Below are 72,089 nucleotides of genomic sequence, written 5' to 3' on the forward strand. Positions count from 1 at the left end.
CGTTGCATTTTTAAACGTGTTGGTTCTCCGAAATTTGTTTTTATAGGTGAATAAAACTTTTTTTTTTAATTTTATGTTCGTTACAAATCAACGCAAAGAGCTTTCAAGAGGTGTGCATCTATTATATCAATTGGTTTTAAAAGCGGTGTATCTTTCAACGAAAAGAGCAATAGTAGAGGGTGGACTAAAATGATTTATAGAAACGTTTGTCAGTATTATTGTCATACAGGACAAGAATTAGGTTTACCATGGACGCTGTGTTATACTATTGGCATGTAATAACATTATGATGTTTTGGTTTCAAACAAGGGTCAATTCATTTGCTCTTTTGTCACATGAAAAAAGGGTTATATATGTAAAGCGTGTGTGCTTTGGTGCATGAAATCGTTGAAAGAAAAATATCTGAAATAAAGCCTTTATGTAAAAGGTCGTTTGTGAGAGGATTGCTCTTAAGCAGCGATTCCTTTAATGAATGATCTTGAATGTAACATTATTGACTATATCAAAGGAGCTCTACTTAGGGGACTGGAAATATTATTTTCAGATATTGTTTAAAAGAATAACTTATGTGCAAAATGTTCATCATCCGATCATTTCGTTTCCTTTTCTTCAGAATAATAATTTTATTGTACAAACGCTTTTAACTCAAGAGAATTGCACTAAAACAATTTTCCGTTTAATGCCGAGTATAATTTTAATCATTATCTACGTAATATTTTCAAATCATATTTTATTTAGGACTTTGGACCTCAGCGGAACTACTTTAAGGCTCCTAAGCATTTAGTTCATCTATGCTTTATTAAGAGGTATAGTAAGTTAAACTGTAATGATATGATGATGATGATGATTATAATGCTTATGATATTGGTTTGGATGTTATTATTATAACAGAACAAACTATCTTTATACAATACGTGAAAGTTACATTAACATTGTAAAATTTGGAATGATAAATGTATGCGATAATCATGGAAATGCAAAAACACATATACTGGTTAATACTTATCATACACGTAATATTTTATTTAGAAATGATGAAATTTTTCAGACTCGTCATGATGTCTACAGCTTCTTATTGTAACTATGATGTCTTCTGGACAATATGAACAGTTTTCACGGAGATAAAAAATATTGCCTATTGTCAAATAACATAAAACTTTCTACAACTTTCACAATTTCCATAAGTATTACAAATATTAATGGAAAACAATAGATGTGTGTCACTTGGTTATTTTTATAAAATCTTTCTAGAAAAAGATTCATTTTCGACTGTAAATAGAAATATTATACCGGATCATGTATGTGGCAGTTATTAAAAACATTCGTATATTATTCCTTCATGGTTTGTTGTCACTTATGATTCTTAATATTATCAACTATGATTGTTTATTGTAGACCAGAAAATCCGTTTTGGATCAATTCACTTTAAGTTAAAACTTTGTACTATTCGTTCTTGCAAACTGTGAAACATTACCGCCATAATCTGTTTTATCAATGTTGTCATCTGGTTGTCCCAAAGGTGAAACCCTAACAGTTCTGCATGCAATGGTATCTTTGATTGCGCGTGAAAAACTTGGATTATAAATGACGTATAAAATGACGTTGTAGGCGGTACTAAATGACGCCAATGCGATGATAAAAAGGTTTGAAAAGCCTGTTGCATCGCTACTCGCATCGTTTCGAGTTATTTTCTGAAAGACAACAAAAAACATATATTCGTTTTCATACTTCAAACACAATATTTAAATTATACTATATCACAATATTTGCACACTTCTTAACTATAAAAAGACATGTTTTATTTATTTTAAATCTGGTGTAGGGTCAAGTTTACTAATATATAAATTATATTTGATTATTAATATAGTATAGAAAAATGTATGCCTATATCAATGCCATGAAAATAAAGAAATTGGTATGTTTCACTTTCTCTTTCTTTCATGCCAACAATATACTGTAGTAAAATTATGAAGCAATTCGTGTATTATGGTAAAAATTCGCTTTCTAATCAATTGATTATCACATATTTTCATGAAAAACAATATTCGTGAATAAGAGCATAGCGGTATTGAAAGAAGTCAAGAAATGCACATTATGTATGTCTGAGGATATTGAGGATAAATTTCACTTTATATGATTATCTCCGTTTCGAAGTTTGTATATTTCAAGATACTACATTGTCAGTCCAAGCATTTACAAATTCATACAATTGTTAAGGCAGACAGAAAATTTGTTATAAAAATGGTATTTTTTATATAAAAGCGTTGAAGGACGAGACAATGTAGTAGATTAGCATATCTATATGTTATTATTAATGAAGTATTCTTTTTTAACATTTTCAATTGATTGAATTAACTATAACATGTTTTTGCATGTACATGTAATTCTTTATATGGGCATTTAACTGACTGGATACATAATAACTTGATTTCTTGATGCATGCACTGTAATAAATAAATGTTATAAATGAGGGATGTTTCGCCCAAGACAGACATAAAGTGTATGTTCTGTCCATTATTGTAATTCAATGAATTCATCAACTATATGGCCCTAAATGAAAGGATTAAACCAGTCAATTTATCTCAAATAAACCCTTGAAAACTGAATATGATTATTTCAGTTACAATCATTGTAAAATGCGGTGTACAGCCGAAAAATAGAAATATATTTACCGCATACAGGAGCATGATGAAGAATGGTAGCCAGGATACAGCAAAGATTACTGCCACAACAACAAGCAGTTTGACGACCTTGTCCTTACTCTTATAACGTTCTATATATATTGAACTATTCCTTGTATTTTGACGAGAATTTGCCATCTGTTTGATCTTCTTTGAGAGGTACATTGCTAGATCAATGTAGTTCTTGAACATAAGTGCCATTGGTACAACATATGAAATGAGTACTACAAACGAGGCGTTTATTAACGAGTACAGTGGTGTCATGTGTTGGCTTCCACATGACAATATTGACTTTGTTGCATTGTTCTCCAATTCCAAGGTAACTGTGTTTACAGCATATTCGAGTAGTGTTGGTACAGATACAAGAAGCCCAAACAGCCATATAAGAGGAATTATTTTGTAGAGTGATGAAAAAGTCACCTTTGCACGGTTGCTGTCAATAATCGCACGTCGACGCTCAAACGACACGGCGACCAAAGTATATATGGAACTTGTTATCACTAACACGGGACAGAAGTTCACCATTTTACAAAGAATGTCACCTGAAAAAAAAGTTTGTTACAGTAAAGATACTAATTGCTTAGCAAATATATTACCATATAAGTAAATTTAAAACAGTGCCATATAATAGAATCGTCACCGTTAGTGAAAAGGATCAAAACATGTGTAATAATAGTATTTTTGTAGACTTTTATTGTTATTAAACACCAATCGCCGATAGGATTGCAATGTTTAAAATAAAGTCACCGACGATAGCTTTTTACTACAAATATTCATCTACCGTAAGAAATTAACACCTCAGCTTAGAGAGGACTGTTGTGTAACTAGCCAGATTGATAAAGAACAACCTCCGGAATAAGTTTGCAAATCCGGACTTTTTACAAACTCAACTACCATTTTTAATACAGTTTCAATACAAAATGTTAAATCAAACAGTAATTGATGATTATTGGTCGTTTATATAAAGATAGCAGTGGCGTTTTCCATTCTTCAGTGGGGTTTTGCGTATCCCATTGATGGTCCAGTGGGGTTAATCGCCTACCAAAACTACATTTGTTTTATTAGAAGATATGTACACAGCGCATTGCTTCAGAGGTGACTTAAACTTCATGTTTTAACTGTTTTAACTGTCTTTTCTTTTCTTGCAAGGTCTGATAATTTTAGTATTTATGAACAGTTTGCTCTAACTGAAGCAACATTGTATAATGGTATTTCCCCGCATCTAGGATATCTTTGCTAAAAACTAGTTTAGTGTTTAAAAAATAATAATCACGAATCTTTATAATTGAATCAATATGACTCGTTAAATAAATAAATAAATAAATAAATATTCATGAAAAGGGAGATCCATTGAGAGCTATCCATTGATTGACTCTGTTAATGAGAGATAAGCGATAGTGAGAGAAACATCTTTCACGCCCCCTAGCACCGGCTGAAGAAATATTAGATTCTCAACATTTAGAATATTGGAATCAATGGTATCGTAGGACCTAACATTTTTGCTGCTGTGTTTATTTGTCTGTTTGGTACGCACTAACACAATTTTAGTCATATAACGCCGAAAGTGGAAAGATGATTTTGGCTAACCGCTGATGTTACAAACTTAAAGGTCAAAGCCACTTCACATGAGCTAAGTGATGCATATAAGCCAGTAATTCGAACTAATTTAATCGCCTTTTACGACCACGCAGAGATAAACAGTGACTGCAATTCTGATACCTTAACCCTTAGGGGCAATCCTACAGCAACAAGGCGTCCTGTTTTTGTGTGAAAGGGAAGATCTAATTATAATGGTTATCAAAATACATGTGTATATCGAAAATTAGATACTTTTCGAGACTAAAAATAAAAACACGAAAATATCTGTTGTGGATCTTATAACATAATGAGTATTCATTAGAAATTACAGAAGAAGTGGAACTTATTCAATGACTTTTATTTTTCTTTGATAATTTATCATATTATGTAAATGAGGATTGGCAAAAGAGGATAATGTTGCCTTTTTTATCCTGTATGATTGGGTTTATATTGCGGATAAAAATTAATTCAATCACACAGTAAGCTATATTTGTTTATCAGATTAATCTGCTTTTTACAGTGTCTTAATAATAATAATAATAATTCATAATTGTAAAGAATGTCATAAGTATGTTTTTGTGGCCTTTAAACCCCAAATTAAACAAAACAATCGTCTTACACCAATGAAAATGTTGTCACTTTAAAAATAATTATATAATATAAAGTAGTATTAATGTAAGATCTGCTTACTTTGCTTACTTTGCGTTTTGATTATGTATTGTAATCATTATTATTTTTATTATCATTATAATTATTATTATTTTTTATTATTATTATTTTTATTATTATCATTACAATTATAATAATAAAAATAATAATAATAATAATAATAATTATTATTATTATTATTATTATGCTCACACCAATACATTTCAGATATGTACAAATCTATTATTGTCTGAAAACTTAAATAGTAATAAGAGATCTTTCTAACTATATTATGCAAATTTAATTAGAAAATAGTTTTACAAAATTTCAAAACAAGTTTTACTATGAACTCCTATGTTTCACATTGTATTGTTTTTTATGCTCCTTGAAAAATCTATGTCTTCTGCCTATAGGTGTGTTATACATAAAAGTTTGTGTATTGTATGTTTAAAAATATACTATGCTTATATCTGAGTAAAATATTTTTATTGCACAAATTTATTGAAATCTAAAAAATTCTAACCGAATATCTGTTTTTTGAATAAAAGAACGTACATACTATGTATAGGATTCAGTGTTCCTTATTACGGGTCAAGTAAAGCTTTCCTTTTCTTAAAAAAATCTGCCAGTTTTTTATTGACATTATATATTCAAAGTGTGTGTTGGATTTAAAACATAACATATATACTTCATGCGGAGTCAAAACATGTTTATTTTATATTTTCAAAGAAATCGTGTTGCAAATACCAATGTTTTCAAACATCAAATTTGAGCATAGTATACCTTTAATGCAATTAAATTATTTGAGTTGAGTTGAGATTGAGTTGAGAGTTGTCTTGTTGCGTTATAATTAAGTGTTGCTAGAAATATTCTTACCAAATATATATATTTTTGATTCCAACTATCAAAGTCTCTCAAAAATATTGTGATACCTTTTAATTATTTCCATGATAATTATAACAGCTATTCTTGCGTATTGGTATACGTCTATTTACGTAGAAATATTTATTTAACACGCATTTAATCGTGATGATTCAATTCTATGATCAGATTATTGGTTGTCAGTTTATATGATTAACGTATATACATATAACCTATGACAAATGTCACAAACTTCTCCAGAGACAGTCTCTGTGATAAATTTTCTGGATTCGCTTCATGAATATCTATATGATAGAACAACAACAACAACTCATGAATGTTTTTAGAATGAATGATAAGTTTACAGATAAATAATAAGCAACCATAATAGTAAAATGACATTTATATTCATACAATTTTCAATAATTTCCGCTTACCTTCGAAGAAATCCTCCTCATGTGAGAGATCATGCAGTTTTTGTGGCATAACAAATCCAGCCAATAAGATATCACTTAATGCAAGGTTACATATTAGGACATGTGTCACAGAACGTAATTTTGGGTGCTTGATGACGCAGTAAATCACGAGCGCGTTACTGAACACTGAAAACAACAACACGAGTGCATCAATCACCAGAAAAATCCACAAACCCACGGATAAAGCCATTCTTAATGCTGAAAAATAAAAATTATTCTTATTTCAATTGAATACAACATAATGACAATATCTGTCCGATGTGATATGTAACAAGAATGCAATTTAATTCATATTAAAATGACAAAAGTAAAATGTATGCGTTATATTATTAAACATTTGACCATTACTTTTAATAATTCCGTCAAAAATTATCACTGTCATTAGTAACACATATACTACGTCTCATTTTAATTTGAAACTGACTACACTTAATATCAAAGGATAATAATATAAAACAAATATTAAATTGAAATAAAGGAAACTTTGTCTCCAATAATTACAATTCCTTAATAACAAGAATATTTTATTATATAGTACGCAGTTAATCAAAAAATTTAAAATTCTATTAAATGCAATGGTTTTCATTATATTCATTTAATTCTTATTACTTTTATTAGTGATCGTTTTCCAATAGCAGTCACGTGGTACAATAACTTTGTTATTACAAAGTATTTGCGTCATGTAAAATTGTTGTTTAAGTATTGTTGTTTTTTAATACAATTATTTTAATTCATTAAAAATTACTAACTACACGATTTTAACACTTTACTAAAATTGTATAAATTTATTTAAATGTAAATAAAACAATGCACGAGTAACAGTTGAGTTTTCATTAAAATTACTTTACTTAATATCACAAGTAAAAATAAATAAAACTTAACATTGATACATTGATTGTCTGAATAACTATCAAATCAAAGATTTTTATCCTCAAAAATATAAATTGAGAAGATAATAAAAGACAAATCTTATTTCTAGATTATTAAAAAAAGTAAAAAAAAAGAAGATGTATTTGCAATGGATAAAAGTATTACCTTTTCACTGTTGTTCAAAGCCTCTTAATTTCTAACCACTCTGTGTGTGCCTATAAAGGTATATACAGGTATATATAGAGAGATATATCCATTAGAGAGTACAAGTATTTGCTAACTGTCAGAATCAGAAGATCAATTTATACAGGGAAACATGATTGAACATTTGTAAATTAACGACATTCAGAAGTAGTTTTGCTTTAATTACAAGTAATTCGTGTAAAAAGTAAATTATAAAAAAGAACATGTGCTCTAGTAATTTGTGTAAAAATAAATTATAAAAAGAACGCATGCACTGGTAACACGTGGAAAAGAAAATTATTTAAAATAAAATACGCGTGTTATTTTTTTTACTGAAGTGTTGTTCATTCTACAAACTATATTAATAAAATCAAGACCATTAGTTATATAATTCTTCTTTTTATCTGCGAATTGATGCTGAATTCATGTTTTTAATTACATGGAACACTAAAGACCTACGTAAAAATGATTATTTAAATTATACTCTTTAAATGAAGGAAGGTAAGCCAACAGAACAAAGAAAGTTTAAATAAAAAGAGAATTTTCGTGACAAGATATCTATTTTTGTCGGAAATTGTCTCACGTAACATTTAATAATGCTCTTAAATTAACAACAGACATGTGAGGCAAAATACAAGTTATATGAGGTCGTATTGGGTGCAAGTGAATCAAGGAGCAAGTGCATGCACGATCCATTCTGCTACAATAAATAAAGGATGTTTGTTTGTGTGTAAGATGAAATTTTATTTCATCGAGTGAGCTTTAATAACTGTTTTTAAAGTTCACGAGATGAAATAAAATTACAAACAAATTTTCTTTTTTATTTTACGCTTAAAAACATGTTTGAATGAAATTTCCCTAATATTAACTTTAATATTAACATATCTTTTCCCCACTGGTAGCCTCATTTAGTCGAATTTCACATAAAATACAAGAAGTCTTGGGCAGAAAATAAGTTCGACTATCAACGTTAAATGGTGATGATATTATTCATTTTATTTAAATAATATGAATGATCGCTTGTTTTATTAATAAAAACAAACAATTCTAGTGGTCCAAAAAGTCAAACCATCCATCCTTATTTCTGTTACTTACAGCGAATTTATATAAGACCTGGCTCTGTGAAATGTAAGCGGCCGCTATTTCTAAAAGTTGTGTATTTCACGGGAGGAAAATAATTGTGTTTGATTCAGAGGGATATTATTTAAATTTGTTAGTCATACATCTTTTTAGAATAACGAAAACTTGTTTGAGGATTGTTACAGACAATAAATAAGTGTTGACAGATGTGTTAATATTCAAAAAGCGGCTAGGAAATTGGAAAACATGGAATTTTTGAAAGGCTGCTTTACGAACGCTGCTGCTGGGTTGTTTACTTATTCTTCGGGCCGATTTCTGTGATTGCTTTTCAAGTTATTAGGTAGTTATTGCTTGTAGGATACTAAAATATGCCCAAATATCATCAAGAGCAATTTTGCATGTGGAAGGAATTGTATTTTTCAGACTGTAAAAATGAAACAAAAATTTAGAGAAGAAATTTGGTGATTGGCAATTTAAATGAATTGAAGTAAGTTTTCTTCTCTTCTTTTTATTGCTTTTGAAATTTCAATTATTTATCAATTTCAGCTTTAATTTTTTCTAAACAGCCCTGACAATGTCAGAATTGTCAACAATAATAAAATTGAGGTATCACATGGGGAAAATCTTAAAAAAGTAGTCTCATCATTGGAAAATATGAAATTATATTTTGATAATTTTCACTGTGAAATTATCAAATATAATTTTCACGGATAAATCAGTAATCCACGGAAAAGCATAAAATAAAGTGTCGTAAAGGGTATTCCTTAAATATACACATAAATAAGTTACCCTGGACGATGTAGTCTTTCTAAGGCACATATTTCACCTTTGCAAATGATAGAAATAGCACAAAAAAAACTTTTGTATGGCTTGTTAAGAATACATTATCATCATCGCATATTTTACATTTAAGTTATTGGTCACATACCATTTATCTATTTCAAATTCATGTTAAATATAATGGTAATGAAAAGTTAAGTTATTTTTTTTAATTATTGATGCATTTGCAATATTTATCTTATTGATCTATTTGGAATTTAAACACCATTAATCAAACACTGTTTACTAGTTATTAATATGGTAACAGCAAATATTTCCCAAATGTGACACATTAGGTAATCATTATTTAATAATCTTCTTTAAAAAAATTATATATGCTTCGTGTACCATGGTAGATTCTCTTTATCTATTTATCCATATATAACTATAACAAGTGCATACTAAAGCAAAATGATATTCATCTTCAATATCGTGTGAACTACAGATATAATGTTTAACGTTTTAGCTGTATAAGTCATATATGTGAGGACGTTCTTGTTATACTAATATAAGACATAACGCAACTAGGCAATAATAACTAGATATTTTTATACACAATTTCATTAGAAGTCAGTCACTTAGGGAAAAATTGTAATTACTTGTACTTGGTTTGCTTTCCAGTAAAAATAGGCTAGATGGACTTACTGACGAAATATGATCCATGCACAGATTTTCGATAGAAAACTTCATAGCCCCTCGGGAAATGCAAGGCATGTAAACATTCACGAAAGGAGTATGTTCAACTTTACGTGCAAAAAAGCAATACAGATAATATCAAACACTGTTTTGTACAAGCAGCTAACTTAATAAAACTAAATTATCAGACCTTTTTTATCACAAGATTCTCCGTGTGTATCTTGATGACTTACATGAATAAAGTAGGATGAGACGCCATTAATATTGACAAAAAAATCTTAAGACTAGAATATCTACTATGCTGACAGAAATGTGCAATTTATAAAAAAAATACTATTAGAACATTTGACATACAAACATCTTTGCCAAAACTATTCAAGAACATTCATTGAATAGGTCACTAACAATCACTACCGATATCAGTAACAAAATTGGTGCCGTTTGAAAAAAAAATATAAATTTACATTATTGCATTTAGACTAATACTTATCAAAATGTAGGAACGAAATGACTTTGTTACCTTTCTTTCTAAGTGACAATTCTACAGCGTTATGTCCACTGAGGTTAAGCCTAAAAGCATAAAATATTAATTTCTTATACATGTATAGATCAGCTTTGACACTTGAAACGGAAATATATGCAAATTAATTAGAAATATATTGAACATTATATGTTTGTGCTATTATAAGTGCGACTGAGTGAAAAGCATTTTAACGCTTTTAAATTCTGAGTCATTAACCACAATTAAAATAATTGTTCTGAAAAAACGGAGTGAGCAAATGATCTTAAATTTTGCAAACAAGTTATTGGTATAGACTGGAACAGTATGTTGAAAATTTATTTGCATTCCCAGTTTTTAAAAAAAAAGTCAGTGAAATCCCTTTAAAAGACGCCACCAAAACTTCTTCAATTACTTGTTATGTTGACATAGAGAATTATTTGCAACACGATTCTGATACTCCGTGACACTGCCATAACTGTATCATATTTTATTATATTGATTATAACATAAATACGACCATCTAATACCCTCAGGTGTTCATGAAACATAATATCGCAATATAGCTCTTGTAAACGTAGGTAAAGGTAAATGACTTATACAAGTGTACACGTGTACATGAGTAAGTACTTTATAATAGTATTAGTAGAATGACGAATGTGCTAGGGTTCACCAAATAAAGGGCACGAGCACCTTCCGTTCTACATTGAGCTATATAAATGTATGACGCTTTTAGTTAACTTACAAACGAATTATTTGATGTTGTTTATTCTTCTTTGTGAATTACGCATTAAATATTTCTTATTGATAACAATGACAGCCAAACTTTTATGGTTTGGAAAATGTTACATACAGACCTTTCCTTTCTTTAATGACCAAACGTTAGGGATAGGCAATTGGACTGAAAATGGCTTCCGAATGTCAACGAACGGCTTACTTTTCTATCATATTTCTTGTTTTCAATTAAACAGCTTTCATAGAAGAAAAACAAACAGATTCAAAGCGGTATTTTATTATTAATATTATATGCCATAGTCAGTCTGTTTGCGTATTCTTTTATTAATTAGCTCTGATTAGTTTATTAGACTCGTCGTGATTCATTAATGACTAATCTTAAGCGCTAATAACAAGATGTAAGCGGCTTTATTATTTTATATGTTTTAATGATGTTGACAATATTTCATCTCCTTTATATTTGGGTAGATAGATTTTCATTCATATACACTTATTATAGGCGTAGCAAACCAAGAATCATTGTCAGAACCAATCCTTTCCGTTGCGTGCTCGTTGCAGATCACGATCAGTATATTCTAAGTACCAGTGATGAATGGATGATCTGTGGAGACTAACTCGTAAGAATGGCTTCTTAAAGATCCAACATGGATGATGAGTGTATGAGTGCAGCATGTCAAGAAGCAGCCGAGGGACTATAGATGGGGACAGGAGACAGGAGTAGAGCATATATTCTTATCCATATGGGTTCGATCAGGTGAACGGTATAAATTAACTGAACATGCACGCACGCATATATAAATACAATACCTTTAAAAATCTTAATTGTTGAAAAGATTTAGCACTTATCGCAATTTCTTTGTTTAAATTGCAAAAATCTAAATAAGAGAAAAATAAAATAAAACTGTTTTACACTCTGGCATTGAGAATTCATTGACAGTATCAGCAGGCATGTGACCTTACCACTTTATGTCATATAAATGTTTTTGAGTTTTTTTAATGAATGATTCAATTATAAAATATAAGACAAATATATTAACACAAATTATTCCTTAGCATCACTAACGATGATTGACCTAGTGTAGAATTTCTCAGAAATTGAGAAATAAGTAATGAAATTACCCATGAAAAATCTCACCAATGTTCAGGAATTTAAATCAGTAAAAACTTTTATCCTCTAATTAACTGGTCCCATTTTTTATAATTAGAGTATTTAAGGCATTTATCATACATTTAGTGCTAAACTGTTTTCTTTAATGGGGTCTAGGATCGTGAGAAACCGACTGAAATCATTAACGAATTTGTCAGTGCAAAATTAGAATTAAATACATATCGTATTATGTTTACATGTCTAAATATTTGCCTTGTAGTGCATTTTTCTCAGCTAAAAGGTGTATGATTGTTAACATCTGAAGCATGTTTGTCACCAGTTTTTAATACGTTAACCAAATTAGGTCAATATCGTGGTTAGTTATTATTGTAGGAATGAACTTTAATGAATGTAAGACGAATGTATGGCACGTATAATTTCCTTAGATTTCCAATAGAAGCCATGTCGGTATTTATTAACATACAGTCGACGAAACGGCCTTCAGTTTTTTCTCGACCGTCTTGTTACTTTTAATGATTCCAGGCAAAACAATACAGTTCTTTATGAACTCGATAATGTTTTGTAGAAAATTTACGTACAAAGGTAGCTTTAGAGCTTAATTTAAGCATGTAAGCATGTGCTATAAACGGCATTATGATGACGTATATATATATTATTTATTTCAAATCCGATGAACTTCCAGCGTTTCAACCACATGATGTTCCTAGGATCCAATCTTACCAATTTAGCCTCCTTACCATTTTTAGAGTCCAAAATATCCATTCAAATGCGCATCGTACCCTATATAGCGTCGTTTTCGTTTTTAAAGTCCAAAATATCTATATCAAATACCTAGCCAGATTTTTATTTTCAGGGTAAAAGATTCATATCAATTCCTTATTGTACTCAAAGTAGCAAAGTTCTGTCAGAAAGTAAAAATGTGAAATTAAAAGATGGTATAATATATTGTTGAGAAGGATAGTGATTCTATATATATATTGGACTCAGCTAATCTGCCATCATCTTGTTCAATAAAGGTTTGGCACTTGTGTACTCATCCAATAGAATTCAGTATTTTACTCAGCAATGTATAATAACCTCTAATAAATTTAGTATATATACTATTGTTTAAAACACTGTGTCGAATTTCTAATTTATCACCTACATCTTTTTATTTCTTCCTAGCACCGATCAAGTAAGTCAAAATCACCCAAGTCTTTTTATTTTGTAGAACGTATGGAAATGTCATAACTTGATCGTAGAAACGTAACCTTTAATAGTGTTTCACCTGCTTCGGTCAACAGTATTACATTTTTACAACAGGAAAGAAAAAAAAATACTAGAGCTTAACTTAAAGAAAATCATTACTTGAACAAATTTATCACCAATCTTACTTTATGACTTATCTGTTCCTGATAGTGAGTCGGTAGCTCTTTTTGTCATTTTCAATAGCAGATAAGTCAAACTCGAAAAGCAACACCCCATTTTATTTCATACTCATGTTTGAACTTTCTTGTCTGCCATGGTGCAAAGTTTGCTGAAATTTTTCTGCCATATGTCCTGTTTTCGAAGAAAAAATATAGTTTTGTTATAGTATTAAAGCATTGAATCGAATTGTTTTACAATTTTGTGTAATGATAAAAAATAATTTATTTTGAATTATCTGCTCTTGAAAATTACCAAAAGGGCAAAAATTCCTCTTTGAAAGATAACTGAAATGAAATATCTTAAAAAAGATACTCGGCCTAGGTAAATCTGCTTTTACTTGCAAAATTATTCTTCTTTCTATTTTTGAGGCATTGTTTCTACCACCAGCACAACCCAATAACCTTGTGACCATAATTATCATAATAATCATTGTAGATTAAAAGATTTCTACTTATTATGTTCAATAAGTTATCAAAAAGAAGTTCAAAATAATGAAACTTCATTGAACCCTAGATAGCAAGAATTCAAGTGTGTCCTTTAAGATCCTTTGTTTCCTTTACTTATTATTCATAAAAGTATCATTATTTATACCTAAAAGTCTCACTGCACATCTCCATTCTTCGTAAATGATTCATAGCTACTTGCGTATTAGCCATTTGTTTAAGAAAAATAACGAGATACGTCTAAGTGGTTTCGAGAAATTATTTAAAATTCCAATTATTTTAATACATTTCATTCATGTTAAATTGATGAACTGCATTGAGCATAAGCAGCGATCAATGTCGCTAAATTGACTCAATTAAGTTCCGATTAAATATTCATTTTCTAATTTACATACATGACATATTTGTAATACCGTTTTATAATACTACTGCAATTTTGTTCAGGTAACACCGGATTCTCACTTTAAGTCGGTGACAAAGATATGAATAAGTATCTGCGTAAGTATATACATGTGGAGTCAATAGATGAACATCGGAACTCTAATATTTTAGGCAGGTCATAAACAAAAGTTTTGATACACGTCCCCGATTGAATACTTTTCCGGGTTTTTTTTATTAAATGTTTAAAGGGACTCCACTGAGGTTATTTTTTTTTTGACATGACGGAGCTGGAAATAATTTTTCGAGATTAAAATGTTATATTTGCTGTAGGCATAAAATGCGAAATTTCATCTCATTCGTACGCTTCGTTTTTCCAGATTTAGTATTCTAATAGTTTTTGGGCTACGCAACACACAAGTTTAAAAGTGCAAATTTATACTACGTCGAACCAAACTGAATTCATCCACACGCAAAACCCAAAGTGCACAGCTGTACATGCTAATAAACATTCCAGTCAAGTTTTATATTCTAGTTCAGGCATTTTTAGAGGTACACTTGACACAACATTAAAGAATGGTTTTTTTCTAAGTTCAGGGCAATTACTCTACAAAATTTACTGAATAAATCCAAAAGAAACCCCAAATGGCATAAACTTTCATGACTCCTGGTCAAAAACCCTTTGAGCTACGCATCACGCAAGTTGAAAATTTAAAATCTATACTAAAATAGAGTGAAATAAGAATCCCTAAAGAAAGCCCAACGCGACAAAATTGAAAATGTTGCAGGCTCGGTTTGATTGAGCCTGTTCATGGACGGTACTGTCAAGTGCAAACTACCGTTCACGCCCCCTAGCACCGGCTTAAGCAGAATTCAACATTTAACATGAACTGGTAAAATTTAGAATTTTGAAACATCCACAGATGTGTTCATATGGCGGTTATCATGGAACCTTCAACGTGACACGTTAGTGCCATTCCATGAAAAGCGGCATATGGTCCCCAATTAAAAAAATGCGTGTGCCCTAAACGAGAAAACAATGGGCGGAACTAAATAAAATGAAATTTTGAAAGGGGATCTGAGGTTATGAAGCCTGCATATCACAGATATAACGTCAAGGGCAAGAGGTCTAGAAAACTGAATCAATCCACGCGAAAAAAAAACCAAGGTGCATAACTTCACATGTTGATCAATATTCCTGTAAAGTTTCTTGATTCTGGCCCAAGCCCATTATGAGATACACATGACACAACATTTTGGAACAGTCTTTTAATAAGTCAAGGGCACTTACTCTACAAATTCTGGTTAAATGTACAAGCAAATCACAAGGTGCTTAACTACAAATGCTGACCAACAGTCCTGTAAAGTTTCATGACTCTAAATCAAATATCTTTTGGGCTACGCGCGACACAAGTTGACCTTTGCAAGTTTTTACTAAGTCAAGGGCAATAACTCTGACAAAACTAAATTAATCCAATTGCGAAACCCCAGGTGCACAATTTCACAAGCTGAGCAACATTTATGTTAAGTTTCACGACTCTAGTTACGCACCGCACAAATTTAAAAATGCAAATTTTTACTAAATCAAGAACACTAACTCTACAAATACTGAATAAATGCACAAGTAAACCCCAAGGAATTTCATGACTCTATGCCGAATGATTTTGGGCTACGTATGACACAAGTTGAACATTGAAAATTTTAACTAAATCAAGGACAATAACTCTAAAAGTAATACGCAATACTCAGGGTGCACAGCTACACATGCTTACTAACATTTCTGTAAAGTTTCATGGCTCTAGGTCAAATACTTTTTGGGCTACACTTGACACAAGTTGAAAATTGAAAATCTTAACTTTTAGTTAAATCAAAAACAATAACTCTACAAATGATTGCTATTCAAATATGCAGATTTATCTAAAATATTATTTTATCGCATATTATGGATTGCCAAACGTATAAGGTTTAAAATCTTAGCAATGCAAATGAAAATGTTAACAACATGTTGGAAATTTTGCTCAGTATAATTACCAAATAAAATTAAGTCACTGGCCAATTACTTGCACCATCATTTGCTTCTGTTGCCTTTAGGTAATTAGTACAGTTATAGTGATTTAGTATTTTGTATGGAAGGCAAAATACTACTTTGTTCACATTTTGCTAATACAAAATTTCACACTCCAGGTGATAAGCATGTAACATTCTCTAAATCCATTATTTTAACGTTATAAAACACATGTTTGCCATTCCTAAATAAGGAAAATATTGTTTATTTCTCAGGCAAAATATAGAAATATAGCAGCCTATAGACTTGAACACAGACACGAGCAAAATAATGTACATGTAGTCTCTCTTTATCAAAGAAAGGAATAAATAATAATAAGACAAAACCAGTTTTTTCATATCCTGTTTATTTTCTGTCTGTGAACTAATTACACTAAGTAGAAAAAACATAACCTGACAACTGGCATAACATCGAACAATGTAAAATATAACCGAAGTCAGCTGGAGGGAGATTGTAACAATTTATACAGAATTCACACTTAATCAAGACCAACCATTTTGTTTCTAGATGATTGTTAAAATTTCAGACAGGGGCCAGACTCCGAGTGGAGCCACTGACCGTTCGTAAGCTAGCTGGATAGCTTCCTCGCCAGAAAGAATTCAAAGACCCTTACAGGAATCAAATCCCACAACAGTGACGAGCAAGGGGTTTGAAGCTGAACACCTTTACCACTCGGCAACGGAAGCAAATAAGTTAAACAGGGTGATACCATTTTCTAAATTATTAGCTAAAAATGTATTGGTCCCGTCTAAACAATTGGTTTTAATTAATTCAAAATGTTAAAAAAGTCATGTACATCTACTAGTTGCAAATGAGTACTACTCAGTACTGAGTTATACATATCTAGGCATTAAAAATAAAATTTCTCGGTCATATATTAGATAAAAAGTGTACCAAAGTTCTGAAATAAACCAAGTTACAAGATTTTTCTTTTAATTTCCTTACTTCAAAAGAGTTTAAACATAGACTCCTACCTGAAATTCATGTTCATATATTATGTTTTTATTGATTTAAGATACTGTGGAAACTATACAAAATATAGAAAACTGACCATTCTTCTGTAATTGATAACTTAAATCAAGGATTAAATTGAGTAGTATATCAACAAACTGTCACTGTAACCTTGCATGAAGCTGTGTAAACAATTCTGAAATCAGCCCGAAGAATAAGTAAACAACCCAGCGGCAGCGTTCGTAAAGCAACCTTTCAAAAAATCCATATCTTTCAATTTCCTAGCCGCTTTTTTAATGTTAACACATCTGTCAACACTTATTTATTGTCTGTAACAATCCTCAAATAAGTTTTCATTCTTCTAAAAAGATGTATGACTAACAAATGCAAATGATATCCCTCTGACTCAAACACAATTATTTTCCTCCCGTGAAATACACAACTTTTATAAATGGCGACCGCTTACATTTCACAGAGCCAGGTCTAATATAAATTCGCCGTAAGTAACAGAAATAAGGATGAATGTTTGATTTTTTCTCCTACTAGAATTGTTTTTTTTTTTTTATTAAAACAAGCGATCATTCATATTATTTAAATAAAATGAATAATAGCATCGCCATTTAACGTTAATTGTCGAACTTATTTTTCAGCCCAAGACGTCTTGTATTTTATGTGAAATTCGACTAAATGAAGCTACCAGTGGGGAAAACAGATGTTAATATTAAAGTTAATATAAGGGAAATTTCATTTAAACTTGTTTTTAAGCATAAAATAAAAACAAAATTTGTTTGTTTGTTATGTAAGATGAAAGTTTATTTCATCTCGTGAACTTAAAAAACAGTATTCTCACTCGGGGCTACGCCACTCGTGAGAATACTGTTATTAAAGCTCACTCGATGAAATAAAATTTGATCTTACACACAAACAAACATCTATTATATATTGTAGCACAATGGATCGTGCATGCACTTGCTCCTTGATTCACTTGCACCCAATACGACCCAGAAAATGGATTTACATTTAATTATCTAAAAAAAAAATCTTAATTTTTAGTTCCAACAATGAGACCTTCACAGAGCAGCAGTAGGACCAGTACAACATCCAGCACAAGTATTCTCAGCCACTCAGAACTGACTTCACAACCTGTTTGCTGATAACAACCAATCGAAACACTTATGTCATAACAACTTGGTTTTTGCTTAAGTCTTGGACAATAATGTTCTCAGCTAGTCAGGTCTACTGCCTAAAATGATGCATAAGCAAAATTATATATAGCTTGTTGAAAGGAAGAAGAAAGTTTCAAAACGTTCTTTTCTTGTTGTTGTTACTGTTTTATTGTTAATATGTTTATTACACTTTTAAGACATAGTTAACATGTATATATTCAGAGATCCGTCATCAAGTAAGCTTTTATGTGCATGTTGTTTACACATCAAACATATGTTTTGTTTTTCTCTATGGACTTGTAAACACGCTATAATATATTATGCTATTATACATAATTCGGTTTAGTCAGTCAACAGAAAATATACAGAGCAAAGAATTTTCTTTAGAAAGAAAGACACGACAGCTTTTGATTACTGAATCATAACATTCAATAAGTAACTTCAAGGAATTATTATATAAAAAATGACCACTTGCATTTTGTAATGAATTATTGTGAATGTTATATTACTTAATTGGGGCTTAAATGATATCAATTCTTTAATGACCAAACGTTAGGGATAGGCAATTGGACTGAAAATTGCTTCCGATGTCAACGAACGGCTTAATTTTCTATCATAGTTCTTGTTTTCAATTAAACATCTTTCATAGAAGAAAAAAAACACATTCAAAGCGTTATTATATTAGTATCATTATTATTTCACATAGTCAGTCTGTTTGTGTGTTCTTTTATCGTTGATTCATTAATGACTAATCTTAAGCGCTAATGACAATATGTAAGCGGCTTTTTTATTTTCATATGTTTTAATGATGATGACAATATTGTTATCCCCTATATATATGGGTAGATAGATTTTCATTAATATACACTTATTATAGCCGTAGCAAACCACTGTTCATTGTCAGAACCAATCCTTTCCGTTGCGTGCTCGTTCCGTTGGAAGCAAAGACAAGTCGCGATTAGTTTATTCTACGTACCAGGGCTAAATGGATGACCTGTCGAGACTAACTCGTGACAATGGCTTCATAAAGATCCGTTTTGGAAGAAACATTGTGTTGGTCCAACTTGGATGATATTGTGTAGTATCATTGCCACCACTGAGTGCAGGAATTATCAAACAATAACCGATCGACAGCATGTCAAGGAGCAGCCGAGGGACTACAGATTGGGACCGGAGAAGCGCATATATTCTTATCCATATGGATTCGATCATGTTGCCAGTCTATAAAAAGCGAACACGCGCGCACGCATATAAAAATAGGGGCCTCCGTGGCCGAGTGGTTAAAGTCGCTGACTTGAGACAACAGGTCCCTCACCGCTGTAGGTTCGATCCTCACTCGGGTCGAAATCTTTCATGTGAGGAAGCCATCCAGCTGGCTAACGGAATGTCAGTGGTTCTACCCAGGTGCCCGCTCGTGCCTGAAATAATACCCGGTGGGGCACTTGGGGTCTTCCTCCACCAATAAAGCTGGGAAAAATTCGACGAAAAAATCTCGGCGGGACGCTCTAGGATGGCCCGACTTGAGTGTACGGTCGCCCATATGGGCTTTCCGGTGGCGACCTTAAATAATCGCATTAAAAAAAGCATATATAAATGCAATACCTTTAAAAATCTTAATTGCAGTGTCTATTCTAGGAGGGACGATGGGGGGGGATTCACCCATATTTTTGAGAATTCACCCCTATTTTTTCAGAGGAAGGGGGAAAATTTTACATAGACAAAGAAGGAAAAAGATCAACAAATGTAAAAAAAATTCTCACTTTTCGATAAAAATCCCCCCTGTTTTTTAAAATCCTAGAATAGACACTGTAATTGATGGAAAAGATTTACCACTTATCGAAATTCCTTTGTTTAATTTACAAAAATATAAATATGAGAAAAGTAAAATAAAACTTTTCTACACTCTGGCATTGAGAATTCATTGACAGTGCCAGCAGGCTTGTGACATTACCGTTTTATGTCATATAAATGTATCAGGATTTTATTTTTTAATGAATGATTCAATTATAAAATATAAGACAAATATATTAACACAGATTATTCTTTAGCAGAACTAACGATGATTGACCTAGTGTACAATATCAGAATTTCTCAGAAATTGAGAAATAAGTAATGAAATTACCCATGAAAAATCTCATCAATATTCAGGCATTTAAATCAGTAAAAACTTTTATCCTCTAATTAACTGGTCCCATTTTTTATAATTAGATTCTTTAAGGCATTTATCATACATAAAGTGTTATACTTTTTTCTTTAACGGGCTCTAGGATGGTAAGAAACCGATTGATATTATTAACGAATTTGTCAGTTTGTTTGTAAAAGTGCAAAATTAGAATTAAAAACATATCGTATTATGTTTACATCTCTAAATACTTGCCTTGTAAAACATTTTTCTCAGCTATGAAAAATGTATGATTGTTAATATCTGAAGCACGTTTGTCACCATTTTTAATACGTTAACCAAGTCGGGTCAATATCGTGGTTATTATTATTATTATAGGAATGAACTTTAATGAATGTAACACGAATGTAGGGCACGTATAATTTCCTTAGATTTCCAATAGAAGCCATGTCGGTACTTATTAACATACAGGCGTGGAAAAGGCCTTCAGCTTTTTTTTCCCGTCCCTCTTATTACTTTTAATGATTCCCGGCAAAAATACAATTCTTTATGAATTCGATAATGTTTTGTAGAAAAATTAAGTACAAGGTAGCTTAAGAGTTTAATTTAAGCATGTAAGCATGTGCTATAAACGGCATTATCATGACGTATATATATTATTCATTTCGCACCCGATGAACTTCCATCGTTTCAACCACATGATGTTCCTATAGAAATCATTATCGGATCAAATCTTACCAATTTAGCATCCTTTCCATTTTTAGAGTCCAAAATATCCATTCAAATGCGCATATTACCATATATGGTCTTGTTTTCATTCTCAAAGTCCACAATATCTATATCAAAAACTTAGCCAGATTTTTATTTGCAGGGTAAAAGATTCATATCAATTCCATATTGTACTCAAAGTAACACAGTTCTTTCAGAAAGTAAAAATATGAAATTAAAAGATGGCATCACACATTGTTGAGAACGATACTCGGCTAGCATCTCGTCCAATAAAGGTTTATGCACTCGTCCAATAGAATTCAGTATTGTACTCAGCAATGTATAATAACCTCTTATATATATTGTATATGCACTATTGTCGAATTTCTAATTTATCACCTACATCTTTGTTTAATTTTTTCCTAGCACGGATCAAGTAAGTCAAAATCACCAAAGTCTTTTTATTTTGTAGAATGTATGAAAATGTCATAACTGGATCACAAAAACGTAACCTTTAATAGTGTTTTACCTGCTTCGGCCAACAGTATTACATTTCTTACAACAGGAAAGAAAAAAAATATTTACTAAAGCTTAACTTATTACTTAACAAATTTATCACCAATCTTACTTTTTTGAGTTGTCTGCTCCTGATAGTGAGTCGGTAGCTCTTTTTGTCATTTTCAAAAGGAGATAAGTCAAACTCGAACAACAACACCCCGATTTATTTCATATTCATGTTTGTACTTTCTTATCTGCCATGGTGCAAAGGTTGCCAAAATTCTTATTCGAAATTTTTCTGCCATATGTCCTATTTTTGAAGAAACATGTAGTTTGTTATAGTATTAAAGCATTGAATAGAATTATTTTACAATTTTGTGTAATGACGGGAAAAAGTTTTCTTTTGAGTTATCTGTTCTTGAAACTTACCAAAAGGGCAAAAATTTCTCTTTGAAAGATAACTGAAAAGAAATATCTTTAAAAAAGAAAGTCGGCCGAAGTAAAGCTGCTTTTACTTGCAAAATTATTCTTCTTTCTATTTTTGAGCTATTGTTTCTACCACCAGCACAACCCAATAACCTTATGACCATAATTATCATAACAAGCAATTATCATAGTATTGCAAGCAATCCATAAGTCCCCTACCGGTTAGAACCCCATCAGCATTCTGAAGGGCCATTGGCCATTCACTAATGTTTAAATTTTTCTCTATTTTAAGTAAATTTGTTGGAAATGTTCTTTAAAAGTGATCACAGGAAAGAGTTTTTATGAACAGACAGACAGACGGACTGAAGGACACTCTAAAGTTAATATTTGAAACATCCCTGTTACCAAAATATTACATTTTTAAAAGCAAAATTCTTGAAGAGGAGATAACTCTTGAATTAAAGATGCAATTTCATAAAAATTGTCAGCTCTTTTTGACTAATCACAAATATTGTTATATTTGCCATGTTTTAAGCCTATTTGTTGCCAAGGCAATCAATATTTTTTCAAAATAGGAAGAAAAGATAAGACATGCATAATCTCCAGACTGCCATCTACCCATATTTCAAGTTTCATAAAAAATATTTCCAGTACTTTTTGAGTAATCACTGGATTCAGTTAATGTGTAAAATTTGCCATATTTTCAGTCTATGTGTTGCCATAGCAACCAGAATTTTCAGCATAGGAAAAAAAGAAAAAGACGTGCATAATCTCCATACTGCCATCTATCCATATATCAAGTTTCGTTATACGCGGGATCCAGTTTATGTGTAAAATTTGCCATATTTTCAGCCTATTTGTTGCCATAGCAACCAGAATTTTCAACATAGGAACAAAAAGAAAATGACGTGCATAATCTCCATACTGCCATCTATCCATATATCAAGTTTCATAAAAATATTTCCAGTACTTTTTGAGTTATCACTGGATCCAGTTTATGTGTAAAATTTGCCATATTTTCAGCCTATTTGTTGCCATAGCAACCAGAATTTTCAACATAGGAAGAAAAGAAAAAGACGTGCATAATCTCCATACTGCCATCTATCCATATATCAAGTTTCATAAAAATATTTTCAGTACTTTTCAAGTTATCGCGGGATCCAGTTTTGTGGACGGACGGACTGACGGACTGACAGACAGACGGACGGACGGACAGACGGACGGACAGACGGACGGAGGGTAAACCTAAAGTCCCCTCCGGTAAACCGGTAGGGGACTAATAATCATTGTAGATTGAAAGATTTAATGTTCAATAAGTTAAACAAAAGAAGTTCAAAGTAATGAAACTTCATTGAACCCTAGATAGCAAGAATTCAAGTGTGTCCTTTGAGATCTATTGTTTCATTTACTTACTATTCATTTGTTTCATTTACTTATTATTCATTTGTTTCCTTTATTTTTTTTATAAAAGTATCATTATTCATACATAAAAGTCTCACTGCACACCTCTATACTTCGTAAATTATTCATAGCTACTTGCGTATTAGCCATTTGTTTAAGAAAAATAACGAAATACGTCTAAGTGGCTTCGTGAAATTATTTTTAAAACTCCAATTATTTTAATACATTTCATTCATGTTAAATTTAAACTGCATTGAGCATTAATAAGCAGGGAGCAATATGTCGCTAAACGGACTCAATTAAGTTCCGATTAAATATTCATTTTCTAATTTACATACATGACATATTTGTAATACCGTTTAATAAATCTACTGCAATTTTGTTCAGGTAACACCGGATTCTCACTTAGATATGAATAAGTATATGTGGAGTCAATAGATGAACATCGTAACTCTAATATTTTAGGCAGGTCATACACATTATTTTGATACGCGTCCCCGATTGAATATTTCTCCGGGTTTTTTTTTAATAAATGTTTGAAGGGACTCAACTGAGGTTTTTTTTTTTTTTTTGACATGACGGGGCTGGAAATAAATTTTCGAGATTAAAATGTTATATTTGGTGTAGGCCTGAAATGTGAAATTTCAGATCATTCGCACACTTCGAATTAGTATTCTAATAGTTTTTGGGCTACGCAACACACAAGTTGAAAAGTGCAAATTTATACTACGTCGAGGGCAATAACTGTAGCATAACTGAATTCATCCACATGTAAAACCCAAAGTGCACATCTATACATGCTAATCAACATTACTGTCAAGTTCTTTATTCTAGCCCAGTCACTTTTAGAGGTACGCGTGACACAACATTAAGGAATGGTTTTTTTTTCAGGGGAATTACTCTACAAAATTTATTGAATAAGTCCAAAAGAAATCACCAAGTGCATAATTAGACATGCTGGCCAACAGTCTTGTAAATTTTCATGACTCCTGGTCAAATACTCTTTGAGCTACGCATCACGCAAGTTGAAAAATTAAAATCTATACTAAGTCAAGGGCAAGAGGTCTAGAATACTGAATAATCCACGCAAAAAACCAAAGGTTACAACTTCACATGTTGATCAATATTCCTGTAAAGTTTCTCGATTCTGACTCAAGCCTTTTATGAGATACACATGACACAACATTTTAGAACAGTCTTTGGGCACTTACTCTATAATTTTTTGTTAAATGTACAAGCAAGCCACAATGTGCTTAACTACAAAATTAATGCAGTCCTGTAAAGTTTCATGACTCTAAATCAAATATCTTTTTGGATACGCTCTACACTAATTGACATTTGCAAGTTTTTACTAAGTCAAGGGCAATAACCCTGACAAAACGCAATTAATTCAATTGCGAAACCCCAGGTGCACAACTTCACATGCTGAGCAACATTTCTATTAAGTTTCATGACTCTAGTTACGCACCACACAAGTTGAAAAATGCAAATTTTCACTAAGTCTAGGACAATAACTCTACAAATACTGAATAAATGCGCATGTAAACCCCAATGAGTTTCATGACTAGGTCCGATGATTTTTGGGCTACGTATGACAAAAGTTGAAAATTGCAAATTGTAACTAAGTCAAGGGCAATAACTCAAAAAGTAATGAATAATTCCGAACGCAAAACCACAGGTGCACAACTACACATGCCGACATATTTCTGTAAAGTTTCATGACTAGGTCAAATACATTTTGGGCTACACTTGACACAAGTTGAAAATTGCAAATCTTAACTAAGTCAAGAGCAATAACTCTACCAATGATTGCTATTCAAATATGCAGATTTATCTAAAATATTATTTTATCGCATGTTATATATTGCCTAACGTATTAAGTTTAAAATCTAAGCAATGCTTATGAAAATGTTAACATTTTTTAAAGGTCTAGTTGGAAATTTTGCTCAGTATAATTACCAAATAAAAAATTAAGTCACTGGCCAATTACTTGCACCATCATTTTTAGGTAATTAGTAGTTATTGTGATTTAGAATTTTGTACGGAAGGCAAAATACTACTTTGTTTACATTTTCCTAATAACATATAATGTATAAATTTCACATTCGTTTCTTCATTCTTCAGGTAATAAGCAAATTCTGAGGCAAAATGTAGAAATATAGCAGCCTATAGACTTGAACACAGACATAAGCAAAACAATATACATGTAGTCTCTTTTCATAAAAGAAAGGAATAAATAATAATAAGACAAAACCAGTCTTTTCAAATCCTGTTTATTTTCTGTCTGTGAACTAATTACACTAAGTAGAAAAAACATAACCTGACAACTGGCATAACATCGAACAATGTAAAATATAACCGAAGTCAGCTGGAGGGAGATTGTAACCATTTATAATAAATTCACACATAATCCAGACTTAGACAAACCATTTTTTTTTCATAATTGTTAATATTTCAGACAGGGGCCAGACTCTGAGTGGATGAGTGGAACCACTGACAGTTTGTAAGCTAGCTGAATAGCTTCCTCGCCAGAAAGAACTCAAAGACCCTGACTGGAATCGAATCCCACAACGGTGACGAGAAAGTGGTTTGCAGCTGAACACCTTTACCACTTGGCTACGGACGCAAATAAAAGTTGAACAGGCTGAAAACCATTTCAAAATTTTTAGCTTAAAATATATTGGTCCCATCTAATTTTAACAAGAAATATAAACTCTTTAAACCATAGGTTTTAATTAATTCAAAATGTTAAAAAAACCTTAGTGTACATCTTTATGTCCTACTAGTACCACTAGTTTCAAACGAGTACTACTCCGTTATACATATCTTGTCATTAAAATATAAAATTTCTCGAGGTCATATTTCAGATTAAAAGTATACTGAAGTTCTGAAATAAACCAAGTTACAAGAAATTTCTTTTAATTTCCTTATTTAAAAAAAGTTTGAACATGAACTCCATGCCTGAAATTTCATGTTCACATGTTATGTTTTATTGATTTAACATTCTGAGTAGATATAGTAGTAAATATTGAAAACTGCCAATCTTCTGTAAATGACAACTTAAATCAAGGATGAAATTGAGTAGTATATTAACAAACTGTCACTGTTACTTTGCATGAAGCGGTGTCAACAATTTTACAACAAGGGGTTCATATTTCATACATATATGATTAAGCAATGATATATGTTAAATGGAAATTAAGAACTTTGTGACATTACCATGAAAACATAGGAGCAGCAAAAAATAAATGTAAAACAATTTCATCACACAAAAAATTAAACAGTAACTTTAATTCCTGATAAGCTGAGGAAAATAATGGAACCAAAAACATTTGTATTATTTCATTTTTTCATACTTTTGATTGCACATAAAAAATGTATTTACATTAACATGAAGTCATTTCAAACTTACATTTAACACAAACAATTATAATAACAAACAAATTTATAATACAAATGTCATTTTTGCAGCTGTAAGTAAGGACTAGAAACTAAACTTTACAAACACTTAATACATAAATGTTATCCGTAACTGTTAATTTCATATATTTTTATATCTGTAAATAAAGGTACAGTTATATTCATGATTTTTCATTTATCATATTTTATTAAAGATTTACTTGATATAAGATCACCTACTCAATCTACATATATATTAATTTAATTTTGTGTTATTTTAACATTTGTGTTATGTACAGGGCATTTCAAATATGCATTTGTACATATAATGCCCACAAGTTAATTGCAATACAATTTAAAACCAAGCATTTTTCGATATCTTCATATATACAGTCAAACTTGTCAACAAGGCCACCAAGGGGAAAGTGTGAAAGTGGCCTTTGTTTGGGGGTGGGGATAATATCATTTTGCTTGATAAGCATTTATTTTAAATCCCCCATATACACAAATGTATACTTTTCGTACACTGAAAATAATAACTTTTCATTAACTATTCTGATAAAACACATTATAGACAAAATATAAACAATAAGGAATGTTAAACACGGCAAACCGAGCGATATATATAAAACAAAATATATCAATGTACAAATATTTACTAAATTGTGTCAACAAAATGACACTTTGGCATAAATTGCAGGTTTAAAAAAAGAAAACATACCACATTTTTCACTGATGAAAAATCATAAAATAAAAAAGCAAAAAAAAGCTCTTATTTCTATTTACATGAACACTTGACAAATTATTTCATGTCTGTTATAAGGTTTACATTAAAACAATCTACAAACCAGGGGTAACAGTAAAACAAAACATAAACATCTATGACAGCAGGGTTTACATAACCTTGATGTTCTAATTACTAAATGAGTCGCGTCATGACAAAACCATCATAATGGGTTTGCGACCAGCATGGATCCAGACCAGCCTGCGCATCCGCGCAGTCTGATCAGGATCCATGCTGTTCGCTATCAGTTTCTCTACTTGTAATAGAGTTGGTAAGCGAACAGCATGGATCCTGATCAGACTGCGCGGCAAACGCATTATGTTGGTTTTGTCATGACGCGGCTCAAATATAGCCAATTAAGGATACACAACACTGGATGTCTGCACAAATTCAGAACAGTTCTATCACAGTTATAAGCAGAAACAACAGTATTCTATGCATAGTTGACTTCATATTATATTATAAATATGTATAACTAAAAGACAAATATCTATGTAGTTTAAGGTTCATACACTGCAAATGGGAGTGCTTACACATGGTCTTATGGCCCTTCATTACTGTTTCTTAACATTTTAACTCTCTATACAAATTCTTATCTCTATACATATGGTGTTTCTTGTTTCTTAAAAAAATAGAGATTTGAAGACTTTAATACCTTATTCGTCTAAGAAATCTATATATAAATTTAAGCAGAATGGACCAGAGAAAAATCACTTTGTAGGTGAAACACACAAGATGAGTTGTAGCAATGAATTGATTTTCATTTTAGTATTAAGTTCTATATAATGAACCCATATCATAATGTCATTTGAAACTCATCCCCTTTAAACAAAGAAACACACAACGTTATTATTCTGATAATAAATCATGAACCTTAATATGTACAGGTAATGTGTACAAAATTGCTACACAAAAAAACCCACACAAAATAGCATCTGTTTACAAATTATAGGGGAATAATAAAAGAAGGTAAGTCATGTAATAAAAAACAAAGTTTACAGTAACAAATGAGGTATGTAAGGCAATACTAGTTAATGCAAGTCTTATAAACCTTAAAGAAACTAGCTAGTAACTTATATATTTTACATCAGTATATAAAAATTCATTTTGTCTCTCCACAAAAACAATAATAAGTTTTCAGTTTTAATACAAAGAAACAAACAAAACTGTATAATTATAGTAAATCAAAACTACAAATTTACACAATGTACAGATTTGAGATTCAAATAAAACTGATATTTATGCCCCATCAAATGCTTCCTACACTAATTCGAAAGCTGTTTATTTCCTTTTTATTTAAAAATTTTGCATACCTCAATTCCTGCAAATTTAAGCCTCTATTAAGTAATATAACATTCATAATAAATTCATTACAAAATGCAAATGGTCACATCATTATAATAATTCATTCATGATACTAATTGAATGTTATGATTCAGTAATCAAAAGTTATTGGGTGTTTTGACTATATTTCACAGTGAAAGTTCTTTGCTCTGTATTTCTTCAGTTGATTGACCAAACCAAATTATGTATAATAGCATATGTTATAGCGTGTAAGTCCACAGAGAAAAACAATACATATGTTTGATGTGTAAACAACATGCACTTGACGACGGATCTCTGAATATAAATGTAAACTATGTCTTAAAAGTGTAATAAACATATTAACAATAAAAACAGTAACAACACCAAGAAAAGAACGTTTTGAAACTTTCTTCTTCCTTTCAACAAGCTATATATAATTTTGCTTATGCTTTATTTTAGACAGTAGACCTGACTAGCTGAGAACATTATTGTCCAAGACTTAAGCAAAAACCAAGTTGTTATGACACAAGCGTTTTGATTGGTTGTTATCAGCAAACAGGTTGTGACGTCAGTTCTGAGTGGCTGAGAATACTTGTGCTGGATGTTGTACTGGTTCTACTGCTGCTCTGTGAAGGTCTCATTGTTGGAACTAAAATTAAAAAAAAAGTTTTTAGCTAATTCATTTTTCCGAGACTTTGCATTACCAATAAGCCAGAAGCCTTCCCTTTATTTGTACTAAACATGTTCAAATTTTTTATATTCTTAAATATACACTACATTCAGAAGATTTCTGAGGGAAGAAATTAAAGAAAGCTGGGCAAGTTAGCATACAGACTTACAAATTTAATAAAAACATTTTTTCACAGGTCTTCACTGAAAGGTAGACAAATATTTTGGGGATTTAAGGTAAACAGATCGAAAAACTTTGATCAAATCGAAGCATGTGGCAGCAAAACAAATGAAGATTCTTGTGCATACGAAATACTTAGAAAAAGCAAATGAATGACATCAACAAAACAAAAAGCGAAAATAAAGAGAAAATGATGCCCAAAAAGCATTGTATGTAACAATTGAAAGAGAAAAATATGACATGTCAGCTAAGTATCCAAATGAGTAACCTGACCATGCTGACAATACACCTGAAGTACTTTTCTCTTTCAGTAAGTAGGTAAATTTCTGACTTAGTGAAATTACTGTAAGTTTCAGCCATTAACATTAACCAACACTACAAGAAATATTGACACATATCTTGTAAAATGCAACTATCTAAGCCCACAACCTAACATTTTTATGGCAAAATTACCAAAACCATTTTTTTCTGGCGTAAAATGCCATGTTTTTGACATTCAATCAAGAACAAGTTTTCAGAGAAAATACTCAGTAACCTCCCTTTATACCTGGTTTCTGTTAAGTCTTTTTTCTATTTGTTGCTTTATAATTTACTTTACTTCTTGTATGTTTTCACATGTAATAATACTTTAAAGGTGTCCTACTAACCGACCCTCAATTATCTATATTTTTACAATTTTAGTAAGCAAAAGTTTAACTTTCAAGGTTAACTTTACATATTGATGCAGGGCTATTTCATATGTAATTACAATAATATAACTTATACCAAATTTGGCCTATGAGTACAACAAAATGCCCTTGGCAATACATGTACATGTCTGGCCATATTTTTTTGACATTTGATCCTGACTTAAGGGTGATTAAAAAGATGACCAAACAGCTCAACAAAGAAATGTATGACAATTTCTTGGATGACTCTCAACTAACTGACAGATTTATAGTTCAGACAAGAACATTCAACATGGCAGATAACAAAATCACACATAAATCAATGAACATACATTGGCCCAATAAAGAACAAGAAAAATGTGTCCAAAGGACACTTCTGCTCCCACTTCATTCCCATCTCATTGTGGCATATTTTCATACTTATGCACATTTCATAAAGGCCAAGTATAAAGTTAGAAATAAGTAATATACAAGTATATAATCGAAGAATTCCACTCAAATTTAGTCTGTCTATATATTGTGTCATCACCATGATTGTCCAAATTTCAAGAACAGTCATTTATTCTGCTGCCAATCAAAAATTTTGGGAGTATCATGTAATGCATGTAATATGGCGTTAAGTCTGCACATATGTTTATATGTTGCTTTTCATTGGCCAATCAATAAATATATGTTGCTTTTTCCTTGGCCAATCAAAAAGGAATAAGCCATGGCAGAGACATTGCCTATGGACAGTAGATGAACCCTATTAATTTTGAGGTCATCTGGGGCAAAGTCGAGGTTACAGTTACAGAAATAAAGCAAGAAAAATGATAAAAAGTAAGCATGAAAAGTGAAACAATGAATGAATCCAAGGCATAAGAAATTGTTATTAATGAATATAAAGCACATGGATATTATATGAAAGATTCTTCATTTGAGAGAATTTGAAGAATTTATGAAAAAGTAAAAACTCAAACATAATGTCATTTTCTACATTAAATGCATAAATTTAATGAGAAGGTAGATCTTCTTAAAACAAACTACTCTATATCTCGGAAGACAAACATGGCAATTCTGAACACAAACTAATACAGGAATACTTTTCATTTTAATAGGTCTGATTTACATGTGATTATTTTAAAATTCTTCACTTCAAAAACAAGATACAAAAAACTGAGCCTAGTTTGGTAAATCTATAACAATGAACACCTTCCATGACCCTTGATTTCCGGAATACTTTACTTTCAAATTTGAATAAAACTTTTTAAATTAAATTTTAAAACTAAGTGTCTATCTATGCCTTAGGCATAATAATCATGCATGCAAACAGTTGATACACAAGTGTCTGACAACTACATCTGAGCCCTGTCACGACAAAACCAACATAGTGGGTTTGCGACCAGCATGGATCCAGACCAGCCTGCGCATCCGAGCAGTCTGATCAGGATCCATGCTGTTCGCTTACCAACCCTATGCTGGTCGCAAACGCATTACGTTGATTTTGTCATGACACGACTCCATCTGTTTATATACCAGTCTACTCACGCGAGGCAGGCTTGAAACTAAATGTAAAATGCAAATATAATCTCAAAGTGTTTTCAAGCTTAAAGCAATTTTCTTCATTAGACTGTTTTTCATACGATTTGAATAAAATGTTTAATTTTCTATGGATTTTTTAAAAACATTTTCGTCCTAACAAAGTTTTAAATATTCTTTTTCTGTAAATAAGATTTCTAAAGTTATTGCTGATTACTTTTACCACTTCTTTTCAAAGACTAATTACAGTTACCTCCCTTTACATCTGGTTTTTGCGTGTGTTTTTTTCTTTTTTATTTCTTTAAGGGATTTATTTATTATATCTTTCTTTTTAGTTATATATGATAATGCATTCATTATTATAATCAATAATACTTTTGATTCATCTTATTTGTTTTTTGACATTTACGTAGTCTCAAAATAAAATTCTAGCTAACAAAGCTGAACAAATGAATGTAAGATGGCCATTTTATTTTTCAAATTTATGGCTTTTCATGTTTATAAATAAAGATAATAGCATACTGCCCTGCCTATAAACAATAAGATACACTTTTTTCTAGCCTCTAGTCATATATCAAGATAAAGTGTACAAAAATAAAAACATACTGTAGCCCATTCCTTGAAGGAATAGTCTGAAAGCCTCGCTCACTTTGCCTGGCTGCTCCTCTAACGGCATACCACCACAGTCACTTATCTATAACAGAAATATAAACACTCATGAAGATTCATACTTTCACTTATTACTGTAACTTATTATCACTTTTGTTTAATTCTTTGTTTTAGTTTCAACACCAATTTTAACAGTTTTTTGTCATATCTTGGGAAGTCAGTCCACTTACAGGCTTTCCTCGATAACTAACCAGTAGTTAGCATTTTCTTCTCAAGTGACTGACTAGTAATACCACTTGATTTCTGAATCAGCAACTGAATATTTGTATGCAACCTGTGCTGACCAATCCAACACATCTGTTCTGTCAAGGTCTGCACTGTTTGCTATAAAATCAGTATTTGTTTTGAAATTTTCCCAACAAATGATGAATAGTTCAGTCCTGACTGAAAGTGGGGCAAGTTCATTTTAAAAGTGTTAAGGATTTTACTTATTGTTTGCTTGTTAAATGTTCATTCCAACTTGTATGATTAAATTGTTATTGAAATTGTCATGATATTAGAGGGAGAACATATTTAATTCTGTACCAGTACTCCCCAATCTTTTTAAGAAACTGACTAATTCTTCACAAATTACTCAGATCAGAAGTTGAAGGGGATATTTTTAAACATCATATCCTAAGCTAAATATTCATTGAAAAATATGTTCTACATAAAAATCTTGAACTTAAAGAGTTGTCAATAGAAATAACCTTAAGGAAATCTGTCTGTTCTGGGTCCATACGTCCATTCATGTCAACAACATCATCTATATGTGGTGAGTCATCACCTACCAGCATCATGGAGCGGCATCTGTAAGAAAATAAATGATAAACATTAAAAGTTTGCAGAATTATACATCTTACATTATCCTCTATATAACAAAATCTAGCAACTGCAAACATCAAAGTGTCTGTTAGAACTGATATTCTGTAATGTTTGGTTAATTTACAACAAAGTTCTCCATAGCAATTCTTTCAGATCAATCAATTAATAAAACCTTTCTATCAAAATAAATCATAAACATTTTAAATATTTGTATCATACATCTCAGACTTGGATTCAAATGACATGATACATTTTACTAAATAGACACTTCTTGTTAGTCATTCAATTACAGAATGTTACTGTTGATTTAACAGTTAGCGTCTTGGCAGCAATTGAATCTACCCATGCAAACAAAGATCAGCCGGCACAAATCATAGTCTTCACTGTTTGCCATTCAATCAGTACACATTATGATATTTTCCCTCAAAAATATGAATGGTTTTGTCCAGATGGACCAGTCCATTTAATATATATGCATGGAAAGGGTATAAGACAAGTACATACTTGATGGTTCTCACGGTGCCTTTCTTCATCATATCTAACTCACGAATCATGTCAAGATCTGTTCTCCTGTAAAACACCAGCAAGTTTCCTTATAAAATTTTTATAAATATTAAACCATCTTAGTATAGAAAAAAAGAATACAACTTCATGTAAATGTCATTACTCAAATTACATTCAAGCAGCATGTCTCCAGATTCATGCTTATTTTAATGATTATCTTAAAAAATATATTAAATAGTAAAATATTGTCAAGTGAACAAAAAAAGTAATTAGCAACCAATTTAAGATATTTATTACTGCAAAATCAGTCATAAAGTGCAGATAAAATGTAAATCGTTGCTTAATTGCAAATATTTTACTTTTTTTTAAAAAGCCTTAGTACATTTTTCTCAAGGTTGATTTTATTTGAATATTTTGGCCCATCTGGAGGCATGCGGCTTTAACCACTAATACCAAACTTTAACCATGAAAATAAAATATATGCCAGGCATATGACCCATTAACACCCACACCCATAACGACTTGACCTACATGTTTCTAATTATCTTAATCTGTGTCAAACTAGCATCAATGGAATATAATAAACCAACATTTAACAGGAAAATCCTTCAGATACACTAATTACAATATTTTTCTTTTATAATGATAATAATATACTTTAACAGGAATTTCTATGAAAATGAGAGGACAGGTAGAAATTTACATACTTCAGATAGGACTCAATGAACAGAGAGAGATTCTGTGGGTTTATTGACTTTATATAATCCTTGTAGACCATGACAAGATCGTGGTTATCCCATCTTGTTTTCTGAAATTAGAACACAAAATACCATACATTACATTGTATCATAGTTTGGAGACTTTACTATTGAAAATGTGTCACAGTTAGTCTAGATCGTATACACAAACATGTACAGTGCATATACTGGAGTGCAGGTATCAGGTACCCGCACTCCAGTTACTCCATTGTTCTGTTGGAAAAAAAAGGCATGCTCATTGATTGGCTCATTTTTTCTGGGGATTTCTTTTTGTAACCACAGAGAAAGGGATAATGATGATGAAGGCATATTCAGATGCTTGGTCATTGATAACTTTTTTCTGTGGTGACCAGTAGGAATGTGTTTTTATTTTTACCTATGATACAAAAGAGTTTACTTATATAATACCACAAAAAATACACACTAGGTTTTTTTCACAGCATTTTGGGAACATGAACCAACCCCCAGAATTTGGAATTTTTAAAATGTTTAAGACCATTGGGAAAAAACTGACAACATATTGTATACATCAAATAAGATAAAGAAATCAAATATTTGGTAAATCAAATTACTTTCATATTTCACTCATAAGCACAAATTACAATTTTGAATGCAAGATTACAATTTTCTATTGCATTGTGCAGTTAAATGTAACAAAATGACAATATTTTTTTTATCTAAGTTTTTTCCTCCTTGAATTGGGAATTTCTCCTTGAAAATGGGAAAACCCAAACTTTTGGCATTGGGACATGACAGACCCAATATCAGTCATCAAAAGAGGCAAAAAAAAACACCTGGTGTCACACTGACAGTCATAAACCACACATTTACAACAGTTCTCGTAAATCTTTGACAGTCATCAAAGGGGTTTACATAAACCTTACTGTCACAATATTTACAAGAATGCTTCAAATAATTTGTCAAATTCAGAATTTATTTGACAGTTTACATGAGAAGAACAATGCTGCATGTCCCCCACAGCATTTTAACACATCAGTTTACATAAATTATTGCTCAGTCTTAGTTGACAAACCATTACACAATTATTCTATTATTGTTACAAGTATCTGTCTAAAGTTAACAAAAACATAACATTGAAAGGAGGGAACAGTACTCCTAACCTTGATATATAGATAAGACATTTAACTTCCCCCAACTTTAATGTGTTCATAAAATGAAAATGTTTGCATCCAAGCTCCAATCCTAAGGTTAAATTTAAAAATACATTGGTTTTTTTATTAACAGTAAAGTATTACCTTTCCAAACCAGTGCCAGAGCAGGTATTCCTCTGTAAAGTTAGTCATCTGTCCACTCCACAAGTACCAAGAGTTCATCTGAAAATAAATGTAACACTTACAATATGTACACAGTACATGGATAGCTTTCTTACTTGAAAGAAACCGCAGTCCCTGGTGGGATTAGAAGCAAATGGCTTGAAGTATGTAAAGCAATAATCTCTTTTCGAAAACAATATTAGTTCTCCCAAAACAGTAAGACTTCAAAATGAATTTAAGCTTGGTAGAGCAGCACCTCTCAGTAATAACAAAAATCATTGTCACAAAAAGGCTTTTACTTGGTAATTTCTTACTCTTATTGTATAATACTGCAATAGTGTTCTGTGTTACTTACTATCTTAATCAAAATATGGGCTATGGCATAGAAATGAAATATACAAGTTACTTTGTTACTTACCTTTTGATATCCCCATTCAATCCAGCCAGGTTTTGTAGATGTGGCATTTACAAGGACAAGAGAGTCAACACGAGATTGATGCTTCATCTGAAATTACAATTAATAATCTGATTATATTGCTTAATAACAAACCCAGAAAAGATCTTAATTTCTTTTTCTTAATCATATTTGTAATTATGTCTAAAAAAACAAAACAAAACAAGAGGGCCATGATGGCCCTGAGGTCGCTCACCTGTATATAGGCCCCCTGGAGCGGGGCCAGTTTAAACCCCAGGGCTTTTATTTTAACAAACTTGGAAGACACCCATTAGAAGATGTTTCATGATGTTAAGTTTTAACTACACACATATAATGAAAAATAATTATTCCCCCCCCCCCCAACAGGGCAAATTTTAACCCAAGGGCTTTTATTTGAACAAACTTGGTAGACACCCATAAGAAGATGTTTCATGCTAAACATCTAAGCTCTAGCTCATTGGGTTTTTTAAAAGAAGATTTTTTAAGTTTACTATACACATATAGTTTAAAAACAATGACACCCAGGGGCAGGGCCAGTTTTGACCCCAGGGCTTTAATTTGAACAAACTTTGTAGACACTTGCTAGAAGATGTTTCATGCTTAATATCTAAACTCTAGCTATTTGGGTTTTTTCAAGGAAGATTTTTAAGTTTTTGCTATACACATATAAGGAAAATCAATGACCCCCGGGGCGGGGCCAATTTTGACCCCAGGGCTTTTAACTGAACAAACTTTGTAGACACTTACTAGAAGATGTTTCATGCTAAAAATCTTGGCTCTAGCTCTTAGGGTTCTTTAACATAAGAATTTTTAAGTTTTTACTATATACATATACGGAAAATCAATGACCACCTGGGGCGGGGCCAATTTTGACCCTAGGGCTTTTATTTGAACAAACTTGGTAGACACCCATTAGAACATGTTTCATGCTAAATATCTTAGCTCTAGCTCTTTGGGTTTTTTAAAAGAAATTTTTTAAGTTTACTATATGCATTTAGGTAAAATCAATGACCCACTGGGGCGGGGCCAATTTTGACCCCAAGGGCTTTTATTTGAACAAACTTAGTAGACACCCAATAGAACATGTTTCATGCTAAATATCTTAGCTCTAGCTCTTTGAGTTCTTTTAAAGAAGATTTTTTAAGTTTTTACTATATACATATAGGGAAAATCAATGACCCCCTGGGGCGGGGCCAATTTTGACCCCAGGGCTTTTATTTGAACAAACTTGGTAGACACTCACTAGAAGATGTTTCATGCCAAATATCTAAGCTCTAGCTCTTTGGGTTTTTTAAAAGAAGATATTTAAAGTTTTTTTCTTTTGGTTGCCATGGCAACCAGAGTTCTGCATGGAATTATATTCTTTGAACAATTTTTAAAGGTGACCACCAAAGGAACATTCCTGTGAAGTTTGGATGAAATTGGCCTAGTGGTTTATGAGGAGATGTCATTTAAAGTAAAAGTTTACGGACGGACGGACGCCGGACAAAAAGCGATCACAAAAGCTCACCCTGTCACTTTGTGACAGGTGAGCCAAAAAACCTTGGGTTTCCACCAAACCTATGCAATGTACAAGAGAATTGAAATCTGAATTGAATACTTGATTTTATGATTTTTTCAGTCATTAGCAAATTTAATTTGTTAATGTTCTAAACTACTATATGAAATACTTACAGCAAACCTGGAGAGAATATTGGCACCTGATCCTACACCAAACCCTATAAACCTCTTAACTCTGAAACAAATATTTAGAAATTCAGACAATTCATTTACATATTTTCAAATATATATGTATAAAAATAACTCAATTAAGCAATGCAACAATACATTTTTGAAAACAATGACAATACTGCATCAAAGTACAGCCATTTAAACTATATTTTACATAGTCTTGAGACAAACTTCAAGGTCAAGTCTATAATAAATACAGCCATACCATTAAATATAGGAATAATTACAACATCGCAACAACACTATCTTTAATGCTTGCAATAGTTGGCCTTCACTTGAAATCAACCTTACAGAAAGATCAACAGCTTCATAAACACAACAAGAGCAGTTCCCCATGTTACGTTAATGCTCCTCTGTTAAAATTCTAAGTTACAAAGGGGTATAACTCCAAAATATTGCTTTCATAATTATGCCACTTGTAAAACAACTGTACCTTGACATTCCAAGTTTTATGTTGATACCTTTTGAAATATTTGAATAATGGGCTACATTTAAGTTTTTACACAACAACAACGACAATGATGCAGCAGTGATCACAATATCTTGACCTTTTCTTCGAAACAGACAAGATAATAATAATAACTTTGAAACAACATGATAAAAAGCTCTCATTGTACAAGCATATTTAGATCAAGATTACCCTGAGGTAAAGATTAAACAATGTAACACATACCCAAAGTGGTCAGCTATTGTGAGCACAGCTTCAGCCAGCTCGTCCATCGATGGATAGAAAAACCTGAAAACACACAAACATTCATATAAATACATAACCTTTATAATGATGGAACAAATATATATTTTCTGCCACAAGTATTGAGTAAGGCGAGCCTGCACACCCTGGGATAACATACTGTTAGCAGAGGATGTTCGAAAATGTCATGATATCTCTTTAACTGATAACAGACAATTCCATATTCAAAGCAGGGCAATACCATTATACAAATTCAGCATGTTTATGGTAAAATTAAGGTCAACTATGATTTGATATTTATCTAATGTCAGAAACTACAATGTACATGTAGATGAGACATTAAATCAGATGTAAAATTAAGAAATAATCAACATTAAAAATCTTAGCAAGTTTTGATGTTTTTACCTTTTATTTCAAATGTAACAGTAACTAAAATATGGAGCAAGGAATAACAAAACAACATAATTTGAACACACTAGTCAATATTTTTTCAATGAATACTGAACAAGAACAACTTAATTATATCAATGCTCATATTTTTTTTATCTTAGAAAAACAAAGATTATGTATGTAAATGCAGAATGTGAATCTTATGATCTATATAGTATACCGGTAGTAAATTGATCCTAGCCATGATATAGAATAATACCCAGGAAGATCAATATAAATGTCTGAACATCAGAGAAATTTAACAACAAGCAAAACATATAATAAATTCCAGAAACACCATTTGTTCTTTAAGGGAATAATGCCAACTTTAACTCCCAAAAACAACAATAATAGCCAAGAAGCAAAACAAAGTAAAAACCATTCTTACTTCTTCTTTTTAGATGGCTTCCTGAATAAATATGATACATTAAATATGGGTGATGTGAAATTAACATAAATAAAGGTTAACCAGGAAAAAGTGTTTCCCAAAAATGTGATATTATATAACTTATTAAAATATGTAACACTTGTAACAAGTATATTTTAAACCCTTAACCTGCTGGAACAAGAAGTCACGAGCCTTTGACACCAGTGCAGCCTGACCTGAGGCCCTGAAAGTGACTTATTCTAATATTTAATTTTGATATAAAAAAGTGGCTTATTCTAATATTTAATTTTGATTTTTTTTTCCAAATATAAAATCCATCGAACAAAATCCAAAGGCAAATTTATCCATTACACAAATTTCGCAGGTTAAGAGTTTATCAACTTGCCATGTGTTTATAAAGACTGGAACACAACACAGTATTAGACAAACAATATAGAATTTTAAATATGAAGAATTTATCATGAGGGGCAGATGGTTGACAGAAGGTTATCAGTCATATATATAATGCCATCTTATCTAATACTGTAATGTTTTACATGTATTGTCACACTAATATGGAAAGCGAGGGTTTTTTTTAATGACCAAAATGAAAGCAATTTTTAGACTTCATGAAATATTTGAGGTACATTTTAATCACCTCAGCAAAAGACTATTCTGCTATACAGCCATGGTGTCCCTGACCCATTTTGGAATGCAAAAGGTAATCCGAATAATATTATTTTAGGGCTATGAAGAAATTTATTTGAATAAACTTGAAAAATACAAATAATGACTTATTAATAATGATAATAGTATTATATGATTTAACATATCCTATAAGGTAAATGTATATTATCTGTTCAAAAGAAATCAAAATGGAGAAGCACTAATAATGTTAATACTACAGATGATTTTTTGAAATCCTTGCATACAAACTTGAAAATACTTTGAGAAAATACAATTTCTAATCTAAACTAAATATGCATTTACAAAAAATCTTTATCATATGAGTAATTTTAGTAAGTACTGAATCAGATTACAGATATGGTGAAGTTGATTTTGATCAAGCTAAAAGGTAAAAACATGCCTCATTTTAAAAAGTAAAATTGGAAAATAGATTTTAGCCTTAATACTTTGACCCAACTGACCTGAAACTTTATCTAAAAGGAAGATATCCATTAAATATACAAGATATCAGTCAATGAATGCATTTGTTATCACATAATGATAAGTATGTAATACTTTGCTGGGAGAATTACTAAAGGCAAAACACAAAGATGCACAGACCAGCAACTTTATGCTCTGCTGAACTATTTTGTGCAGCGTACAAATGTTTAAAAGCTGCAGATAAGAGTAAGACAAGTTAGTAGGTTAACAGTCGATTGCTAACAATTGGTAAAATTGTACTTGATTTGTTTGGTTTTATGGCACACCAACACAGTTTAATAGTTCAAATGGCGACAAATCAGGAAAGATGATTTTGGCTAACATCTGGTGTTACAAACTTGAAGCAAAACCAGTGGTCAAAATCACTTCACCTGGTGGAGCTCAGAGATGCATAGACTCCAATAACTCAAACCGTTTTAGTTGCCTCTTATGAACACACAGGGTTAAAACAGTGGCTGCAATTTTCTGACGCCTCAACCTGTTAAGGCAACCCCTCAGCCAAAAGGGGTTAAAAATTGTACTAAATTCTACAAAACAACACTTATAGATAGCAAACATACACAGTGCTACAATATTAGATACTACAATTAGCTATACAAAACTGGAAGCTAAAGAAAAAATACACAATCACTCTAGACATTGTGCATTACATACCTCTTGCCTAAAGACTCAGGATTGCCAAGTGCATCAGAACTGTATAATACATAATTACATTCACCATTCAAAAATGCAAGTCATTTAAAAGCAAAGATTTACCAAATGTCAGGAATGGAAATTAGAAGAAAAGTTTCCAAGACTTTCAATATTATCTGTGATGTTTTGTTGTGTTTTTTTTTTACTTTTAATTAAACCAATTAAGACATTGTTCAGAATGTTTTTTTTTATCTTAATTGGGAATGCGTTTTCTCTAATTATTTTAATTATATAGAGGCCTTAGCCTCTTAGTTTTGTGAAGAATTATCACTAAAATTTCTGATTCAGGAAAGAAAAAACTGGTGCAAGTTTGGTTTTTTGGGGGGAAAACTGCATGGTTTTAAAGAAAAATTTCCATTGGGAAGAGGCTTTTTAGTTAAATATTTCTAGGGCATTCAGTGAGCATAATTCTGTTCTGGCCAAATTAAAACGTTAAGTTTTGAGTTCAACCACAACTTCTAAACACACTGAGCACCTATTCATTCACAGAAAGCATAAATCTCACTTCTCAATTTGATAACTAGCTATTGTTAAAATGTAGCTCAAACTTGCAATCCAATCCCTTTAATGTTCATGAATATCATTAATTCATTTACTTAAAGCTTAATTTAAAAGACACAAATTAGGTCATATGGTGCCCAAAACCAGGAAATATGATTTTGGCTAACCTTGATGTAACAAACTTTAAGTCACACCAGGGGTCAAAACCATCTCACCTGGTTGGAGCTATTTAAATTTTACAAATTTCCATTCCTGTAAACTAAACGTTTTGCAGCTATTTAAAAATAAATGCCATTTTTTGTAATATAAACATGCAGTACACAGCTTGGTTTATGTGCATCAATTTATCAACAGGTCTATATACTGAACTAAGTCTATCTATCAAACACGTGTATTAGGCCATTGCTTACATAATGAGATTAACACTATTACACTGTAATTGAGGGGTGACATTTGAGACTGCAAGTAGACTGATCATTCATATGAAACACTGTTTAACTGCATTTAAACATTATAAAGAAGGTCTAGAGTAATTTAGAAAACTCTTAAAAATAACAAAGATAAATTATCATAGCAAACTATATTACCCTATACTTTATTGACAGAGAAGCAACATCTTAAAAACTTATAAAATGACATTTACAAATTTATAATATTAATGTATCTTCTTTTGACCTTTATGTACTAAAAAATATTGATTTTGTTTTCCCATGATGACTTAAGGAATGAGCATTCCATGCAAAAACTACTATAAACTTACAAAAAAGAAAAGAAAATACAGTTGTACTAATAGGTAATTTACTAATGAACACACCTTTTTTACAACTGATGTTATTTCATCCACAAAATAAAGACATTTTTTCTGACTCTAGTCAGATACAAATATTTAACATAACTTTCAAGACGAATATATCACAAAATATCATGCCCAACTACTTTGTATATGTTAAACCTTTAAAATGGATTGACCTTAAACAACTCAAGGAATTTGATACAGTGCAAATGGAGTGTTGTGATGATTATAATTTACAACTGTTCATTACACAGGTTTAATGATTAGGCAATAAATCATTCCATTAACAAAACTATTCCTTACAAGTTCACTGAAAATATCTTTTGCTTATTGATTCATGGACATTTCATATTTGTATAAACTTGATCCCTAAATAATAAATGAAGAACTGATGCAGACAAAATTTAATTTTGTTCATACTTGACCATCAAGCAGGGTTTTTTCACAGAAAGGGAAAGGGACCCTTCTCTTAATACACAACATTTTTGCAAAAGGGGAAGAAAAATATTGATGTAAACTGAATTTTAGAGGAATTTTTTTAAAGAATTTTACTGAGGAAAAGCAGTCCTTAAATGACCCTGTTAAAGAAGGGGGGTGGAAAGCCTTGACCAAAGGATCTTTATACCCAGATCACTATGGAATTCAATTATTCAGAATATACGATAATAATAGCGCCTTTTACCATACAAGTTACCATTTATAATGAAATCTTTATTTCAGATTTAATGACTTTCAAAGAAAAAGAGACTACAATGTGTTTATTTCTACAGGTCATCTCAAAATATATACACTTTTCAAGATTTCCATGCATTGATGTTACACTATATAAGTAATAAATCCAAAGCCTGTATGTTATCAATCAGAGAAAACAACCCTTCTATATTATACTTCAATAATCCCATGCACATATGTTACATAAATGGTCCTATTGGGTACTTACTCTGGTTTAAGATTCATGGCACCGTCCTCCATGCCTGGGGCATTAAGGTGATACACACAGAAATGTTTCATTATTTGAACCATGTCAGGATAACTGAAGAAACCTTGGAAACAAGTGATATCTGAAAAATGAAACATCACAAGCTTTAACTAGAACTATCGCTGAATGCGATTCATACCCCCACCAATGTCCTTGACAGAAGACCACTTGGAAAGGTGGTTAAGGGAATAAAATGTGGCACAAATACATAAAAAGAAATTATCTCTGGTGAAAAAAATACTAATTGTACAGGTAATAGTATAAATTTATATTATCAAATCATGTTCGAAACAGTTACAAATAACCTTTCATTTTCCCAATGTATTAAACATTTTATTTATAAGTCAAATTTTGACCTTCAAGTGTGGCCTTGACCTTAATCTGGCACAAGGGTAAGATGGGTTTTGCACATCACCCAGTTTGGTTGAACATCTGAGTAAAGTTTGAAGAAAATCCTTTCATTAGTATAGAATTTATTAAGTAGACACAATATATTGTCTAGTATTGGTTGTATGTAAATTTGAAGACTTAAAAAGGGGCATAACTTTTTCAAAATGCAATACAGAGTAATGAAACTTGACCTTGCATATCTTATTTGCCACACCTCATATATCTTTTAAGTTTCAAGCAAATGCCTGCGCTAGTTTTCAGAATTATTCAAGTACATGTTAAAAATTTAAGAACATTTTCTAAGTCAATTTTTTGACTTTCAAGTGTGACCTTTACCTTTACCCAGTACAAAGGTGACATGGATTCTGCACATAACCTTGTTGAGTTGAAAATTTGAGTAAAGTTTGAAGAAAATTCTTCCATTAGTATAGGATTTATAGAGCGGACACAACATATTGGCAAATATTTGATTGCATGTAAATTTGAAGACTTAAAAAGGGGCATAACTTTGGTAAAATGCAATACACAGAGTTATGAAAACTTGAACGAACAGCATATCGGAATTGTGACCCTTCAAAAATATTTTAAGTTTCAAGCAAATACCTTTTCTAGATTTAGAAATATTCAAATAAATGTTAAAAAATTAAGAATATTATCTAAGTCAATTTTTGACCTTAAAGTGTGACCTTTGACCTTAAGCCAGCAAAAGAGTGACATAAGTTCTGCACATCCCCTGGTTGAGATGAACATTAGAGCCAAGATTGAAGAAATCTTTCAATTGGTGTAGGACTTACAGAGCGGACACAACATACTGTGTAATATTTGATGTTTGATATTTGACCTTCAATTGTGACCTTGACCTTGAGCTGGCACATGGGCAACATGGGTTCTGCACATCCCCTTGTTGAGGTGAAGATTTGAGCCAAGTTTGAAGAAAATCTTCAAGTAGTGTAGGACTTACAGAGCGGACACGACATACTGTGTAATATTTGATTGTTTGATATTTGACCTTCAATTGTGACCTTGACCTTGAGCTGACACATGGGGCGACATGGGTTCTGCACATCCCCTGGTTGAGGTGAACATTTGAGCCAAGTTTGAAGAAATCTTTCAAGTAGTGTAGGCCTTACAGAGCGGACACGACATACTGTGTAATATTTGATAGTGTTTGATATTTGACCTTCAATTGTGACCTTGACCTTGAACTGACACATGGGCAATATGGGTTCTGCACATCCCCTTGTTGAGGTGAACATTTGAGCCAAGTTTGAAGAAAATCTTTCAAGTAGTGTAGGACTTACAGAGCGGACACGAAAATGGAGACGGACCGACGGACGGACGGACGGACCGACCGACGCGACAAAGCGAATCCATTATAGCCCCCCCCCCACATTTTGTGGTGGGGGTATAATAATATCATCTCTGCATCAGGTGAAAAAGGGGAAACCAATCTGAATTTCCAAAACAGATGGGGTTTTTTCAGTGACTCTCCTTATATAACAGAGGCCTATAAAAGGCTTCTTCCCAATTAAAAGTTCCTTTAAATTGATGCAGTTTTCCAAAATATATTCTAACTTACCCCAGCTTTTTTACTTCCCAAATTAGCAATTTTAGCAATATTTTTTTCCCAAATCAAGAGGCTTAGGCCTCTTCCCAAGTAAGTGAGAAAAACCACGGACCTTAGAATGTGTCTTTAGAAATTTGGATTATATTTCAGTTGTGTTTTTTTTTGGCAATTTTTTGTCCAATTGTTAAATTTAACATGGCACTTAATTTACTGTTTTTAAACCCAGCAATTCCTTATGATTCTTTCAATTCATAATAAGATGTAAGCCCAAAGGGTTTCTTATTGCAACAGTAATGTTGGACTGTATAGAAAAAATATATTGGTAAATCTTACGGTTCAACCCGACATCATGGAATGTAAATATAGCTGGTTTAGATCTATCTCCTTGGGTGGCCACATGGATATTTCCATAGGGAAATCTCCAAAATCCTCACTCTGAAAAAAAGCCCAAATATACCTTCAGGTGTTTTTTATACCAAAAAATATTTTTTGTTCCTTGGGTTATTTTATTTAAGCATATTTATTTTATTTAAACTGGAGTAAGGGGGGAAAGCCCGGGGTGGGCCCAAAATGAGGGGTTGATTTTTATTATCCCATGAACAGACCCTTTAAAAAAACCCAAAACTTCAAAATTTTTATTTTTATTTTGTGGTTTTTTTAAAGCCCTTCCCGAGGGAAACCCCAGTTTGGAAAAAGGGACGGGAACTTTAAGTGATTGGGCTTTGCCATTTTGGGGATAGAGCCCCGTCATGCAGTTTTGACCAAACCCCTATAAATATTGACTGATTTCCCAAAATTTTTTTTTTGATATTTTTGGGCATTCCAAAAACCCGGAAAGGCCAAATTCTTTTCCAAAAATTCAATGGGAGGAAAAAGGGGTTTCCAAAAATTTTTAAAATTTTATTAAAGTTAAGAACAAAATACCTGGATTTAAAAATACTGGATCATTTATATCAAACGCCCCTTGGTTTAAAAGTCCTGACATTGGGGAATGGGGGTCAACCCCAAAATGGGGTTAACTTCTCCATTGGGGCCGGGGTTTTCTGAAAAAAATAGAAAAAAAAAAAAGTCAAAAATCTTTTTTTTTTTTTCTGGCCAGGGGGATTACCCCTAATTCAAATTCTTTACAAAATTAAAAGTGGGAAAAAAAAACCTTTTAAAATGTCTAATTAAAAATTTATGTAAAATTTTCTCATAATTTAATGTATGTTTAAATTTAAAAGTTTCAAAAATTTCATTGCTCTTCAATAACAACACTCCAAAAAGCAGGGGACATGTTTTAATTATCAATCACCAACAAAAAATTGGGTTTTTGGGTTTTTTTTTTAAAAATTTTTTAAAAAACAATTTTTTTGTCATTTCATGAAAAACAATCAAATTAAAAGCATTAAACTTTTTTTCAAAAAATTTAATAAATGCATGAATAAAATACATAACCATCATGTAACAACATATTCACCATGAACATCATCATGTTCAACAAAATAAAACGATATTTAAATTCAAAGAAAAGTGTATCCCCTTTAGCAATACATTTTATAACATACATTGTATTAAAAAAGAAGCAAACAATTTTTGCTTGTATTTGCGGCTGTCAAGAAAGTTGACAGTAACTACAAACAATCTAGTAAAATTCAAAAAGAAATTTAAGTAAAAACAGGTTTAAGTATAAAATGGCCCCGCCCATGAACAAAAAAAATATTAGACATAAAAAAGTGAGATTAAATCTACAAACAAAATCTTGAGAAGACAGACACCAAAAAAGACAACTGTTTCCAAAATTTAATTTTAAATCTTTTGGTCACACAAGTCACTAGTACAATTATATGAAATACCCTATGTTATAAGTCCATCAATATAGATAATGTACATTATGAAATGTGACAAATGATCCTTGACTTTAAATTATGTACAACTTCTCAACAATGGCTGACACCATCAATTGAAAACACTTTGTACTTAAAAAATACTATTGCACTAGTGTTTAAGGCAGCTGTAAGCCAAAGCCACTGTCTCAAATGCATTTTTAGACGGCCTTAATACTTAGATATCACTCTTAATGTAATTGTTAAAACCAAAAAATGACTGCCTCAAATGAAAAACAAAATTGTCTCCAAAGTTTTTTTAATGACAACCCGGAGTGTTTGGTCACTAAAAATATTTTGGGGTTAATATGTTTGCTTGACAGAGTTTTGAAGGGGAAAAAAAGAGGTAACAATTACAAGGAATGCTGAATAACATTAATTAACAACATACCTTTACTATTGTTTACATGGAAACTATTTACAATTAAGACTTGTGGTCTTACTACTTGACAAAACATCAACTTTTTTATGAGAACAGATGGGAAAAAAAAGATTATTCACAGAAGTTGTAGGTTATTGTACTGTACATATCAGATTTGTCGAAGGTTATTTCATTGTATCATTTATCAAATATCAAGTACAGGGGATCAAATTCTAGGGGGCGATTTCCGCGATTTCTCGCAAAAAAAATCACCAAAATCTCAGAGAAATTTGTGAAATGAAAGAGAAAATTCTCGCCCAACAGCAATTTGAGCCCGAAAATGTCTAATCACAATAAAAAAAATGCTACAGTTACACAAAATATTGATGAAAAATTCACGATTCCCATCAAAGAATTTAATTTCAAATTGTTTATTAATGAAATCGGTGTAAAAAAACTCCAAAAAGTAGTCCAACACTTGAAATTAATTATTTAGCCTAAAATAATTGCCGATCGGAGACCGCAAATTCACCGTACGGTATGATGGCTAACCTTTATCTATCTGTAAGTCGAAGAATTTACATAAAACACTTTTAATTGATTTTAATAAAAATTGTTAGACACAGACTTACAATAAAAATGGACATGTAAAAAACAAATACCGGTAAAATTTGTCTTCTAAATGTCACATCAACCACGGTAAATTTTGCCGGTAAAAGAACAAAATTAAAAAAATTTGTTTTTACGATTCCTGATTGAAAATAGCCGATAATAAATATTTCTTTTATTGAACAAAATATTTAATTTTATATTATTGCAATCAGCAACAGCTAGAATTGTGAATGTTTCAGCGGAAAACAGACAAATATTCAATTGTCACATATTTCGCGATGTCGTGATTAAAAAAAAATACTGAAAAAGGAAAGCTGAGTGTTATTTAAAGGTGTTTTATAACACTTGAAAATGATGATCTCTGTTTATGAATATAAATTACTTTAGGTATTGTTTATATTGTGGATATGGAGATATTTGTCTAATTATGTGTTCAGGTCACATATTCAATGAATATTGTTTTAAAGGAGGGAGGTGTTGTGAAGAGAATCATAAAGAAAACAAAATGTAAGGTTATAAAAAATATTCTTCAAATCTCAACAATCACTTCTGTACAGTACAGTGTTGTCCATTAGGAAACATTGGCTGCATAATAATTGTAGTAGACATCCATGTATAATTCTTTTATATTTCAGAATAAAAGTGTTATATTTATTTTTTTACAACTAGAATTTATTATGTTTAAAAATTCACAAAAAGAAAAGGCATAGGATGTGTTAAAAAAGTGAAAACAAAAATCACTGTAATAAAACAGAGCTACATCATCTTATATCCTCATTAGATAAACAATGTTTATATGTACAGTGATTTTAAAAAGTTAGAAATTTCTATATTTTTAACCTCGCCCATCATGAAAATTAAATCTCTCAAGAAAATCTAATTTCTCTCATTAAAATTTCTCAAATGAGAGAAAATCTCTCACTAAAAATCCTGACCAGAATGATCCCTGCAAGTACAAGTACTTTTTACTTTTCTTTCAAACATTCTTGCAAATTTCTCAAAAGAAACAGATTACCTTAATCCATGTGTTGGGAGCTTTTGCCTAAAAATTTAGTCAAATGACATGAGAAAAAAATTGATATGACTCACAAATATTTTGGCCAAAGAGTCTTTGACTTGTGAAATTCTGAACCTACTTAGAACCCTGCTTAAATGGTTGAATTTTGTTTTTTATCATATATGGTGGAAGTCTTTTATGGTTATGGACTCGGTTTAAAACTGGCAGACATGCATGTTTACCAAACAAAGTTCTTTGAGGTTTTTAGTTCTTGCAGTTTTCTAATACTTTAGTACTATAGTTTCTGTATATGTATCAATTAATTTCAAACCTTGCTGTGTTACAGTTATAATTCTAGAAAATATTAAAATTGTCAAAACAATAGCATTAAGTACAAACAGCATTCATGTAAGTATAAAGGAATCTATAATTGAATGAAAAAGTTTAAAAGTAATAAATATGTGTAAGTCATTCATACAGTCATTGTTCAGTAAAATTAATAAAACAATTGATTATAAAATGTTATATCTAGATTTGATGACATACAATTAAACTACTTGTAAAAGGAAGCTTGAAAAATAAGTTCTGTTAGAAAAAGAAATTTTTAAATATTCACCAATTTTCATAAGTTTATACTTACATAACATAATATATAGGTAAAAAAGGAAAATTATTAGATTTTGGAAGTCACAGACTAAGTGACTCCCAAACTTCCATTAACAGAATCCCTGATTACTAAATGTTAACTAATTTTTACAAAACAAATCCCCAAAAAACAACAATTACTTAATATTTATATTTTTTTTATCTAAAATATGTAATTTTAAACATTAAACTCAGGAAAATTGTGGTGAATAAGAGCTGATTATAGAAAAGATTGCAGGTTTTAAGTTTGGGCAAAGGTTTCATATATCAAACCTCTCGGAACTCTGGATCCAAAAGTGCATTGTGCTCCATTTTGGCGACTCTGTTGATCTGTGAAACTAAACAAGGTGAAAAACAACATCAAACTATAAGTATACAATATAAACAATATAAAATTAATAACTGATGCATGCATATACATTGTAATACAACAAGAAACCAAATTGAAACAAAGCATTTTGAATCTATTAGAAATGATACTGCACTGTCAACTTTGCGGCTTTTTGTAGATAATATACAGTGTTGATAAGCATACAGTTTCTAAACATTTCAATTGGGGCATAAAATGATCAACATTTTTATATACAGACTTCCCTTGTCAAATCAAATAGATTGAAAACTCTTGAAGTTGTGTGTGTACTTCAAATATAACTTTTAGCATAAAGTTAAACTTGACAAAACTGGTTTTTGAAATGTGGCCATGTACAATATACTTTTCTAGCCCACCAGGTAAACAAACTAATAGCTTAATTTGCTTATATGAATGCAGTCACCATCATAATGCTTTCTTCCAATTTTTTTGCCACACTTGTCAATTTTTCTTCTTCTTTCTTATTATTATCATAATCTTATTTATCTGTTAATTTCTATAGACTTTTATGGCAACATTAAGTTAACAATGAGTTAATTATCTAAGTAAAAATTGTGGTTTCTTGTTTACTTTTCATACAATGGTCATTTATACTATTTAGAGTTGGGCATTTTTCATGTGACAAAAGTGACAAGTGTGGCTGTCACAATTCCCCCATTACACATGTTTTAAAGAGAGGGAGCTGTCACTAGACACTGGTCAAAACAACAGTGACCAATGTATGTAAATCACAGACTTTTACCCTCAAGGCCATTTTTCTGACAATTTTTATGAAAAATGTTATAGCTTTGCTCATGAAAAATTAACTTGTTATTGTTTTGTAACATAGAAATACTAACAGTAATTTTCCATAACCTTACTTAACATTCTTTGAAAAAAATCAAAAATGCAAATTAACAAGAAAATATAGAAAGAGCTCATTCATTATTGAATTTTTATATGATTCATTATTCTAATTTCTTTAAATAGATCATTTTCGGTGCCAGTAAAGTTTTTAGCTATCAAGAGTCTTAAATTAATTATTATAATTGACTGTCTTAATATTTAGAATGAGGTCTTAATATTTAGAATGAGGTCTGGTGTAAAATGGAAAAAAATATATAGCAAAACAGTCTTGGAAAATTATTTCCAAATTTGGCAAATTATTTTTTATGCTAAGTTGACACAATATTAGGGCAAAAATAATCGTTCTTCTCTACTCTTAATTAGATTTTTTTAAACAATTTTCGACAGGAATTGTGTTACAGAAATTTACATGTATGTAATGTACATGTACCTAGTTGTTATGACAGATTGCAAATGTTTGCTTTTACTCATAAATATTCATTTTTTCAACAAAAAATAAATAAAACAATGTGTAATGGCAGGAACTGTTTTTTTGCTGAAAAAGAACGAAATAAATAAATAGAACATTAATTTTATGCTGAAAACTTAACTGCAACATCTAAATTACATGTTTTCCCAACATTAAAATTCATCTGATAAAAAATTTGTGATCAGAATCAATTCAAAAATTTAATATCAATCTGAGGACTAAAAACTAATACTTACCCTAACCAATCATGTAAACTTTAGAATGATTTTGGATAAAAATTAATAATTTAAGTACAATTTAAACAATTTTAAAATAGAAAGTGTCTAAAGCTGGTAATTCATGGCAAAACATACTTTCACTCTTTTTTCATCAAAATTCAAAAGGCTTTGTAAGAATGAAATATAAAAGACAAATCAGCTCTTCAATTTTGTTGCAAACAACAATTGTATGCTTCAAGATTTCAAAACTTTGTTCCTTGAAAACAATTATCATTTAGCATGTATACAAAATTAATGTATTAATGTACATGTAATTATTGATGTTGCAATTACAGCAAGTGTAGAAACATGTGTTTTACAGTTCAAATTAATGTTTAACCGACACCTCAGTACAATTCATGCTGCCTTTGACCTTTGCCTTTGACCTTTGCTCTTGACTCCGCAAGACTTTTAAAATAACTTAAATGCTACTAACCTCCTGTAGTTTTATTGTAAATATTTCACCACTCATTGCCATAACTATCCTGGCATTCACTCAAACAGTTTAACTTCAAATTTACTGACAAAAATGTGTTATTGCTTCGTTCTCCTTATTCTTTAAGTGAGTTTATGATGATCACTATTTTATAAATTGAACTCTCTATCCACAATTATCACTTTGCAATTGTGTTTATCATTATCTAAAATCATTAGAAACCCATCTTGTCCGAGTTAAATTAACAAATTAAATCTCTACAAATGTTCATAATACAAAATGTTACACTCAAAATTCCAACAATACTTTATTTATTTGTTTAAAAGTTACGCAATCAGTGTTTGTAGAGGTAAAGAATTCAACATTTTCCATTTAAATCTACATAAACACAATTCAAGTCCTAATTAAGACACAGCCTTCAAGCATATTAAAATAAAAACCAAAATACAGGTAATTCTCCCAAAATAAGTAACACTTGCTATAGCACAGAGTAGCTTATGAAATGTCATACGATTGTCTTTGCAACGGACTACCTGTATAAACCGTGACGGTTAATGCGTGAAGCTGTCATAATATATAAACAACACAGCCCATTCTCATTTGTCACAGCAAGTCTCAAACATTAAACATGTTGAATTCTTGTACTGAAGTCATCATTCAAACCAAGGTGAAATTCTCAGTACGAGCTGGGCTCTAAGAATTAACCTGGACTACACTATTAACCCTGACTTATAGTAAATAAGTTAATAACTAAACTGTATAATCTGAATAGATGTCCACATATAATATAGGAAAAGTCAAGTTTGTCTTAATAATATAAATCAGACTGGTTTTAAGTATATTTTGGCATATTTTATGTTGCCTGAGTCTAAAAGGGAATTAAAGGATACATGTATATATCCGTAAGTTATCATTCAGTTATTTTTCTTTTCCTAAGATTCATATTTCTTTTTATTTTCTTATAAAGCACACATTGTAACAAACAAAACTAATTTCAGAGCAAATAATATTATATTCTTCAAGGTTTAAGATGACTGGGTTTAATCATGTAAGTTTAAGTGATTTCAACACAAAATTGAACACTAAAACTGAAAAGGCAATAGTACAGATTCTAGTCCAGTTTGATACTTTTAGTTTACTTTATACTTTTTTGTTTAGTTTAATTGTGTTGTAAGCTATAAGCTTATTGAAACACTCTCAAACCAAGCTATCAGCCTATTGAAACACTCTCAAATCTGTTCCTTGAACCAAATAGTACTAAGCAATGAGCATAATTTCTTGCTCACAGAAACCGCTTGCCCCTGACGAGGTTTGATACTTAAAGGTGCTGTGGCAATTATGCCATTGATAATCACCTTTCAGTAAGGAATAATGTCTAATTTGCATCCTTACAGCAGTTACTTCCCTTGATTCAGCCAACTCCGAGCACAGTATAATTTTATTCACTTTTAATTTTAAATCAAGCAATACTTATATAATACTAAATGTACAAAGGTCTACCTAAAGACCATTCCTTAAATCAGATCAAAAGGAAATTTCAAAATTTGTGATAACTACATTGTATCCATAGTTATGTTTCCTTTTTCATTAAAAAAAAAATATGAATATTTGTATGTCAAACGAAACTCACATAGATCTTATGAATATTATACAATGGTTCTGACATCCCTAAAATTAACACACTAGTAAACGTAAATAATCGTTCATATAATTTATATTCTAAACAGTAAGCTTAAGTGCATTTTAATTACATAATTTCACATCAATGTGTTATGCTAATTAATGCATATATGCTAATAGCTTTCAATTGCAGTAAATTTGATAAACAAATTCTTGTTAAATAACATCGAGTTATTGCAGGCTGTATTATGTTACTTATTCAATTTATTAGGGGATTAAAAACTTGACTGTCTTCATGAGTTGTTGGTAACCAAAGCAGGCCTCGACAAATCCACTTGCCCGCGCGCATTTTTAAGTGAAAGTTTGGGTCGGTCGAGAAAAAATTGATCAAACTGACATCCAGCAGGAGTAAGATTCCCTTAACATTTATAATTGAAGTTATTCCATAAACAATCAAACTACAGACACCTCTTCAAACGTACCTGTCACACAAAAATTGACCTCATGGCTAAATATAAAACTTTACCGTACGCATATGATGAATCGATTAATGCCTCCCCCTTCTGAAAAGACAGTAGCATTTGACAATGTTTTATGCAATTTGGTTTTATGCTTAGCCATAAGGCTTATTACACAGCCGATTGTGTTAGCATTTGAATGAAATAAGTATACAAACTAGGTTGAAGATTGTATATTAAAATTATGAGAAGTATTATAAACAAAATGTAATTATATAAAGCCATTTATAACAATATAGATGGGTAAATCATGTGTTTTTGATTAACTATTTTTGTCCGTCAAAATGCAGGGCAGGTACATTTTGAGAAATTTATAGGATCTATAGACCCTAGAAAAATTCCCTGAGGCCTGCAAAGGATAGCCGGTCAATTCCTCAGGCAGAAGGCATTTTTAAGGTATTCAAATCAAGACTTTTATGCTCATTTACATAAAATGAAGGTTGAGTGGTTAGGGGTGCTGACTTCAAACCACTTGCCCCTCACCAATGTGTGTTGGGATCCAGACAGAGACTGAGAGACTTTGGATTATTTCATTTGAGGAAGCAACATGTATCCAGCTACCTTACAGAACATTGACGGTTCTACTCAGGCAAAAGATAATTTAGGAAATATTATCTTCAGAAATAAATTGAAAACCATATATTTGTTCTATTCTGTGCGGGATTGTAGTAACAGAGTTGTGTCCAACAATTTTCAATTTTGCGCCATTTTTCATAATTACTATTTTAATTAGAATAGTCATTTTGGAAACACAGAGTGAGCAAATTATCTGAAATTTTGCACCAAAGTTATTGATCATGACCCTACATCAAAGAGAACATTAATCTCTAAAAAATATTTCAAGTCCCATCAATTGTCAGAAAACCTTAGTGAAATCCCTTTAAAGGTTCCCTGACCTGTAGATTCTGCACATTCTAAAATATCTGAGATGCTGCAAACAGGTTTGTCTTAACTAATTACTCTGTTTTTTAAAAACTTTCTTCACTAACTGTTCTTTGATCCACTTGACTTCTCATTTTTGCTACTTCCTCATTATCTTGTATATATTTCTTACAATGTATGACACTTGTACTCATGCAACTGCATATTATTCTGGAAATGTTCCAGTTTTAAACTCCTTTTAATAATCTGGTAAGAGTCATTTCGCACTCAAAACAAAATACATGTAGATAACAGAGCAACAGATAAGCTTTAAAAGTGAATTGGGTCAGTGATTTTTCTCATTTAATTGGGAAGAGGCCTTAGCCTCTTGGTTTTGGGAAAAAATTATCGCTAAAATTGCTGCTTTGGGAAGTAAAAAATCTTGTTTAAGTCAAGATTTTTGGGAAAACTGCATGATTTAGAAGAAAATTTCAATTGGGAAGAGGCCTTTTTTCGGAGTCTGTTATATAAGTAGGAAAATTACTGTGGGTATTACTCCATCATTTCCTTTGGAATTGGGTATTGGCTCCATTTAATTGGGTATTCCAAAACTCGATACCCTATGATTTCAAGATCAATTGGGTATTCAATTATGAAGATATCATATGAATTTTATGGTTTCAATATCAATAAAATTTAAACTGTTTTATGAAGAAAATAGAATTAACAATTTACAATGTACTAGAACTTTTCACAATTGTTTTATTTTTTATATAAAATGCTCATGTTATATTTCATAATATTTTTAACAAGTTCGTTTTCTGACTGATTTTTGATTATTTATGACTGTTTTGTTTCAATTCATTTTCCCATTTGTACGACGCCATATTGCCTTCAAAGCGTCTATTGATACAGCTGGGACCTACTTATTGACGGTCTCTGCAAAATCAACGGTCTCTGCCGGTCTGGAAAGACCATCGACCTGAGTAGACAAATCGACGGTCTCATGCTTTATTGATATGGCTTAGTCGGTCTTAGGAGACCGGGGACCGTGGTTGACCGGAGACCGTTGATTAGTTAGCACTGATTCAGGAATATTCAGATACCATGCATATCGGTATAATTCGTCCAAAACTACGAGCGTACGACAGATTAATTTTGCTGATGAAAATGACAATACACACATGTTTTTCAGACAATTGCGTATTTAATTAGTGATTTTTTTACCTCTGCATCCTGAGTCCAGAACTCAATGAATTTGCTGTGGATGCAAAGTTTCAAATAATGTGCATCTTTTTGAGTAGGGAGTCCTGTCTGACAGGAATTTGGTAATAAATACCAAATTGTGTTCAAGTTATGTCAATCATATTCTAGGTCTGCAAATCTTCTACAGATAAGAAATAAAAATGTTCTATACTATTGATAAGCATAACAATATTAAGGAAAATGAAGTTTTCATTAAATTCAAACTAAATTAATGGAAATAAACTTATTAAATTATTTGACAGTTTTGAATAATTTCAGTATCAGAAGCATCGTAATTAATGTAGAAATCAAATTCATTTTTTCTCCTTTCTATTCTTAATATACCTTTCATATCACTAAAGCAATATTTAGTAAAGCCTTGTAACTTGGATTTGTTGGCTAAATTTGGAACTCATAGATTTATAGCCCAGCGAGTCCTAGGACCCACACTAATGAGTTTGTAAAAAAATCACTGTATTTTATTTTTTTAATGGGTTTGGCCACATTTATAAAAGTCTTTGTTTGCTGTCTCCCGACCCTACTTTTTAGAGTTGGGTAGGTAGGTAGGGATTTTTTTTTTTTTTTTTTTTTTTTGGAAATACATAAATGTTTTTGGTTTGATTCTGTCTGTTGGAAAAAACAATTTAATATAATTGCGAATAAACATTTTAAAATTGATATATCTTACTTTTTATTTCAGTTTGTATATCTTCCAATTAGTTAATACAAGAAGTATATGTACATGTAACAAAAGCAAATTTCGAACATATTACCCAACATGTGAGAGGATGACTAAAACACTCAAAATATATGTGGATGACTAGAACACTCAAATATACTCAAATATATTATGCAAAATAACTACTGAACAACAAAAGACATCATTATACGTCTGACAACAATTTAAAGTCTGCTCACTTTTTATCTTCACTTAATGAATAGTAAGTAACAAAACCAGAAAAAAAACTTCAAACACTATGCAACTTCAGACAAGTAAACAGTTTTAAAAGCCACAGTCCTAATTGTGGAAATACCAACAAAATTTAGGTTCACATTATTCATTTTTTTTATAAGACATCTATGGGGAATGTTTTTCTTGTGGACAGTGATGCATTTCTCACAAACTGGAAGTACAATCCTATACTTTGTTAACAGTTCCGGATTTCTCTGTGCTTCTAGCTAAGCACAATGGGCACAAATATCTGGTCATCCAATGTTGGAGGCACAGTAAGGGAACTCCATGTGAGATTGGCATGACATCTACAGTCTTACAAACACTCTCCCTTAATGCAGCGCATCTCCTATGAAAACAGACAGAAGGCTAATTAGACTTTATGCAAAACAGATTTTGCCAATAATGCAATTATTTTAACATTTTATTTATACAAACACCATGGGAAATATGTAAGAAAGAATAAAGTCAGGTTTCTACTTTCAGTTGATTATGTAAAAACATTTTGACATCACTGTTTCAAGAAAATAAGCACAACAATGTGCAATATCAATACTAACCATCAAACTGTAATGATTGAAACACAACTGTAATCAAATTTCTCAAGGTTGTGTGTTAGAGATCATGTTTCCCTGACTCTCAATTTATTCTTAGACAAGTTGGAGTAAAAACTAGTGCATGGAACAAATAGCCTTGCATTTTGAGCCACTAGAAGACTATTCTTAAAGCCCTGCAATAATGAGAAAATGTGATACCTTTAATATTGAAATGAATGCTGAAATGGTTGCAGTACTAAGACAGGTGGTACTAAAAACAATAAGATTAGTGCATTTGCTGGTTGAAGAAAATGATTATTAAATAAATAGGCTACTGGTAATTATAAATGAATGAGTACATACAAGAAACTTAATTTATTTACAAAAACTTTATTTTAAGTCGATTACATGAGCATTCAATACTAAATTAAGTTTTTAACCAATTTTTTTCAATGTTAAAGCATACCGTAGGAACGTCCGATTTTTCGATAAAAATCCTCGGCGTCATTCAACAGATCGGCCCATGTCCAGACCAATCCGTACTCGTGGAGGTTATTTTTCAACAAAGTTGAACCGGAGCCAGTATTATACGTAATAATAACTGTTGACCAGATGATAAAATACTTGTCTTCTTCTAACTTTCGTTTTGCTATCGCAAAATTGTAAAGGAAGTGTACACACACCCGGCGGTACTTGATTGTTGATACATGTGATGAATAGTACGCGGGAACCGGAATACTACACGCCGTTATTGAACGGATATCAGTATAAATATGCGGCACCAAAAAAAAATCCTCGGCGAGAGCAAATAAAATTTTTCGGAGTGCAGCGTTTTTTTAGGGTCGGTCGGAAGACAGCAAACAAGGCTATTTTTAATTTTGGCCTTTTGATACGCATTCTTAAACAATCAATTGCGTATTTTATAAAATTAATTGCGTAAATACGCAAATACGCACCTTATCTGTTGCTCTGAGATAAGATAACTACCTGTCTAGCCAATGTCTGGCATAAAAAAATTGCCAGTCTTCTTACAAATTTATGCTTTTGTAAACACTGCATAAATAAATCCACCACTGTTATCACATGTCATGAAATTTCTTTGAAAAATCCTAATCATAACATCAGAAAAAAAAAAAAATTTAGCCTTAAATTCCTAAATCAATTTTTACTTGCTGTTAATTTCAAACAGTTTTTTAAACTGTACAGTGCAGAAATAAGTGAAATTAATTTAAGTAATATCCCCGGATCAAATTATTATTTATATTAAAAAAATAATTTGGCTTAATTTCCCTTTTTTTCACCTTTGTGGAAAACAACATCTCTGAGGCTCTGAATATTCTAATTACCTTACCCCTCTGATGACATAGCAATACCCTCACAAATAATCAATATGGTATATCTGTCTCAGTAAATATCAACAGAGTTGGTGTATGATACTATATTACTCTCTTCGCTTCCGTAGCTACACATTGTTGAGAGGCAAAGGCTGTCAAGAACTTGGGATCAGCTTCCAATGTCCTGTCAGAGTGAAGCCATGAAGAGTGGCACTACAAAGTAGACAGGGACACTGAATATGTATACTAAGGTGCTTAAGTGACTAATATGCAGTGACTGCTAGAAAGACAGGCCAGGTCCTTGGCACCTCCTTCATTAATACCACAGACCTGTAACTGTATGTTCTAGGTCTCATTTGACACAGTACAGTCACCTGTTATCAGCTAAAAATTCATCTCTTTAGCTTATACTCTGTTGAAAACGCACACCACTGTGCTTCAAAATCAAACCTAAAACTAGTGACATGTCTGGGTTTGTACTTAACAGTAAAAGCTACCTTTTTATTCCTTCATCGTGAACCATAGAACTCTCATTAATTTAAACATAGTATTTATATATCATTTGAGATTCCTAAACTTTGCCAGACTATCAGGCTATTTTATATGTATATTGCAATTCATGGCAGTCTGAAAAGAAGTTTACTAGACTTGGGCTTTCTGCCTTTCTCCATTTTTTGGCAAACTATTTAAATACTGATATGTGCATCCTTACTGTTAAAAGCATTTCATGACTGAAAATGCAAATTTGCAAAGGAAAATTAAAGTATGCATCTACAAGTGAAGTATAGTCTTTAGTATTTATCTATGCGAAAAAAATCTTATTGTTGCAGATTGCTTCATAAAATTCTTTTGACTAAAATCTAAAAGATCTGTGTGACTGTCTTGTAAGTGGAAACACATGAACCCTCTTTCAACCTTCATTCACACTTCATTCCACATAACAGACCAAATCAATCAAACCAAACACATGTTTGACATTGTGTATATTTCAGATCAAAACATTTTAGTCAATTTGACAGGTAAAGGGACAGTATATCACAACTCACATGGCAGTCTAATTCATTGGACTGTCAAAGCTTACAGAACAATAAATCATAAGTCTTGATGGCAACCCAAGACATGAAATTTCCAAATTTATATTGACAAAACTTGATGTTGGTAAAGGCAGCATAAATTATACTTTTTGAAGGTCAACATTAAAAATAAAGAATATTATCACGACAAAATCAATTATGGATACCAAGGCAACAAATTATATATCCAATTTAATTTAATCACATTCACTAACTCCATTGCTGATATCAATGATAATATGACAGATCCATAATTTATCCAGTCATGTTAAAATTTAACTGAAAGGACCAAAGAAACAGCTCGAAAACTAAACATTTTTCAATCTCTAAAAATAAAATAAAGCTAAAACAGAAAAATCAAAATAGAGTTACATGTGCAGCAACCTCTATCTTACCAGCGACAACAATGAAAATGCCTTTTTGAAATAATTTAAAGATCTTTCGAAATAAAATCTTTTGCAGATATTTTTCGTTTCCGGTTGATGTCTAACGCGTGAAACAAAGTTGCTCTTGATTGGTTGAATATTAGTAAGACAGCCAATCGAATATCGCGTAACGTTTACCAAGGGACATAACGCGCGCTGTCTTATATTTAGAGGCCCTGCAATGATGTATTTAGCATTTTTTTCACGAATCTATTTTTTTAATGTAAAAAGTGACTTTGATATTTCGATTTAAAATAATACTGTTTTGGTTCACCCTCACGTAGATCTATTTTCAATAACAGTAGGCCTATATTTTTCGTCAAAATCAAGGCCATCTGCATATCTATACGTGTATTTATAAGTAGGCCTAATGTACAAAAATAGCTTTTATTGCACACAAATGTACAAAAATAGCTTTTATTGCACAGTATGACGGAAAGTGTGTAGACTTTTTTTTATCACATGAGCACTAATGGGTGAGAGTGGTTATTATTATTTATATTATATAGTGCAAAAAATATCTATTGTATATGGGGTGGGTCTTAATGTGTGGTTTATCACACATTTTCATGCAATTAAAGATAAGATATTGAAAATTAAACCTATTATTTATTATTTTCTTTAGTTAATCTTGTAATGGAGAAGCTGCTGTATTTTAGGGCGCTTCGTTGATTCATCTGGCACAGAACCATTCCATTTACCATCAGTCTGTACTGGTCTGCGGTCAAACCCGTACCTCCCCCTGAAACAACAAAATGAAACAAATGTTTTATACGAGTATATGAAATAAAAGTTCTCCTATTAGTACTACAATAGATAAGAACATGAAATAGGAATATTGTTGTAAAGTTCAATATTTTTTAGATACATATATATACTAATGAGATATAAAAGTTGGAAAAAAATTCATTTCATATTTCATAAAGTATTTAACCTAAAATGAAAGTTATTTACCTTTCTTGCACTTCCAGACGTCCGTCTTTCGTCCACAATAAAACTGTTTCATGCATTGATTTTCATGAAACATTTTTTCATGGATTTCTAGGCCTGTGCTTTTAAATTTTAAATATAACATCGCCTCAAAATTTAGGAAATAATCCCTGCCTCTTGACACGTTTTGGGAAGTTATTTCTTAAAAAAAAACTTTGGGTACAGTAAAGTTAAAAAAAGTTAGAAACTATACTTCGGGTATGTGTTATCAAACAATCCTTTTAAGGGTCTGGTTCTATTTAGAACTACATCTACCTCCCCCAAATACTAAAACCCTGGCGGCGTTGTTAACATGCATGACATGCATATTCCAGTTTCATGATTTTATTATCTCTACTCTTAACAAAATATAGGATTATAAAAACTTCACGCACCCTAGTTGTCCCTGCCTACTTTTTAGGACCACTCCCTTCTGCTCAGGTACAAGTTCTGGTCTTCATTTTTCGTCATCCCGAGTTCTTCAACCGAGGGAATGTGAGTTTGAAATTCCGCATAACAGATAAAAATCAAAATTCATGAATATATAATTGAGCCGCGCCATGACAAAACCAACATAATGGGTTTGCGACCAGCATGGATCCAGACCAGCCTGCGCATCCGCGCAGTCTGATCAGGATCCATGCTATTCGCTATCAGTTTCTCTACTTGTTATAGGGTTTGTAAGCGAACAGCATGGATCCTGATCAGACTGCGCGGATGCGCAGGCTGGTCTGGATCCATGCTGGTCGCAAACCCATTATGTTGGTTTTGTCGTGACGCGCCTCATATGAGCAAAGGGTACGGTTATTTCATGTTAAGCAGTTTGGAATGGCTAATCTTTGAATCAGTTGTCTAGTCCCTTCGTGATTCTCCTAGAGCTATAAATTTTGCTTAGAAAAAGCATAAATATAACAAATCTTTCTTGATTCGAGCAGGGACATATGCAAATAATATACTCTGAATCAGAATATTCACTGCAACCTTAAAATATCAGAGGTATGAAGTCATGGAAAAGTTTTATGTAAAGTAACATGATAATTACTCATGTACATTTGTATTTTACGATAGAATTTAGATAAACGTTTTTTTTTTAAATTATTAAATGTTCATTTTATCTAATTAATTTTCACTTCAGCTGAAGTTATAGTATAAAACAAAATCAGAATAATTTAAAAGAAACGATAAAATTTTACTAACCCGAGAAGTACAAAATTTAGATCGTTTGAATAATGGTTTTAGAGTCTCAGTGATGTAACATTTGAAGCTCTGATAATGTAGAAAATAAACATGCATAACATTTCTACAACATATATTTAAGTGTAATATAATGCATATTTTTCTTGTCATGTAATTCAATGTTACATTTCATTTCAGTTTAATTGACCCCAAGCCTGGTATATACGTGCACGTATGTCGCTGAAAAGCACAGGGCACCTGTAGAAGATTTGAAGATTTGGAGAAGACGAAAAAGCTAAATTGTGTGCCTGAACGGGCGGATGAATCCTTATTTAGCATAGTTATAATTATATTGAACTTAGAATTTGATTGGTACATATATACACTGACACTTCATTTGTTTTGAAACCATTTCCGTAGAACTGTATCATCCTGCGAATTTATTGATAACGTGGACATCCTAATGCTTGGGGCCATCATGGAGCTAAATATAATATATATCTGTGGGACCATTAATAGAATAATCAATCAGAATACCAGTTGATATGTTGTTTTTTGGGGGTTTTTTTTGTAAAATGTTTTTGTATTCATATAACACAAATTAATACATGTATAAATAGAATGGTCTATTGTTGTTCATCTAGTAATGCGTTATTTCGCAATTTCATTTATTGATATTAAAATGTGAATGAATGACAGCTTTCCATAAAGGAAAATCTTCTATTTATTTCCTATTTTTTCCCTAAATTCAAGTTCAGGGTTTCGGATCTCCCATATCCCGCTCTTTGGTTCGTTTATGGAGCAGGTAAAATTTCCTTTATTTATTTTCAAATTCAAGAAAGTTATCATCAATAAATTAAGGTTAATGGTCATCTATCATTCTAGGTCATATGAAGACTAAATCAATTATATATAGCAGCTATAAATTTACTACCTTTACGTTTACGATCATTAACAGCAGAACAGCATATTTTAGTTAATCTGCTTGAATTGTCTCCCTTTCACCAACAAGTGATTTCCAAGATACTACAAATGTACCTTCAACTCGTACACCAATGGACGCTCAGTTAACATTTTTAGCGACGGAAAAGAAATAACAACCAATCAGGGCCTCGCTAACAATTGTATTGATTATATAATTTACAATAACATACCAGTTTATTAAATAAAATAAAAAAGATTGATCACAGAACTCTTTTAATTTTCAAAAATGCACAAAATACATGTATAAATCTATACTTTTATCAGTTATTGTTCTTCATATCATAAATTGCACACGCTTATCCAAAATTATATTGGCAGATTGGAAATTTACTATTGATTGAAACATACCTTATTTAAGCTCATTTAACAACTTGTTGTAATTTATAATACAAGGTTAGCTTTTAAAAAAGCTAGTAGCGACTCGCTTCGTAATTTTTTCAAGGGGTGTGTTTAAATGTAAAAATGACAGTTCTGTTAGCTGAAGAGACTTCAGCGAACATCAAAAAGCCAGTAATTTCAAAATCTTAAACTCATTGACTGAAAGTGACATATAAAGTTCTCTCAGTTTAACCAAGATGAGTATGAGTATATAAGAAGGTGCATGTAAACAGATAGAATGAAGAACCTATGTCTATGCACATTTACTATATGGCCTGTTGACCTTGACCACAAAGTGTTAGATAGGTCGTTTTCATAAAGATGTCTCTTTATACAAAATTAAGTTGTAATACATGTATGTTATTTAGTATTGGAATGAGAGGCACAAGTCCTAAAGTAAACACAAGTTGTCAATCAATTTAGCCAGAAAAGCCGGGATCCTATTAAAAAATATAGGGATCCCGGAAATTGACCAGTCTAAGAAGATGTTTTTCAGATAAGCCGGGATCCTATTAAAACATATAGGGATCCCGGGAATTGACCAGTTCAAGAATATAGTTTTCAGAAAAAGCCGGGATCGTATCAAAATGTAAATAGATCTCACGGATTGGCCAGTTCAAGGATATAGTTTTCAGAAAAGCTGGGATCGTTTTAAAACATATAGGGATCCCGGGATTTGGCCAATTCAAGAAAATAGTCTTTGATTTTTCCAATTAATTAGGCATATAATTATAAGTATTGTGATTTTCGCATTTTAAGTTTGTTAATAAATAGCTTTTAATATATCTATATTCTAAGTTAAATTAATTTAACGTTCATTATATACAATAAAAAAATAACGTTTAATGGCCTTTTATTACGACAACAATCAACACAAATATAGTTCATTAGGTTTTTCCTCCATATCTTATACGATCCCGGATCCCGAGCGTCCCGGATCCCGGCTAGTATACACTAAATACCGGAAAGGATAAAATGACCGGAAAAAAAAAATGCACAGAACCAGATGTACACTTATGTTAATTAACCAAACGAAAACTTACTACAGAGAAAACAGGTGAAATCGCTAAATCAGAAGTCAGTGTAAATATGATTTATTGAAAAGAATTCATTAAGACAAACATTTTAATCATCATTATATCTTTGCGCTCAAAACAATACTTGCTGGTTTTTAAAAATGGCGTGAAAATTGAAGGTTTTTTGACGCTATGTAAGATTAAATTTGATTGGCTAAATAATTTTGGATCCTAGCCCTGATAGATAAATTTTGTAGAAAGCTGGAAGCCAAGCTTCGATTAAATTTTTGGATGGCTTCGGAGTTTTAGGTTGTTTCTCAGTAAAATCCTACCGTAATACCGGCTCGCCGTGGCGAGCCGGCACAAGTTGTTAAAGTGGATTGGTCCACAATGGAAGGCATTAGATACCGTTAACAATAATTATGTTATCATGCATGCACAGACCACAAAAAAAAACATATAAGCCGCGTCACGACAAAACCAACATAGTGCGTTTGCGATCAGCGTGGATCCAGACCAACCACGCTGTTCCCTTACCAACCATATTACAAGTAGAGAGAGTGAGAGCGAACAGCATGGATCCTGATCAGACTGCGCGGATGCGCAGGCTGGTCTGGATCCATGCTGGTCGCAAACGCACTATGTTGGTTTTGTCGTGACGTGGCTCATATGGATGTTAATGACTATGTGGTGCATGATCCGATATGATATGTCTATAACTGTATATAGTAGAAAATAATGTGCTCTAGAACAAAATAATTTCATTAATTATTTCTGTAATTTTTGCACTAAGAACTTTTTCAACACTTTTTTTTTTCAAGAAATATTTTATAAGAATCTCCAAATGATACTCTTCCTTTATTTTTTATCAATATTTTAAGTTTCAATGTATTTTGGAAAATGTGCCCATTGTAGACCAATCCACTTTAAAATGCAAATGGCTTTAGAATGCTTGAAATGTATGTTATATCTAAATAAACGTTGAATTTACAATTTCAAGACATGCATCTTTTGTAAATAATCCTTATATTTGTGCCTATGTGCCTCTGTAGTTTTATTTCTGTCGAGAATTAGAAAGGAAATTCACAACACAGTTTTGGATCGAACATGTCTGGAATGAAAGCAAACATGCCAGACGGATTTATTTGATCATCTATAAAACTCTATAAAACTACGAACATAGATAAAACATGTGGCATATTACATCACGTGTGTATATACATGGAAATATATTTATGTTCGTTTTACAAATAAATTTTAAAACCAATTTAAAGAAAAAATGGTTAAAATAAAAAACCCTTTTAATTTAAACGCCCCTTTTAAAATTAAGTTTTTATTAAATTTTGGGAAATTTTCTTTTTAAAAGCACAATATTTTTTTTGATAAATTAATAAATTGATAAGATCTTTGAGAACATATCTTATATAAATATCTTATGATAGTAGGTCATCTGCAGACACGTTAGTCTAAGAGATCGCATGGTTTTATTGCAATTTACCGTATCACAAAAATGACACAATCATCGTTATACCCGACAGTCACTGTCAGAAAAAATTATAGAAAGACGTAGCTATGTCTATGATTGTTCAGGGTATTAGATAGGTACACTAATAACCAACACGTGCAGCAATGTCAAATTTTAAACCCGAAGAGAAGATGTGTTATAATATTAGATATGATCGGAAAACGTATTGATAAAATAATATATCATTTCAAGGCCATAACATAACAAAACGTAATCACGAAAATAGCACTTTTTTAGCTTCCAAAGATTCCATATTTATGTATGAAGTTTGGATGTGGCCCAAGAATTGACACTATAGACCTATTGGACGTGGTATGCTCGAGGTCAAGGACAATTATTAAAACCACTGTATCAAGTTAATACGCGTTTCCGTGCGATTGCGACAAAATTGAAAAATTGGAGATCTACCGTGAACATATATTAATGTATTTTGAGTGCGAAAAGTTAGATATTTAGGGCAATAACACTTGGTCGCGAGGGGGTCGCTCGTACATTACCATGAAACCATGTCATAACTTAACTACAACCAAGCACTCTAACGGGAGTATTTATGTCTCACACCATTTAGTAAATCACATTTTCATGCAGTTAAAGACAATCATTTTGAAATCATTTTGACTAAAAGGCAACATGTATAGAGGTCGGGGTCTTTATGAAATTGCTTGAAAAATTGTTGGCGCTCTAAGGATATAAGCAATGCATGGGTATACGAGTACTCTCATTTGCCTAACAATGAAAGTTATTTTGTCTGTTCTTATCTGCTTTTACAACTTACAAATAATCATACCGGCTTTATAATGTAAATATTGTATTGTAATCAAAGTAGAGACGGAAGCTTTGTTAGATTTTGTACATAACTTAATAAAGCAAGGTTATGAATTTTTCCCTAACTTTAAATATGAATTACGGAGTACAATTTACGCTTATTTAATTCCAATACAGAAAATAGTATAATAGTTATAGAATAATCTACAGTACAATAAATAAAATGTACTACACCTAGATTTTTTGACGCGACTGACTTGAAATAATTTTTCAATGTTAATGTTCCATTTAGTGTAGGTCTACACTAATAACTTGTATTCAAATTTTCAGACCAATTGCTCATAACGTTTTTCCAGAGTAATTATCTTAATTACGAATAATGACCCAAAATAATAAAAACCTTTTCACTTAAATCGGACTAAGAATAGCACAAAAAAAAGCGATTTTAAATTTTATTCAAAGTATATTTCTCAATTGTCTTTTGCATATCTTTCTGTTTTATGTGTTCCAGCTTATCTATGTAACAAATTCAAGTATTATGTTTAAACGCTTTTGGGCCTCAGTGGTGCTCCTATAAAGAACATTTGAGCCGCGTCACGACAAAACCAACATAGTGGGTTTGCGACCAGCATGGATCCAGACCAGCCTGCGCATCCGCGCAGTCTGATCAGGATCCATGCTGTTCGCTTACCATCTCTATTACAAGTGGAGAAACTGATAGCGAACAGCATGGATCCTGATCAGACTGCGCGGATGCGCAGGCTGGTCTGGATCCATGCTGGTCGCAAACCCATTATGTTGGTTTTGTCGTGACGCGGCTCTCGAAAAAACGACTCAGTTCTTAACCAAATCGAATGAATGTTAAGATCATAACTTCATAAGTACACACTTCTAGTGGTGGGTATAAAGATATTTGCACTGGGTATATTTTTCCACACGTAAACTCTTGTCTCAGTGTTATTAATAACAGAAGATATATCGATATAAAAAATGTTATCAGTAAATTCTTAATTCAATTGAATCAATAACGGAATTTTTAAGTGCATATACGCTATGTTTTAATGATATATCTATGCTGCAGTTAAGTAAATACTTGTCTGAATTTTTGAAAAAGAATATTTTTAAAAATTGCCTGTATGTGAAAGAAACATGTTGGTTTTTTTCTCTTTGGAGCAAGATGCTCAAGCACCTAAATCGTTTCTAAATGGTTTAACATTTTAAATAACTTCAAGTTTAAAAAGCAGCATGATATTTGTTCGGAAAATATTATTCGGTTTTTAAGCTCAATTTTCATGTTAGTGAAATATTAGAACTATTCTACGTTTCAATTCTTTTGAGATTCGACCATAATATTTTGGAAACAAAATAACTTAACCGTTTTAAAATTTCATAAAAAATCATAAGTTATAGCATAATACCTTTTAAAAATACATGCTCATGCTCTCATCACACACTCGATATTTACATTTATTATATAATTTTAAATGAAATATTGATGAAATAAAATGCGTACTTTCATTTTCTGTATTTTCACTGTTAACATTTATTTTTCACTGAATCATATTTTACGTATTTTCACGGAAAATTCCGCCACGCTTGAAATATTTATTTTCATACCACTGGATGAAAATAAAATGAATCCTGTATTTATACACGGATTTATATTATAATATAAATCCGTGATTTATAGAAAGAAAAAACTTGATTTTACGCATTGGTTAACAGCTTTTTACACTGTGATGTTTACACGAAGTAGTAAAATCAGCAAGTCATCGGTCAGGGCCTCACTTCTCATACACTATACACTTGTCAGTCTTACTTGTCGCTTAAACAAACTTAACCTATGCTCTTTAAATAAAGATAGTCACATGTACGATTTATAAATTTCACCACGATGGCGGAATTAAATGTTACTATTTAAACCTTTTCTGTTGCGGGAATAACATGAAGGGTAGGATTTTATTTTCATGATTATATATATCTTTAATTGGAAGATGCTGTCATTATTTCTCCTTTCTTTACTTTACATGTAGATCTATCTAAATCAATAAATTCTCTTATTTTTTTTTTTAAATTTAATGAACTGTATCAATGTTTCGGTTGAAATAGAAAATCAAATTACAATGTGCCCTATATTTGGCAGGGTTAACATGAAATTTTAACATATAGATCTATCTGATAAAACCTTATATTTACATTGCCCGCGCGTGATTTGTCATTTATTAATGGTGTTTATGAACGCAATATGTAAATATATTGAGAAAGTTATGCGTGTTTCTGAACATATATGTATATATAACTCACATAAAGACCTTTGATATTTGTATGTTGTTGCTTAGTATGAATTATATTGTGTTTATTAAACGTACGATGAAAACGAAAACTTGCATAGCTTAGAAAAAAAGGATATCGTGTAAAGATTTGGGGGAAAAACAAAAGTTTTATGATTTGATCATTGTTTACTTAAATCGATCAGTATCGATTTATATTACCGGTCGGTATGTTTCAAATAAATAAGCTGAACAGAAGTGAAAAACATAACAAAAAGACAACGGAACACTGATTTGTTTCAAAGCCTTAAAAAGTAAATACCGGAAAACAGTAAATTTTGTAAGCTTTTGAAACAGCATGGGTTTTACTGTGTACCATGTTTATTATATAGGGTCAAATACTTAATTATCTATTACATACATTGTATTGTGCTATAAAACGAGATTGTCCAGTTAATGAATTTGCCCGAAAAACCATGGCTATTAATTCATATTGAATTATAAAGTACTCGTAAACTATATCTTAAAGCAATTAACTAATTAGGCGTCGATGTCGTAAAATAGCCTGAAGAAACACCACGAGAGCGAAAAAAAAAACGAAAAAAAAATAAAAACGCCCGAAAGCACAAAAGAAAAAATCAAAAACGATTTAAGGTATCTAATCTTCACTTTAAAAAAATTCTAACAATGCAAATGGTCTATAAACAGGGTAAAAAGATGAATTGAGAATCTCAAATTTGTGATTTAGGAATATGATTTAATTTGTTATCTAAATGTAATTTTCAGCCGGCTTTTATAAACACAATCGAATAATTATTGTGCTTCAATAATAATAATAATAATAATAATAATAATAATAATAATAATAATAATAATAATAATGATGATGATGATGATGATGATGATGATGATGATGATGATGATGATGATGAAAATTGTATTTATTTTGTAAGTGTATTACAGCCATAATGTAAAAATTAAAGCACTTAAAAGTTTTGACAGATTCTTATTCCTAGCTAATTTGCTTGTTTTGTTTCGCTTTTTGTTTCTTTTTTTGGCCAAAAAATTAATGATAAGACGTCACTCATGTCAGTAATGTCGATTTAATCTCAAGTTTAGAAACAAAATTAAAAGAACATTCATATTTGTGTAAAAGATGTATTAACAAACAAATTGATAAAACAGTATAATTCACAACGTTCAGAATTTAACCACGTGAGTGTTAATTACAACCGTAATAAACATAACGTTACATGCTCGAAAGTTAACACTAATTTAATGTATTATGTAAATAATAAAGATATACACAGTGTTGCAGTTAAAGGCCCATTGTGCCCAAAAAGTACTGATAAAAGTACTTTTATTTTCATTCTCAAAAGATTTTAATTATGATGCCTTGTTATAATATTTCCATATTTCGCTTTCTGGCAATTAGTATACATGTAATTATATTGGTATAGTAAATTGTATGGCAGTCAACATACTATTTTAGATACATTTAAAACAAGTTATCAAAAATTCAGCATCACTTTCCTGATGTGAAAAGCATCTATCATTCTGAAAAAAAA

The 72,089-nt window shown here is 31.4% G+C and overlaps 3 protein-coding genes and 1 long non-coding RNA gene across 4 annotated transcripts in view; 2 read left to right on the forward strand and 2 right to left on the reverse strand.

The window, feature by feature from the left end:
• Positions 1–1,401: 1,401 nt before the first annotated feature.
• On the reverse strand, positions 1,402–6,438 carry LOC132736338 (pyroglutamylated RF-amide peptide receptor-like). The gene is made up of 3 exons (XM_060723450.1): positions 6,206–6,438; positions 2,673–3,223; positions 1,402–1,691 (listed from the first exon to the last, which is right to left on the reverse strand). The coding sequence occupies exons 1-3, from the start codon at positions 6,432–6,434 to the stop codon at positions 1,431–1,433; spliced, it is 1,041 nt and encodes a 346-aa protein (XP_060579433.1). The 5' UTR covers positions 6,435–6,438; the 3' UTR covers positions 1,402–1,430.
• A 19,555-nt stretch (positions 6,439–25,993) lies between these two features.
• Positions 25,994–46,424, reverse strand: LOC132736340 (protein NDRG3-like). The gene is made up of 13 exons (XM_060723451.1): positions 46,350–46,424; positions 44,021–44,141; positions 41,748–41,786; positions 39,113–39,175; positions 38,383–38,443; positions 36,691–36,777; positions 36,255–36,332; positions 34,948–35,048; positions 34,241–34,306; positions 33,622–33,721; positions 32,870–32,957; positions 32,273–32,289; positions 25,994–29,876 (listed from the first exon to the last, which is right to left on the reverse strand). The coding sequence occupies exons 2-13, from the start codon at positions 44,101–44,103 to the stop codon at positions 29,865–29,867; spliced, it is 795 nt and encodes a 264-aa protein (XP_060579434.1). The 5' UTR covers positions 44,104–44,141; positions 46,350–46,424; the 3' UTR covers positions 25,994–29,864.
• On the forward strand, positions 37,519–38,048 carry LOC132736341 (uncharacterized). The gene is made up of 2 exons (XR_009626567.1): positions 37,519–37,706; positions 37,874–38,048. It is a non-coding gene; the product is annotated as an uncharacterized LOC132736341 (long non-coding RNA).
• A 23,619-nt stretch (positions 46,425–70,043) lies between the features above and the next one.
• LOC132736342 (uncharacterized) overlaps positions 70,044–72,089 on the forward strand; it is a 5,839-nt gene continuing 3,793 nt past the window's right edge. The window contains exon 1 of the mRNA XM_060723452.1: positions 70,044–70,202. The gene's annotated coding sequence lies outside the window, so the exon portion shown is untranslated. The remainder of the gene's footprint in view (positions 70,203–72,089) is intronic.

The sequence above is a fragment of the Ruditapes philippinarum genome, unplaced genomic scaffold (assembly GCF_026571515.1).
Source record: "Ruditapes philippinarum isolate M1 unplaced genomic scaffold, ASM2657151v2 ctg2670_1_1_1_1, whole genome shotgun sequence".
Taxonomy (NCBI): Eukaryota; Metazoa; Mollusca; class Bivalvia; order Venerida; family Veneridae; genus Ruditapes; species Ruditapes philippinarum.

Bases quoted from the DNA above. Each gene is read 5' to 3' on its own strand.
- LOC132736338 (XM_060723450.1), bottom strand. From the start codon at position 6,434: ATGGCTTTATCCGTGGGTTTGTGGATTTTTCTGGTGATTGATGCACTC. The intron at 3,224-6,205 runs GTAAGCGGAAAT...CTTTTTTTTCAG, and splicing joins TGAGGAGGATTTCTTCGAAG to GTGACATTCTTTGTAAAATG. The intron at 1,692-2,672 runs GTAAATATATTT...GTTGTCTTTCAG, and splicing joins TCATCATGCTCCTGTATGCG to AAAATAACTCGAAACGATGC.
- LOC132736340 (XM_060723451.1), bottom strand. From the start codon at position 44,103: ATGGTTCAAATAATGAAACATTTCTGTGTGTATCACCTTAATGCCCCA. The intron at 41,787-44,020 runs GTAAGTACCCAA...TGTATTATACAG, and splicing joins GCCATGAATCTTAAACCAGA to TTCTGATGCACTTGGCAATC. The intron at 34,307-34,947 runs GTATGTAAATTT...GGTGTTTTACAG, and splicing joins TTCATTGAGTCCTATCTGAA to GAGAACAGATCTTGACATGA.